The 72,089-nt window shown below is 32.1% G+C and overlaps 2 protein-coding genes across 3 annotated transcripts; one reads left to right on the plus strand and one right to left on the minus strand.

The window, feature by feature from the left end:
* The first annotated feature begins 18,642 nt into the window (after positions 1-18,642).
* Positions 18,643-21,434, plus strand: LOC114418730 (GATA transcription factor 2-like). Of its 2 annotated transcripts, XM_028384213.1 has the most exons (3): positions 18,643-18,907; positions 19,694-20,246; positions 21,089-21,434. In XM_028384213.1, the coding sequence occupies exons 1-2, from the start codon at positions 18,737-18,739 to the stop codon at positions 20,234-20,236; spliced, it is 714 nt and encodes a 237-aa protein (XP_028240014.1). In that variant the 5' UTR covers positions 18,643-18,736; the 3' UTR covers positions 20,237-20,246; positions 21,089-21,434. The 2 variants fall into 2 exon arrangements, with proteins under 2 accessions (XP_028240014.1, XP_028240013.1); XM_028384212.1 differs by lacking the exon at positions 21,089-21,434 and having other exon boundaries at positions 19,694-20,459.
* Positions 21,435-29,271: 7,837 nt separating this feature from the next.
* Positions 29,272-32,010, minus strand: LOC114418731 (pentatricopeptide repeat-containing protein At2g17670-like). Its single transcript, XM_028384214.1, has 2 exons — positions 30,519-32,010; positions 29,272-29,827 (listed from the first exon to the last, which is right to left on the minus strand). The coding sequence occupies exon 1, from the start codon at positions 31,890-31,892 to the stop codon at positions 30,522-30,524; it is 1,371 nt and encodes a 456-aa protein (XP_028240015.1). The 5' UTR covers positions 31,893-32,010; the 3' UTR covers positions 29,272-29,827; positions 30,519-30,521.
* Between the last annotated feature and the right edge of the window lie 40,079 nt (positions 32,011-72,089).

The following is a 72,089-nucleotide window of genomic DNA, read 5'->3' on the forward strand; positions in this document are numbered from 1 at the left end:
GTATGACTTTCAAATGATTTATGAATTGACAAAATTCAATTACCATTATTTTAAATATTTCACAATGTAACAAATTGGCAGATATTTTGATTAAACATAGTCTTGAACACTTGTGGACAAGATGAATTATCGTGTTGCCTAAGAAAGTAGTTTTGATAAAGGTAAAATGAAAAAGATAATATAAGAATAAAATTAACATAGAATGTATGATAAAAAAACAATATGTCAAGACATAACTAACCAAATTTTCGATGTGTAGTTGTACTTATTTTTTCAAATTGGATGGCTATGATAGGAAGAAATATAATGACATAAAAGTTGAGTAGTAGTATAAACAAAGATCTTTAAAGTTAATGCATAATTGATCCTTAACAACTTTATTTTAACAATTAGTACCTTGAGCTGATGCATTATCATAAGGTGAAGGATTTCCCATATTGTGATCCTCATCATGTACACATGTTGAATTTGTTAAGTAGTTGATAAGAAATCAAGTCTTGATATAGACATTGTTAGATTAAAGTCTAGATTGCAACTGTTGTTGAGATGTATTTCATTTTGAAAATTTATTATTCACCTCCTCAATAAATTTTCACTGTGAAAATCTATATAACTTATGTTTCTTTGCCTTTGTAAAACAATTTGGTCAGAACTTAGGTTGTGTATTAATAACCATTCTCGATAGAGTATTTGCTCGACTTTGTTGGTTCATAATGTTGGAGGTAACATCATAAAATGGTCAAAATTTTCTTGATCTTTGTGTAGGACAATTTTTAGTCTAAACTGAACTATTCGATGAATTTACATTCTTTTCCTACAACACATTCTTTCTTTTGAGACGTGGTAGAGCAGCAATTGCCCTTGCTAAATTTCGTTCATTTGTCATACTTGTATTTCAAACCTGAAAATAAAAAACTTGACAATGATTAATGAAATTGCAATTAATTTTAGGAATAAAAAAATGTTTCTGGTTTTTTCTCTCCAATAGTTGTGTTGAAGATACTAGAGAATTTTAAATGCACATATAACACATTAAGATCCATTGAAACTTTAGAAAATTGAATGCAATTGTAATGTAGAGGTTAAGGGTATTAGAATAGTAATTATAGTGTCTTTTATCTTATCCTTGCTTCTGACTTATAATTCAAATTTCAGGTGCTTAGTGGGAATTGTCAAGGCCTATTATTGGAGAAAGAAGTTAAGAGAACTCAAATGAGTATAATTCTATTTCTTGAAAGAAATATAATAATTCCAAAATGTATAACGAATTTACCCTATCAATAAGGAATTTAAATAACCTTATTTCAACTCTATAAGTTAAAAATGTATTTATGGGTAGGATGGACCAAAAGCATCAATCCATTTTATGAAGTAAGTTGAATTTAAATTTCCTTGATTCAACTAAGTAAGCTTAATAAGTGATTCATTGGTAGGAGAGACCAAACGCAACAATCCATTTTATCAAGTATGTTGTATTTAAATTACCTTGATTCAACTCACATAAAGTTCAAAATGTGAATCATGGGTAGGAGGGATAAAAAACAACAATCCGATTTCACATTTTTAATGGCTAGAAAAACACCTTGTAATGTTTGTCACTCATTAATAGTATACAACAAAAATCATAATGTAAGTTGTAACAACAAGTTAATTCATGGGTAGGAGGACCGAAAACAACATTTCATTTTACCAATAGCAACAATTCATTTTATCAAGCAAGTTGATTCATGGGTAGGAGGGGCCAAATGTAGGATTGAAAGTGTAGGGAAGTGCTTCCCAAATTCAATTTAAGGAAGGAATGTAAACAATTATCCTATACAACAACAAGTCTCAATTGATGAGTAGTTTGTCCTTCTCATGTTTTTCCTATTGCACAAGATAATCGATTACATCCAATTAGCCTTTGACGTTATACAATTGCATGGGTAGGAGGGGCCTATCCCTTGAACATGTTTCTTTTTTTTTTAATTTAGTACTAACAATACAAAATATTAAATTGATTGGTTGTTACATAAAAATTGTTCAAAATTTAATTATGTTGACTTAATAATAATATATTGATAAATTATAAAAAATCTATAAATTTATTTAAAGTTTTACATATAAAAAATTTCATGTCTATTATTTCCACATCATTTTAAATGATGCTTGTAGTGATTAGCCTTTTATATTTATTATGATCTTAAGACAAATATTAACAAATGTTTATATTTATTTATATTATAGAGAAGAAATTGACCTTCAGTTAGGTCAAAACATTATGACTCTAATTTAGACAAATTTCAACGAACTATTTCATTGATAATTTGAGATAATTTTTCTACTCAAGAGATTGTAATATAGAACTTTATACACATGTCATAATTAATCTAATTTAGGAAGATTACAAACATCCCTTTTTTTGGACTCATTCACATATATATTATACAATGTGGCAAAAAAGTTAAAATATGTAGCCAGAATATGAATATTCAATCTAATCAAATACGAATCACATTATTTTAAAGTCAGACACAAACACATGGTATCCTAAATACTTGTTTGGAAGTTGCAAAACATAGCTACATATATCTAGAAAAATTACACCATTACACCACAAAATATCCAACCTCATTACTCTAGAAAAACTACACCATTACAAATTCAATTTATTTAATTCTTGATGGATTTTGTCATCTTTGTGGATGACAATTGTGCAGATGTAGTCTCCAATGAAAGTCGATCATCATTCCTAATATGACAAGACAATTTCTTTGGTGGAGTGACACAAACTAGCTGATTTGGATCATGATCGGCTGTTACAAATAGAAATTCCTCTAAAGACAAAAAGACCTATATGAATATTTGAGAAGCATTGTTAATATGAAAAAAAAGCCTATGTATTGAATCTTACAGTGACATATTGAATATCTTCACTTATATCATGCATTGACTTACCAGTTTCAGTTGTGTGCTGGTAAAACAAACATGTTAGGATATAAAGTAAAAAGTAATGTAACATTGCATGGTTTTTAGTATTATACCTTTTTCAGTCAAAGTTGATCTCTTATGTGCTTAATCATTTGTGCATCAAAAGATACCTTCATTATGGATGCACTTCTGTAAATGGGTAGGACCTTGATCTCAAAAGCAAAGGTCTAACCTAGGATTTTATTTAGGTCCTATGGATATTGTTTTGAATCATCTTTACCAACCTAAATAAAAAAATATGGCAAAAGCACCACTTTAGGCTCATTTTCCAAACTATTTACAAAAAAAGGGTTATTTTCAAACTATTTACCAAGGGCGTCTATTTTTATTTGCATTGTGTCAAAGACAGGGACACAATTCAACGGGGAGCAGACTTGTGACATTAAGCTGTTGTGCCAACAGCTAGGCGCAATAGGTTGCTACAGCTGCAGTGGCGCAACCACTTTTGAACAGGCTCTGTCAACGTATGTAGTGTTGACTACTCTTGGCAGCGTGTGACCAGCTGAAAAGGTATTGTGTCATGTTAGTTGGAGCAACCCTTTGCTCAAATTCCTTAAGTACAACGTATTGTGCCATTACTACCGGCGCAATACATGCCTATATAAACCATCGTTCCCCTTCCATCTAGACACACTTTCTGGTACATTGTTTCCGCATCTCTCCAAATTTATTTTTCTCTATACATGCCTATAATTTATTTTTATTAATTTATATTTATTAATTTGTATTATATTTTGATGTTATTATTGTTAATGAAAATTGTTGATGATATTATTGATTTATTTTGTAGGTTTTATTATAAAAATGAGTTCTTCGATTATTGTTCTGGTTTATTTGAATGGAAGAATATTTCAAAGTGATGATGACATCAGATTTGAAGGCCTTAAAAAGGCTATTCAAATTAAACATGGTGTAACTTTTGATGGGTTAAAAAAAGAATTCGTGATAAGGTAAAATTAGATAAAAATGAAAGTATATCTACTATGACTTGCCGATTTTTAGTTGCAGGTAAATATATTGCATTGCAAATTTGTGATGATGAAGATGTTGAAACAATGATTGAAAGTTTTCAACAACAACAAGAAATGAGTGTCATTGAATTGTGCATTGAAGTAGATATTGTCGGTGCTTCTGAGTTGAATGTGACAAATTCACTATTATCATGTGGGAATAATATAGCTGGCAATGAATCAAAAGTTCAAAGATTTGCAACAAATTTAGATGAAGATTCTGACAATGATGATTATATGATATCTAATTCATATGTTGAGGACTTGTTAGATGAGGAGGAAGATATCGATGATATATCTGACACAGATGAAGAAGGTATATTTAATTAAATAATATTGTAATCTTATAATATGTTTTCGTAAATAGTATACAGAAGTGGCTCGTATTGGTATATAGTTTTAAACCAGTAATGGACATTAAATAGCACTAAAAGAGGCTTTTTTTCATAAATACTTTTGAGAAAAAAAAAGCATATATTAAGATTTATTTGCAGGTGGAATTGAGACTGCATTTTGAGAATCTGCTTCTAATTATAGTAACATTAATTGGAGTCATCTTGATGAAGAAGACATTTGTGGTTTCGATATGGGATCAACCTTCAATATTGGCCAAAAATTATTTGTTGGCATGGAGTTTGAAAGCAAAAGTGCAGTAAAAAATGCACTGCAACAGTATGTTATGAAGGTGAACCAAACTTTTAAAGTTGTTGAATCAAAATCACAAAAATATGTTGTTTGCTGCATAAATTGAAATGATGACATCCCATGTCTTTTTTATATGAGGGCAATTGTATCTAAAAAAACTGATACATGGAAAGTTACGCAATGAGGGGGGACCACACATGTGTTTGAATATAAGTATAACACAAGACCATGACAAACTTGATTCTGATTTGATTGCTACATGTGTAGTAGGTATGATTTTAACTATTTTAATTATTCATGTTTGTTTATAATTGATTTGGTTTATGTTGATAATTAATTTTTGTTATAATTATTTTCATAGGGATGATTAAAGAAGATCTGTCACTGAAAATTTCTTTGATTCAAGAAAGGATCAGTGGTATGTTTAACTATAAAATTTCATACAGAAGGGCATAGAAGGCTAAACAAAAGGCCATTATGATTGAATATGGTGATTGGGATGAATCTTATGGCCAACTTTCATCATGGTTGAAGCACATGCAAAATCATTGTCCAAGATTGTCCAGGATTTTATATGAGGGCAATTGTATCTAAAAAAACTGATACATGGAAAGTTACGCAATGAGGGGGGACCACACATGTGTTTGAATATAAGTATAACACAAGACCATGACAAACTTGATTCTGATTTGATTGCTACATGTGTAGTAGGTATGATTTTAACTATTTTAATTATTCATGTTTGTTTATAATTGATTTGGTTTATGTTGATAATTAATTTTTGTTATAATTATTTTCATAGGGATGATTAAAGAAGATCTGTCACTGAAAATTTCTTTGATTCAAGAAAGGATCAGTGGTATGTTTAACTATAAAATTTCATACAGAAGGGCATAGAAGGCTAAACAAAAGGCCATTATGATTGAATATGGTGATTGGGATGAATCTTATGGCCAACTTTCATCATGGTTGAAGCACATGCAAAATCATTGTCCAGGATTGTATTATCAAATATGTGACGATGATTTTGTAGTTGGCAATATGGTGAGTCGTGAATACCGTCAGTTCCATAGAGTATTTTGGACTTGCGGTCAATGTAAAGAGACTTTCAAGTATTACAAGCCAATCATACAAGTTGACGGTACATTCTTGTGTGCAAAATATCATGGGACATTGTTAATGGCAACAACACAAGATGGAAATAGCCATGTTCTTTCGCTCGCATTTGCTGTGGTTGAGGGAGAAACATTAATAGCATGGTCATGATTTTTGGCACACTTGCGTGAACATGTCACAGATAAAGATGGTATATGTCTCATTTCTGATCGTCATGCAAGTATAGAGTCATTCGTTGCTAATGAAGCACTTGGGTGGCAACCTCTCTATGCTTATCATGTTTACTGTGTGTGACATATCGCAAGCAATTTCAACTAGAAGTTCAAGAATGAGAAACAAAAACAAATGTTGAAAAAATTAGGTAAGATTTGACTTATAATATATCTTATTTTTTATGATAATTTTACTGAAATTGGTAATTGGTAATGAGTAGGATACACTCCTTGCAAGCATATATTCAATAGGAATTTTGATAAATTTTGTGATTTGAGTCCTGCCATAAAAACATGGATCGACAAGATTTCAAAAGAAAAATGGACCATGGCATATGACAGAGGAGGGCGTAGGTACGGTCATATGATAACTAATCTATCTGAATATGTAAATAAAGTTTCAGAGGTTGTCGCAACATACCAATAACGGCCCTTGTGAAGTCAACATATAGTAGATGTCGACAATATTTTGTAGACCACAATTGTAAAGCTCAAAGAGAATTACAAAGCGGTCAAATTTATTGCTCGAAAGTTATGAAAGAGATTCAAAAAAATCAAGAAAAGGCTTGTTCTCACATTGTCTGCATTTATGATATTCAGAGAACAATGTTTGAAGTTGAGGAGGCTTACGATCCTATGTCTCAATGAGGTGGACAAAAGTGGTCAGTTAACTTAAACGACCATTACTGTCAATGCGGTCAATTTAGTACTTACTTAATTATCTCACCTCTTTTCATGGTGTCTAATTTAAAACGACAGTGTTCCACACTATCACTGGCCATATAAGGATTTCTCTTTTGTAACCATATGTATAAAAATTATGCAACAATAAATAATAATGTGTTGCATACAATAATAATTAAAATTATAAATGAAGACCATAATTTAAAAATTGTGTACCTATAGCCAAGTGGATTGTTTTGTTGTTGTGGAGGCACAATCGATGGGACTAATTTAGGGCATCATTCTCATGCCCACAATTGAATTAAGAGAACATAACCGCTAATAGATTGCATATTATAATCTGTTGCGTTACACATCTCTCTGTGTAAATAACTCAATGCAGCAGTTCCCTACACATAAGTGTTGCACTCTTTAAAAGCTACCAGAAATTGCAAATATCTCATGGGGACTCTTTTACTACTTTTATCCACCAACAAGACACCTCTAATAAATCTCAAAATCCAAGCACGTGCAAACATTTTGAGGTGCTCTTCGTCGTCCACATAGTCCTGGATATTTGCAAACTTTGAAGCCAACCAGCTTAATTTCAATGTGTTTTCGTCAGCCAATGCATTAGCATTTGGCCTGACTCCAAGGTATTGTTCACACATATCAATCCCATCAATATTTGTGCTGCCAATTAAAGGATTGTCATCCATAGGAAGACCTAGCAACACAGACACATCTTATAGTGTGATGGTGGCCTCCCCACACGTCAAATGAAATGTGTGTGTCTCTGGCCTCCACCTTTCAACAAAGACATTTACAATTCCTCCATTGATTTTGATTCTATACAATTTTATTGTTGTGTATAATCCAGACTGCTGTAACAGAGGAATAATTTCTGCCGGTGGTTGTTCTATACCTTGATAAGTTGGAATCACTCGCCTCATTCTTAATTTTTTTATCTACATCCTTGTTCCAATTATGTTGGGACACATGTTGCTTTTGCATCCACAACACATCATTTTCACGTGGTCCACATACCACATCAAAATTGGATGAGGAGGATGATGAACTTGTCATATCAAATACACTGCATATTACAAACATAATTAAATTTATTTAAAACCTTATTAATAACAACAAATATCACAAACAATTTAAAAATTCCATTTACAATCTCACATATAATAATTAAGTTACATGACAACTTAAAAAAATCACAATATCATATATTACAAAAAATTGTAAAAAGTTAATATTCCAAATAAATTTCTAAACCACAATCATAATTATTTTAAAACATGTAAGTGTCATTTAATGTCATTAAATATGCTCATTAAATATTTTAAATATAAACACAATATCACATATTTTAAAACATGTAAGTGCCATTAGCAATAATAAAGAATATGAAATAAAAATATTATGAGAGAGAGAACAAACTACAAGAGAGAGAGAGCAAGTTGGGATGGAAGGGAGCAACAAAATACTTACGGGGAAGAAAGAAGCTGCTGGAAGAGGGGGGTGTTTGCTGCAAGTGAGGGAACATGTATTTTCAATTTATAAGCGAAGAAGAAGGGGTGTTTGGCGCAACATCCTCACATGTGTACTTGCGCCACTGTGTCCTGTGCAGCACTGGCACCTTGCACCATGTGCCTACCTGTGCCTATGCTGACCAAAAGTGGTTGTGCCACTGTAGCTGTTGCAACCCATTACGCATAGCTGTTGGCACAACAGCTCAATGCCACATGTTAGCTCCTCGTTGAATTGTGCTCCTGTCTTTGTCGCAATGCAAATAAAAATAGACCCCCTCGATAAATAGTTTAAAAACAACCTCCTTTTGGTAAATAGTTTGGAAAATGAGCCTAAAGTGGTGCTTTTGCCAAAAAAATATAGAGTCACAATTATAAGTCAACAATAATACAAAAGAATACTAAAATTATGAATTATTACAAAAAGTAAATTTTTCCCTACATACTTGAATCATTAAATTTCTAAGATCAACAACTGATTGGTCGATGATTTTAGCACAATTATGAACCCAAAATGTGAAATTTTCACTTGTTTACCATGGTACACCTCAATGTCAAACGGATACCTAGTAAACAAAATTCATGAATAAGTAATTAAAAATAAAAGCATTACGAGTAAATAGTCAGAGTATAATACTATAACAAATTTGGATTATAAGTTTAGAAAGAAGAAAATAATACTATAATAATCTTAAAATAAGGTTCTCATTATATGTCCCACATATATAGGTGAATGCTACAATCACATCAATTTTTTGTTGCATTGTTGCAACCCTGATATTACCACCCTTCATTTCTCACATTGAACTTTGCAATAGTCCAAATAGTCACAAAAATTTTCTCCTACTCCAAATATTTAAGACAAATATTGATAAAGAATTGTAACAAAATTTAAATTTCAGAAAGAACAATATATCAGTTTAATTAAGAGATACCTCTCTAATCCCATTACCTGAGAAATACTATTGACATGGGTCTTATACATAAACATGTTTGGTTCAGTAAACTAGGAACTTTTAAAGAATTGAGTTAGTCCAAGCTTTGATTTGTTTCATTTGAACCACCCCTACAATGGAAGAATTAAAAAATATAAATAATACATTGAACTTAGCATTATTAAAATTATGTAATTGAATACAACAAAACTTTACTCTTTGAACTTCTTTTTGAAGTCTTATATCTCTAGTAGAGATCTTCATTGATTAGCAACTTGGAACCATGCTAGGAGTTTGATACCAATACGACCACATTACTATCACAAAACACGAATGTGACTTAATGACAGTACATAAGTGGGATACAAAAAACATAGTACTTCTTAACCTATAGTATCCTTAATTCTTGTTTGTGTCAACATAATTATTGTCAAGTTAGAATTTAGTTTCTCGTTACAATAATTAAGGAATTTCATCGTTTGGTTATCACAAAGAGTACAACTAAACACCTCACCACTACATTGTCATTACAGTAAGAGCAATCAAAAGAGCAATAACATGGTAAATCATTTTTTCAAGATGCATGATTTATGAAATATAATATACATACACCAAATGTTTAGTGTTAAACATAATTGATCAATAAGATACATCAAAAGAACAATATGACAACAAATTATGATTTCCTTTTACATTTAGGATATGTACATACCTCAAATCTTTCATGTTAAACATAACTTTCTTTGTAGATAGTTTGGATGTAAAAAGGTCTACGACACTAATAACATCTATTCAAAGTTCTATATTTTGTCAATTGATGAATAATTACACATCACACAAGCAAAATAATTACACATCAATCAAGTAACATTTTTGTTAAACTAAACCACAATACAACCAACAATGAAATTGAGAGCATGATCTCCCTCTCAATCCCAAACCAATGTGCTTTTGCTTTTTGTAACATCCCATTTTTCATAAATAAATTAAAAAAATATATATTTAAAAATAAATGTAGTTTTAGAGAAATGTTGAGATTTTTTTATAATTAAATAAATAAGCCGAAATAATTTTATTGATTAAAATAATGGTTTGAAGAAAAAAAAAAGATATTTTATTTATTCATTTGATAGGAAATAAAATAGAGATCTTTTTTTATAAAATAATTAAAATAAAGAAAATATAGTAAATAATAGGTTGAGAGTACTTAACTATAAATAGAGAAATGTTAAGTCAGTTTTTAGACTCACGATGGTCTTTGCACTTTATCTTCCTTCTCCTCCTCCCAAAATCCTTTCTTTTTGTCGTATACACTCAAACCTGTCTCAGTAAAATGACGATCTCAAACTTGTTAACCGTTAGATCGTCGTGAAATTTGAGCACCAGGTTCAAAACTCATTTCCGAACATTCTCACCATCAGAGGTGATAGAAGTTCCCTTCGCATCGTAATCTTCTCCTTTCCCGAGAGACCCAAAACCTGTCCTAGTAAAACTACGATCTCAAACATATTACATGTTGGATCGCTGTGAAATTTGGATACCAGGTTCGCAATTCATTTCCGCATATCTTCACCATTGGTATTTGCAAAATGATGTCTAACTCAATTTACAATACCACCTTATCCCTTTGGAATAAGTTAGGAAACCTCAATGACATGTGATTCATAGAGAAAGACACTATAGAGATAAGGCTAAACCAAGACATTAAAATGTATACTTTCAAAGATTTAAGTGATATCACTGTGTTAAAAATATCGAATGACAAATATTAGTGTTAAGAGAAATATTATTTTGTTAGGAATTAGCTTTATAAATATAGCAGTTAGGTATTGTCATCACATCTTTTATTCAATCAAATCAAAATGATCTTCTATGGCACCCTTCTCCTCTACTTTGAACTCTATGATGTATGGCCATAATATATGTTGGTGTTACTTGCATTTCTCCACAAACCAATTCATCTGAGAATTTTGATACACTGGTCATATATATGTGAAGAGACTACATAATGTTTAACCATAGCCTCAACCTCATAGTTATGCAAAGTTTCTTTAAGCTTTTTATTTTTTTATTATCAGCAAATGTTAATTTGTTAGTTTTGTTATAAATGTCAATTTGCTCTTTACCATAAGTCAAGTTTTCTAAGTTCAGTGGCATCCTGCTTACCCCAACAGTCATATATACATTCAATGTGAATCATAGAAAGTAATTAATTATGTTTTCTAATCACATACAGACGTATTGAAAATAGAATGAGACAAAATTATGTCTAAACAAGTATATGAAATATGAAACTGCTTGAGAACGAATATATTGATGCCCTTTATTTATCTGTATCATTAGAACTTTAAGCAAATACTCAACAATAGGATAGATACCAAGCTCGGAGATCTATTAAATATCATCAAAATCAAAATATTTAGATGATGATAACAAAAAAGGTAATTGCATCAACTATTTAAATAATAAAACAAAATCAAACCTGTCGTGACAACACTGTTGTGGCATCCAAGTGAGCAAAAGTGATAGCAGGAGCAGGATCTGTCAAGTCATCAGCAGGCACATAGATAGCTTGGACATAGGTAATTGAACCCTTCTTAGTTGTTGTAATACGCTCTTGAAGAGCTCCAAGATCAGTAGACAAGGTTGGTTGGTAACCAACAGCAGATGGGATACGACCAAGCAAAGCAGACACATCTGAGTTAGCCTACACAATACATCACAATATAAACTGAACAGTAATAAAACAAACAACATCCCTAAGACAAAAAGTCATCTTAGACAAGTTTGCCAAAGGACACTTACTTGGGTAAAACGGAAAATGTTGTCTATGAAAAGAAGCACATCTTGCCCTTTAGCATCACGGAAGTGTTTAGCCATAGTAAGCCCAGTAAGACCAACACGGGCACGAGCACCAGGGGGCTCATTCATTTGACGATACACAAAAGCACACTTGTTTTCAGTCTAATACCATGAAACAACCATTTTAGACAAAATTAATAAAATACCCAAATGAAAGTATTATGAAGAATACTAAAAATGCCATGAAATGCATTCAATGCATCTGCTTATCATCAAGCTTAATGACACCAATCTCAATCATTTCTCTGTACAAGTCATTACCTTCTCGGGTTCGTTCTCCAACACCAGCAAACACAGAGAAACCACCTCTATACAAGTCATTACCCTCTCGCATACATCTCTGTACTATATAAACCCAAAACAACAACATCACATCAATTTTTTTCAAAATAAAAAAAATGATCAATCTTTACAAACACTTCCTTAATTACAAAAGTAGGTGATTTTTTTCCCGATCCAAAACATAAACCTACAACTTTAAATCTCATTGCTCCGAAAAATCAGATATCCAAAACCAAAAAAGTCAATAAATCTCAGAAACCCCAACTCGGATACCAAAATCAAATCAAATCCAAACACAGTAGCAAAGCAAAATTCACCAAATGAAAGGTTGAGCTAATAATAAATAACAAGTTATTAGGTATTTACGATAATAAGGGAGCCAGTGTTGAGAACGTGCCAGCCTCTAACAACACCTTCTGAGGCATCCATAACAATGGTTCGGACAACGCCTTCACCCAAATGTTGTGCCACCTCCAACACAAGCCTCGACGAGTGATCCAAAACCTCCAGCGCGGTCATGATCAGAGGCAAACCCTCATCGAATCTGACATCGACGACGACACCAATGACCTAGTAGACCTGCCCTATCGCGCCCTTCCCAGTGAATTCATTGGTCCGAACCGGGCGAAGCGGTGAAAGGTGTGACCATGGAAGTTGCGGCCACCAGTGAACCGGAAATATCGTTAACCATTATGAACCATCCTTTGTGCTCCTTCCCCGGCCTCTCGCGCTCACTCTCGAATGAACTCAACCAGCTTCTACAACCTCCTGGTTTTGATTGTAACGATCTGAACGAATACGTTTGAGAGCGTGAGAGTGAGAGGGTCAGCTGAGAAAGTTCGAGAGATGTCGAGGTTGAGTGGAGGCCAACAGGGAGGAAGGTTCAAGAACTAGGGTTCTATGCGAAAATGAGAAGGTGGGAGGACGCTCCTGCGTGTTTTGCTTTTTTTTTTTTTTTGAATTACAACGGTTTTTATTAAAACCCGTCGTAAATTTAATTACATATAACATTCTAAGGCAGTTTTCAATTACCGTCTTAGAATGTGTGTCGTAAAATGCTCTGATCCTTACAATAATTATAAAAATGCTACCGTACCACTTTTTAAGCCGGTTCCTATACAACCGTCGTAGATTGCGCGTCGTAAAATGAATGTTTTGTGGTAGTGAGAGCACAACTAGGAAACATACATTTTTACCGGGGCCAACATCTTTTGGTTCACTTACTTTACGGGGTCATTAATGTCAATTACTACTAGAATGTGTAAAAACTAGTTCGGTAAAAAAACCAAATCGAATTGGTTTCAAATTGTTTTAATTGGTTCGATTTTATATCCAAATAGTCAAACTGATTTAGAATCAAACTGGTTTAAAAAGACTGATTCTGAACTGAACTAGTTTTTAACCAATTTTTAACTAATTATAATATCCAAACCAGTTTTGAATTGATTTTTGAACTAGTTTTTAAACTATTTTTTTAAAATACTTAAATAAAAATCAATTCAATTCACCGAACTGGTTTTATAGCTGGATTGATTTTATAAAATAGTACATTCAATTTTTTTAACTAGTTCGGAAAAAAACCAATTCGGTTTAAGTTCAGTTACAATTCGATTCAATCCGAATAAGTTTTTTTGAACACCCCTAATTATGATATTCTATTTAATTTAAAATTTCATTTTAAAATAACTCATCACCAATTGAACCATTTACTTGATGGTTTATCCTAAAATTTGCTTGAACATGAATGGGCCGTATTTTGGGAAAAATTATCAAAATTACATAAATAAGGGTATATTCAGTAAACAAGGGAAATGAATTTAGCATTTGTTTGTCCTATAGTTCAATTATGTCTCAAATAAAAAGATATCTATAACAAAAAGTCGACATTAGCTATAATAATTGAGTTTCAAATTGGTAATTATTAGTAAAAATATTAACATCAATTGTGTCTTAGTTGTCATTAATTAATGCAGTAAAACAGCAATTTAATTAACAACCTTCAATTCATAGAATAAATAAATCATGGAAAGATCTCCACTAAGTTAAAAGAATTTGATTCTATGTATTCAATTTTTTTTATTAAAGATTGTGCAAATATCATGTTGATTTAAGAATCTATCTTGGCCTTGTTTAGAAGAGCTTTTTTTTTAAGGATAGTCTAGAAGAACTTATAAACATTTTGTTTGTTTGGACTTATGTTATGTTTCAAGAATTTATGAGAGTATTTGAGAGAACTTATATGATATCTTACTATTAGTCCATAAAATATTTTAAATTTATTTTTATAAGATAATCATGATAACTCATAGGAATAGTTTTATTTTTGTTTACACTAATGATATCTTTCAACCAGTAGTAAAAAAATAATACTTTTTCGAGCCATAGAGATTAGAAAGGTCGATTTTATCTCTTCTAATAATTGTTTTTTCATTCTCATGACTAGAAATTGAACCCTACTATTTATCAATTTTTATATGATAGTTTATGTCAAGCGCATGAAAAAAATCCATCTTTGAATTCTGTCAAGACCAAACATATAGAGGATGCATATTTTTTTATTTTTGCTTCTCCCTATTTTTCATTACCATTCTCATGACATCAATTATTATACCTTTAACTTCACCTCAATTCACTTTAAAATGGATAGATGTTTACAACTTTCCTGCTGTTAAACTTTATGTTTTAATTTACATCAATAATGAGTTAATGATTATTAGTAAAGATAAAATTCATACGGCCTCTTTACGAATGTGGTGTAATTTTTCAAGAAATTACCGAAATGTGTAGTTTTTGAATTAATTACGACAATGGATAAGTCGTCGTTGCCAAGGCGATTTCACTTTCATAGAAATCTTGCTTGCAAATACGTGTTCCATTTTTCTTTTTCTTTTTTTATGAACTCCTAAAGAAATCTTGCACGTGAACACGATTTCAGTTTTTAATTTTTTTTTACGTAAATAAAGTGAAATCGTGCTTGGACGGACAATTTCAAGGTAATTTTATAATATTAAATAAAATTCATCTTTGCCGTGACAATTTTGGCTCTTTTTATTTTTGTTAATTTAAAATGGGTTTTATTTTTGTATAAAGTTACAAATGATTAGTTATTAATTTATAAAAATATAAGAAAAAAGTATGTTAATAATAAAGGCATAAGTTAGCAAAATTTTATACAGCTTACACTAACTAATTAAGCATGGAAATGAAAAGAAGATAAAATATCACGAGATATTTTATATATTTCATGGCCGAAATGGATGATTATTAAGATAATATCTTTCATTTTGATACCTTAAATATTTTTCTTAGACTTATTTAAAATTGATTCATCCATTTCATTATATATATGACTAATATTTGATCTTACTGATTATTATCGTCGAATTTTAGTTTATTCATTTTAAGTGTTTTTTAACTATTTAAATTTATTATTATAATTATAATTTAAATTAATTTTATTTTATTTTATTTTAGTTTTTATTTAAATACCCTAATTTTATGCAAAATTAAAAAAAACATTTTAAATTAATGAAATTTTTTAAAAAATGAATAGCTAAAATTGTCCCTCCAAAGATGAGTTTAGTTTAATATTATAAAATTTCAATGAAATCGTCAATCCAAGCATGATTTCAATTAATTTAGTAAAAAAAATTGAAATCATATTCATGTGCACAATTTCTTCATAGTTCATTAAAAAGGACAAAAAAGCAAAATCATGTTTGCAAGCACGATTTCTATGCAAGTGAAATCGTCCTTCGTAATGACAACTTACCAATTCTCCCAATTAATTAAAAAATTCAGTAATACTTTTTTTTATAAAATTCACACCAGAATACTAAAAATGCCAAATTCATACATTAATAATATTTTAAAAAATTAATTAACTTACCTATTTTATTGCTATATATAATTTTCTTATAAGGATTTTATATTAGGGATCAGATAGAATAATATAATATATAATTATGAAATATTTAGGATATTTTTATTGCAAGTTTTTTATATGAGTTATTTTAATAATCCTTTTGTGGTCCCGTAATATTTTTTTAGTCCCTATAGTATTATGTCACTTCTAAGAAATTCATATACAATTTTACTCTAATGCTAAAAAAATGCAAGAAACTTAAAAAAATTCACACATTTATAATTTTTTATTATAAATTAATTATTATTCAAATAAAATAATTTTTTTTCAGTTTTCGAAAAACAAAAACTTCACCCACCATTTGTTTTTTAGAACCTTCCTTCTCCTTCCCCAACATTTCAATTTCATTTTTTCTTTGAAAAAAAAAAACACCACCCACCATCATTTTGCAATATCCACACCTTTCATTCCTTCTTCTTCCCTTTTCCTTTTCTCCCTCCTCCTCCTTCTTCTTCCTTCTTCGTTTTGCAACCACCCTCCGAGCCATCAGTTTTGCTACTCCCTAACGCAGTCATCACTGCCCCTTAGCCATCGATGTCGCTTCCTCGCACAATCGCGTTTGTCCCTCAAGCCACCAGTGTCGCTCCCTTGTAACCACGACAACCCCACTCCCTAGCACAATCGTTGTCACCCTCTCGAGCCACCATCCTCGCTTGCTTGCACAACCATAGCCGCTCTCTCATGCAACCATCGTTGGTGATGATGGAGGCAATTTTGGTGGGACTGAAGAACAACGAGCAATGCTTGAAGTTGGTTAGAACAACGTCGTTGGAGTTCGTGAGCTATTCGTACTCCGTTCATTATCATTGTTCGTACTCTTTAATTTGGTTTGTATTTTATTCTGAGTTGAGATTGCATTAGGTGATTTGATTTGTTTGAAAAAAAATGTATTTTTTTTGTGAAATTTCATCTCTTTGTTTGCTTCATCTGTTTAATCTGGTTTGATAGAATTGTTCATCTTCTTTGTTTGCTTCATCTCTGCAAATTTATCCTTAATTCAGTTAATGGTTGGAGAGTACGAATTTTATGAAAATAATAATTTTTTTATTGGTAAGAAACGATTCCTTACATAAGAAAAGCATCGTCCACTAGCTAAAGAAATCTATATTGCCACGTCAATTTGCTCCAACGCTGAAGAACTCACAAAAAATCATTTCTTAGGCTAAGAAACCCACAAAACACCTCTGGTTGAAAGATGCTCTTACAACCTTTATTAACAAATTATTAACCTATGTGCTATTTGATTCGATTTTCTCAAATAAAATTTTAAATTTGAGATTTGTAAATGAAAAAATATAATTAAATTTTTTTTATTAAAAAAGTTAATTATTGAGATTTTCTAATAAAAATTAATCATAGAAAATACCAATGATATGATAAAAGATACTTACCATCTTTATTTATTATTTTAGAGGACCTAAATTTTACGGTTTCATCGTATGTTTTGGCAAATGCAATAGTTGATTATTGCACTAGGAACACAAACATGGAAAACACAAGGTCGAATCAACTAATCAATCAAAAAATAAAAAAAAATGAAACCATCAATCAAATTCAATCAAGCACCGTACCTAAGAAAAGGACAATGTACCACGTTGAGAGTACCCTTGCAACAAAAAAAAAATGTTGTAATAAACTAATAATCGATAGAAAAACCAAAGAAAAAGTATGGTTATTGACCCATGAGTTGTGGTTTCCACACGTGCCTTGTGGGGATAATCAATGATTCGTGAATTGTGAAACTAACCGTCTTTTGTCCTTTTGCTATATGTGTTTTGTTGTTTTCACATTCAAAGAGGCGAGTGAGTGAGAGCCAGTTGGAAGCAGTTGTCTGTCTTTGAACAGTGAACACGTGACCGTGTTTAATCTTTAATATTTTTATTTTATTAATGTGTTAATATTAAATGAATAGAATGATTATTTTGAATTTTTTAAAAAAGATATAAAATTAAAATAATTTTTTTAAATAAAACTTAAAAGAAATAAAATAAAAGATTAAATAAGTTATTTGATATGATAAGTAATATCTTTGGAGAGAGTGTCCAGGAGCTCTCGTAATAAAAAAAAGCTTATTATGTATATTTTGTGGATGGTTGAGGTGTGATTTGGTTTCTTTGTTATTTTTTTTTTCAAATTATTTCTGTATTGTTTATTCAAAATGAAGTTGCATAATAATTATATTAATATTTAATAATAAATGCATTAAATGAAAATCAAGAAAATGATATTATTTTGAAGAGACAATATAAGAATAACTTAAGAAGAAATTAAAAAAAAAAAACCAGATCCGACTGAGGTGGTAAGAAATTGCCGACATGCATTAGAGTTGCTTACCATGAATTCCAACTTGCATGTTAGTTTTTTCAATTAAGTAGACTTTTCATTCATGAGAGTGCGTGTGAGTTACACTGTTGAGTTAGTGTGAGTGATGAGTGCATGCTCCTCGCACGTGCCTCTGCCCCCTCTCCATCAATATATCAAACCAACCAACCCTCTTATCTCTCTCTATCCCAACCCCCAAACAAACACAACTCTCTCTATCAACAAAACCAACCAACACAAGAAAGAAAGAAAAACAATGGACTTGTACGGTTCCTTTTCCACCCCTTCAGATTGCTTACATATTGATGATTTTCTAGATTTCTCCAACATCACCACCGACACCCACCACCACCTTCCTCCTCCGCAAAACTCTCCATTAATCTCCCACGACGACGCCAATCTCTTCTTCAATTTCCCTTCCGTTCCGGTAACCCTAATACTACCACTACTCATTCTTTCATTACATCTATTTAAATTAAAATGCTATTATTATGTGCTAGTTTTTACCTTCATATATATAGTCCAATCAATACTTATATAGATGTTGTGATAATTTTATAATAGTTATTGGTAAAAATAACACTTGAAAATGTTTTTTTACTAATCCATAGTTTATCTAACAAAGTTTTTACATTTTATTTTAATTTCACTTTTATTTTTTATATGTTTTTTTACGTTATCAATTAATAAAAAATGATTATTAATATAACTATCCATACAAAAATTCAATAGTCTTATAATAAATAGGTAAAAGGGAGATTATGGAGTGGGAAAATCAATTGACCTGTGGTTGTTTTATTTCTATGAATATCGACTGTTTCTTAATAAAATTAGTAAAAGGGCGAAATTTTTTGGAAAAAAAAAAGTTATGCAACGTCATTATAAAATTTAATTGAAAATTATTATCTTAAAAATTAATAAATTCATTATTGTAATTAGTACAATATTATCATTTACTTTTTGTTGGAGTATTATTTATTTGCTCATTTATTTTTTTTTCTCACCTATGGTTTGATAGTGAGGAAAAAAAAAGAAGAAAAAAATTAAAATTTATATTGAAAGAAAAATATTTTTTTTTAATTTTTATCTTTTAAAGTCAATTTTTCTTCTATTTTTTTTATTTTTATCTTTTCAATTTTTTTTTCTCTCTCTACTTTCATTTCCTTGCAAACAGATTTTTAATTTCGCTGTCTATGTGTGTTCCATTCCATAGACCGACGAAGCGGCGGAGCTGGAGTGGCTCTCCCAGTTCGTGGACGACGACGCGACGTCGTTTCACAGCTTCCCAGCAACCGCATCGATTGGATCCCACTCGACGTCGTTTCTCTCCAACAATAACAACAGAAACGATAATAACGAATATCCCAAATCTTCATTATCTTCAAACATTCCATGTTCTTCAGCGGTGGCGGGAAAATCGAGAGCGAGGAGGGAAGGGTCGGTTACCGGCGACGGCGGCGTGCGGCGGTGCAGCCACTGTGCCTCGGAGAAGACGCCGCAGTGGCGCGCGGGACCGCTGGGACCGAAGACGCTGTGCAACGCGTGCGGGGTTCGGTTCAAGTCGGGTCGGCTCGTACCCGAATACCGACCCGCGGCGAGCCCCACGTTCGTGCTGACTCAGCATTCGAACTCGCACCGCAAGGTCATGGAGCTCCGTCGCCAGAAGGAGCTGCTCCGCCACCAACAACAACAACAATTACAACAAGAGCAATGCCACCGTCACACTCACAACCACCACGATTTCAAAGTTTGCTGACGTGTCCTTTGTCGGTGCTTCCTTCTTTTATAATTAATGATGACTAATGTCTTCAGAATATTATCAGTAAATAAAAAAATGATTTTTTTTTCCATTTTTACTAGTTTCATAAGGAGAAATGCTGGTAATCTACATCACAATGTTTTTGCCTTAAAAAAGAAATATCACGAAGTTTTGTAAATCTAATTTGTTATTTAATGAATTTTACTCGTAATTTTTTAAATTTTGTTACTGGTCAATGCCAAATTCTAGATACTAAGTCTATACCAAAATTTGACACTACTTAGTTTATTGTTGTATTTTTTTCTTGTTTAATGTGGATGAGTCTATGTTTAGGGAGATGTCATTAATGTAGGGATCCATGTAATGAGTTAATTTACAAATTAGAAGTTGATTAACTCATTGGGGACTATTTGACATATTTAGCAGTTAATTGTCGTATTAGGGATTAATTAACATTTTTTTTATTATGAACTTACAAAGATTGTGTATGATAATTGTCAATTTGGGTTAAGTATTTGACCTAAAATTTTAGAGTATGTTATTTCTTGTAATTATTTTAGAGATTAATATTTTATTGATATAAAATATTTATTAATTTTAATTTTATTGATAATTAATTTTTATTAAAAAATTTAATGGACCATGATAGAATTTTTTTTAAAATTCTATTTACAAAATTTGAATACGAAATTTTACCTAAGAAATTGAGTTTAGTGTGCTCTCCTTTTAATGTATTCATTGTTAGGTTTATGAAAATAAATTTGATAACATTATTTTTTCACTGCCTTAGTTTTACTTTACTGTATAAAACTACATAACTGTTATATTACTATCACTATTGCGGTGCAGGTATCCATCCATCCATTATTATCTAATGAATTGCTCAATAAATGAGTGCCATAAACGGTGAAGCAGAGATAGCGCTATTTGTTTCTTGGCTGTTTATTTATGCTCTCTCTCTGATCTCAAATTGAGTGAAGGGTTGATTTTTTTTTTTTTTTCTTTTTTATGTCGAGGAGAAGAGAAGTGACCTTCGTGGGGAAAGGGAAAAAAATTGTCTTTACTGTTACGGTTTTAAAGCTTCAACTGTCATTTGCTGCATTTTCACTAGGAGTGATTGCAGGAGATACGTTTGAATTTGAATTAATTTAAATTAATTTGAATAAATTATTTTTATATTTGAGTTAAAATCAAATTGTACGGATTAAAATTATTTATGTATGAGTTAAATTATAGATTTAGATTTTTATATCTGTTGACTCGTTGATTCAACTCCTGAACCCGTAATTAAAATATAAATGATTATATATGATTATATATATATATATATATATATATATATATATATATATATTAAAACTAAAAAAATAATTTGACTTGATGAAAAAAATTTGTTTTAATGACATGTATGGTGTTGATAAGAGCATCAACATGATAAAAACTTTGAAAGACCTCATCCACAAATTGATTCAACAATATGTACTACAACATTTCTTTTCTCATCCTAGTAGCAATTCTAGTATGTTAGCTTCAAACATGGTCTCACAATGTGATGATGACAAATGTGATAAGGATAATGATCGGGATGATGAATTTAGAATGAAAATAAAGAAAAAAATAAGGTGAGGTAAAAAAAATTAGTTAAATAGGTATTTGGAGGATGATCTTAAAGATGATCACCTGAATTTGACATCTTGAATTGATGGAAATTAAAAATATTCAAATATTATGTTATTTTCTCTATGATTAGAGATATATTGGTCGTTCTTGCTCAGTCTACATTTGATATAGGGGTAAAATTCTAGATTAATTTCATAGTTTCTCTCTTGTTAAAACTCTCATTTGTGTCCAAAATTGACTTAGATATGCTAAACAAAATGTGAGTGACTTGCCCATTGAAATAAATGAAGCAAAAAATATTGAATAAGCTATGTAATTTCTTATTTCATTTTTTATATTTGTATAAAATATCAACTAATTTTTGTGCTAATAGATTTGTGTTTAAATTTTTAGAGTTGTTTGGTTTTGGAAAGATATTACTTTTTAGATATATTGTTATTTGTTTCATTTTTTTCATATTTAGTTTTTCTGTCATGTTTATAATATTAATGAATCATATTTTATTCATTTATTTCAGTAGATCTGTTTTCAACAAACTGGTGGTAGCATATCTGATTGGAACAAAACTTATTCCAATAAATTAATTTATAGGAAATAGTTCTAACTCAGACTATTATAATAAATCTCATTGAAAAATATTTTATTTTAATTTGTATTAGTCTATTTTAGAATATCATGTTGATAATATTAAATGAATCAATTTTACTACTTTAAAAAAATTGATTATATTATGTTAATTGTATTTGATATTTGAATAAATTATGATATAAAATAATAGTTCTAAGAAAAAAAATCAAATTTAAATAGGTAATTCATTGGCTCGAATCGACTCAAACCATTTATAAATATGTTGTGTTTGGTTGAGTTTAAAAAAATTATAAAAATCGAACCAAACTAAACCTATTAAATTTAATTGAATTTAATCTTAAATTTAATTAAATACACATCCTATTTTCACTTCTTCACCAACCAAACTCACGTAAGGGCGGGCGAGTGATGGAGAGTATGGGACTTGCACGTGACATAGCGCAAAAGGAGGTTAGTTTTGGATACCATAATAATATCAGTTGCTCAGATCCTAATATGCTGCATAATGCATACACACTTACCCAGGATATGGGTATCATTTAAATATTAAGGCTAAATATCTATTTTATCTGAGATTGTAAGGCAGTAAAAAATTTATCCTTCATTAAAAATTTAAATTAAATTTTTAAATATATAAAAAATATGATAAATTGATTTCTTGATAGATTTATGAGATCATTTTATTATTAAGTTATAATTTTCATTAACTAATATGATAATAAATTATATTTTTAAGGAATAATTTGACATTAAATTTAAAATTTATCAGTCACTTTGTTATTAATTATTAAGTTATATACAAAATTAATCTATTGTACTTTTTATATTAAATTTAAATTTTTTATTTTTAACATTAATTTGTTATTATCTTACACTTTTAGGACTAAAATGAATATTTAATTTGTTAAAAATCTGATTGTATAACTGAATATTAGGAATTACATTAATGATTTCTTTCCTTAATTTTATCATTATTCTTGAATATAAATATGTATGATCTCAATACACACAATTACACAAATATTAATAATTATTGTAGTTTCAATTGCTAAAAATAATAATTAAGGACAAATATATGCAAGATATTCTTCAGTTATCATCAGCAATTTAATGAGGGACATACAGATGACCTGCCATGGATTGCATTATGGGATGTAGGGCCGTGCAAAAGCTTTGACGAGTCCACAAGTTGATGTTTCCAGAACATAAAGCTGCTCTTATTGTTTGGGTAGCAGAGTAATGAAATAGTATCTTGCAGTTCAAATTAGAATTGAGGAAAAAAAAACTCAATGAATAAAGAAAAAATTATAGACAACAATAGAAATTTATTTCACATAATGGAATAAAATGCCACGCTTTTCTCTAAATATAAAGGGATAATAATAATAATAATAATAATAATAATAATAATAATAATAATAATAATAATTTTTAGATAAAAAATACACATCAACACGATAAGAAATGGTTGATGGATAACATTATCTCTTTTATATATGATTTAAATTTGATCTTAGATTCGTGTGTATGAAAGAAAAACATACATTAAATTAATGATTTCTTAAATGATTATGTACTTAAATAAATTAATTCTTGACTCTGGATTGAAAAACATCAAATAAACACAAAAAAATCTACTAATGAAATTATATTTTTTTAAGCGAAAACTATTTTTAAGGTTTATAAACAAACATTTCTTATGCTTTTCTCTTTGAATTTGATTTTCACTTGATCAAATATTTTTAAGATGTAGAAGTTGATGGATGTTGTTGCTTCTTCATAGGAGAAAAAAAATCTACATACTATTTGGGTCTCACCACCAAAATATAGGTGAAAAAAGAATTACTTAAGCATAAATGCATAAAAAATATCCGACATTTTACACTACAAAAGTGGCTTTGTGGCCTTGTGGGTTTTATGAATTCATAATCTTTCACTCAAACCTACTTTTGTGAGCTTTCAAAATTCCTCTATCTTGCTAATTTCTTGTGTTTTATGTTTCTGATAGGCCACAAAATGATCAATACCATATAAACTTATCAAGATTGATGGACTTTTTTCTTTACATTTGTTAGGTTATCTTTGACGTGAATCTTTTGCATATCCATACTTCCTTCCTTCACCACTTCTCTAACAAACACCTAAGCATTTTTCTCGAAATGAAAGGTTGGATCCCTTGTAATGTTCGAGGTATATTGAGTATCACAATACACAAAAATCTTTTTATGTTTGTGGCCAAGTTCTTCCATTGTCCTTCAATCCAAATAATTTCTTTACATGCTTGGGTATTACCATGTATTTAGCTTCAGCAGTAAAGCTTTAACAAACATTGATGTTTTTCCTCTCACTGTTTTTCACTTTCACACCTCTTACTTTCATACGAACCAAACAAAGCATTGCATCTAACTTAAATTCATCAAGAGTGTATAGATTTCTGTAGACTTCATTTGACCTAAAATAACATTGAGGGACAAATCTGAGTTAAGTTTGCTTTTTCTTTTTTTCCCCTCAAAATTTAGAATCGAGCTATTCTTAGGATAATAGAACTGTGTGCAAAAGAGTTGACTCAATAGCTTACTGGAGACATATAGATATAGATTAGTTGCTCATCACCCTTATTTGAAGTCTAAATGGCCTTGATTTTACAACCTAAAGGGCTAAATAAAGCCATTGGTAAAAGGTTGTCACTGGTGACAAAACCATTGGCCGTTGTTGTTGGTATTATCGACAACTGAACAACCATGCCACTGATAAATGAAACAACTTTGTCATTCGTATCAATAAAAAAATTAAAATAAAATAAAAACTGAAAAGGTCACCACTCACCAACATCTCTTCCATCTCTACAAATGTGAGCTCTCTTCAGAATTCCATCAGACATAGCACCTTCTTTATTTAGTTCCTCTGTTCTATGTTCTTATCAAAGTTTCTTCTTTTTATCTTTAAGTATTTTAGTGAAATACAAAGCTTGGAATTCATAATTGTGATGGATATATAAACTCTATTCTTCCTCATTAAAGTTTTTACTCCTTGCAAGTCTCTGTTAAAACAGAGAACGTCCAGCTTCGTAATATTACTATTAACTACTATAAAATCTAAATCAGTGAGGTAAGAATCCTTAGAACTTGGTTTTCCCAATACAGGTTCCATTTTCCACCATGTTCAACTATATACCTCATAAATCATAAAACGCTAATGTGTGTTTAGATTCTCATTCACACAGCTCACGCATAATAAAGAAGCAACTATTATTAGCTTTTGCTGTGCTTTGCGTAAAATTAAAATGAGACATGAATCATTTATGTTATTCCAAACATGTTTGAATAATTGTTCCAAACGTACCTTTGAAAATGATGCAACAGTTATCCAAACATGCACTAAGTTCACTTTGAATCTCGGAATTATTTTTGGTACAGGATGAGGATGAGGGGTCAATTTGACCTTCATTTGGTGGTAGCAAATCAAATGAAATGACATTGTGAAGTTCCATTTCATTCTAACTTGGACTAAAATCTTCATTCATTTCTTTTTCTTCTTATGTCCTTTGGTTTACTCACATTCCAAACACTAAAATTCTTCCCATTCGGTGTCGAATCTCAGATAACGGAGTGATATTTCTTTTGATTTTTGGTAGAAAATTTAGAGAATACATAAAATTACTGCTCAAAAATTCAAACTTGTTAAATATTACTATTGTAACTTTCTTACTTCAGATGTATGCTGCGGATTTCTGTACCTGCAATGATGTTTCTGCTGAAACTCAATTGGTGACATTCTCTGCTATGAGTATAGGAGATTAAATCCTGTCTGATGGACCAGGAGTGCATTCCAAACTTAGATGGACCATATCACTATCACATTCCCTTAATTTGGATGGTCTCAGAAAATAGTCACATGACATATCACTTACTTTTGACATGGATGAACACATGATTATCGCATACATTTCAATGGGGACAGTGCCAAAGATGTCTTTTCATTTTGAGGCCTCATGCATTCTCTCATTAGGTATTTATTTAGTAGGACTGTTTGTGGCAAGGTAGCAAGCCAACAGTTACTCTATCAAACAATGTATTTGCTAGTCCAAAAACATCAACATAAGAAAATTTTGGATTGCATTTTTTTTAGCTGCATACATACTATGCCAATTTTTTTTATGTTTAAACGATGGAACTATATTTACTATAGTTTTGGTTATGTATGATAGCTTAGTCATTAACTAACTTCTGTATAATTTAATCTCCTAATTAGTGTCTGTGCACTCAAGGAATACTTGTCCTATATATTAGTTAAGGACTGGCCAATTTTCTGACATTGAAACCTCCCCATAAGTTCACTATTTCAGAAAATTCCATTATCATATTCAATTGCTAGGCTGCATCCACCTAGATGCTCTCCTATGTACAATTAACATTATGAGAAGTTCCATTAAATAACCAAATACGCACACACATACACAAATAACCATTCCAAACAGTCTTTAGTATTCTCAATTCGAGCCTCAGGCCTACTATTTGGGGCTGGAGGGGTCTTGAAAGGATTAGAGTACTGCTTTGGAAAGTTGTTGTCAATGGCCTCCTAACTAATGAATCCATATTTTTAAGACACTTGACAGTAGATAAATCTTGCAAAATTTATGGTTGAGACTGAAAATGTGGACCATATCCTTTGGTCACGTGTAGTGGCCAGAGTTGTGTGGTACATTCTTCTTCCGGCCTATATTTGCATCAGAATTTTTTCGTCCAGAATACATATGATAGGCTCATGACAAACCTCAACAATATTTGGTTTTGTCAACAGTTCAACAGGGGCGTGTATTTTTGTTGTTGTGGATAAGATTTAGTATGCTAGAAATAAATTCATTTTTTCCAAGGACATGTCAGTCAACCGATGGAAATTGTCAATCAAATTTGTCACCAAGTGGTGGCAGTGGATTTGAGCATTAAAAGTAACCAAGCTATTACTACCCAGGAAGAAAGTCGAGGTTCTAACTCTATTATCATATAGATTCATGTGCAAGCTGGTCAGTTCAAGCTTAATTGTGATGGATCGGTTCAGCTAGGAACTAAGAAGGTTGCAGCGGGAGGTGTGCTTCATGGTCAATGTGGATTTGTTCTCTTCTGCTATGCTCATAATGTTGGATTCTGTTCGGTTATCCATGCGGAACTTTGGTCTATCTTGATTGGAGTTTGGATAGCTTGGAGCCGGGGCTACAAAACTTTCTTTATGGGGTCATATTCCCAAGTAGCCATTCATCTCCTTCAGAATAGATGTTCTACCCATCACACCAGCTCTAGTATTGTGCAAAACATTAAAGAAGTCATCCAAAATGGAGGAAACATTAACTGGTCTCACATTTTGCGAGAAGCAAATCAAGTAACAAATAGGTTGGCTAATTTTGGTCTATCTTAAAGATGATCAGGTTCATCTGTTTGAATCTATTCCTACTTTCATTTTGAATGCCATTATGGCCAGTGTAAACTCTATCGTGTTCCGTGGGGGGTTCTAGTTTTTGTTGGGTGTTTTGCCCGGTTATTCACCAAAAAAAATAAAAATTCTAGGCATAAAGACTAAAAGATTGTACAGGCAATATATAATAAAATCTTAAGCCAACAAATAAAAATAATTGTTTAAATTATTGTTAAATTAAGAACTCAGCTGAACTGAAACCAGCTACCTGTTTTGTTTATCAGTCTTCAACCGAAAGATACCAAAGACATCAGTTTGATGGAACAAGTTCACATCCCCATTCCTCTTTCCTAACAAGAGTTTATTTCCCCTTCCATTTGATTTTTGTTTTGTTTTTATCCTTTTTTTTTTGGGAGGGGGTGGGGGGTGTTTTTTTCTTGATTTTACAAGAATGCTAACGACATTCTCTTTGCCATTCTTCTTTTAACACTTCTATGATTAGTTAAATTTTTTTGATAAATCACCACTCTCATTCCACTTGGTTTTTCAACAAATGGAATCAATGAATCTTACAATGCATGACTACTACACGCCTACACTTGAAAGTCACCCTCGTATGATTACATGTAGCAATACACATTTCTCACCAAGTCATAGAAAAAAAAGGCAAATTACAAAATGCGGGAAAATGAGATAAATTAAACGCAAAAATATGAGAAAACTTCCTAATTTACCACTTGAAAAAAAATTTGAAGAGCTTGTTTCATGGCTTTAAGAAACAAAACTCTATTCTTTAATTGTCCAGCTACAAATTCTGCAATAATATTACAGTTTTTATAAGCACTTTTACTTTTACAATAACAACATTCGTTTTCGATTCACAATTCAGTTTTTTTGTCATATTTGTCTGTGATTCTTCAATTTTTTTAAGGCTTTTCCTCTATTAATAACTTTGGAAATCCCATATATATTATGACTTAAATAAGATCATTTTTTTCTTTATGTCCAATTCTCTCAAAACCAGAGGAAACTCTTATATTTTTTTTATACAATCTTGTATTTTTTTTTATCTTCTTGTATATTCTTGGGATAATTTGTTGGTTGTGCAAACCAAATAGGATCATGGCTGAGTTACACCAAGTTTGAAATCAAATAGATTTATTTTTTGTCCCATAATTCCCCACTACTATACATAAAATGATACATCTTATTTGTGCCGTCCCTCGTCAGTGCTTATGGTGTCATTATCACCTTTAATTCTACATCGCCACTCTAGCTACCCCATTGTTACCGATAAGCCATTACTCACATCACTATAATCTATAGCACTGAACTACTTGTTTCACATTCATTATTGCTTTTACCGAATCCAATTCTTATCCAAGCACTTCCATTCTCTTAAATGTAGAGGTAAATTTCTATGAAACATGGACATTCCACAAAACCTTGTCGAATGATATGGTACCTAATGCAACCAGCAACTATCTTGATACAAATTCAAATGAATGTCGCATCTCCAAGCTCTTTTATCAGTGAAAACAATCAAATGTGCCTTTCTGCTTTATTCCAAATTAGTCACCTGGAATTCTGGATCTATTACAGAATCATAAGATTCAAAATATATGAACAATATTTTCTTTAAACTTTACACGTTTTTCCTCATCAAGGGCACTCTGGAATCAAGCATGCCAGGACATCCAGAAAGGAGCTTCAAATAATCATTATTGAATGCTACTGTCAGCAAGACTGACCAAGCAGCTGCAGAGGAAGCTGTTGCATGACGACCATTGAATATATAATTTTGTTTTGTTGGCTGATTCCAGTGCGAAGTTGTGTCCAACTGTTAGCAAAGATATACTAGCAACCAAATACCGATAGAAATTGTATTAGCAGCTTTGGTATGCACTTATGGAGTTAGGCCAAACCTTTGCAACCAACTCTTACATCCTTGGTAGCAGTGACAGAAAGCACCTGCAACATATATATATATATATATATCAAATTTACTTTAATGATAGATAAATGTAAGTCAAAAAACCCCTTGAGTGAAAAGGCAAGCTATGAAGCAAGGGTTTTTTGTGCTAGTGCCAAAAGTAAGCAAAACTTAATACTGCAAATTTCACTTAGAATAGAACTTTATTCCATACAAACTTCTTAAGGAAAAAAAAAACTAAAAATTAAAACTGCAATTTGGTCAACTAAGTTCCAATACCATGTCATGGCCATTTCATCTAAAAGCTTAAGCAACTAAGAAATACCTAAACAATGGGTTTGATCTTCTTAGCTTCTACCAGACCTTTGGAATGATTAACATTAGCTAAGGCAAACTCTGCTGCAGCCAACTAATCCAGCAATAGTAAGGTATTCCAAATGAATTGATAACGAAACTTCAACAACATTTCCAGCAGCCCACAAGCATCCATTTATTCAGAAGAAGAAAATATATCAAAGGAAAAAAAAAAGGTAAAAAAGGAAAATACACATAGAGCAAAGGCATAATATCCTCCATCCTATTCCTACAAAAGAAACTAAAAGGTATCCAACAAGCAAAGGAAAACAAGGTAAGTCACCAATTCGAGTTGAACACTATATACAACAAACCTCACCTCAGCACACAATAAATTTTGACAAAATCCTTAAGCAAAATAGCAACAATGCATACCAATCAAATGGCGAGCCCTTGTTCTTTCGCCTTCCTGAGCCATTTAAGCGTGCTCTCCAATGTCGAGTAAGCAGCAACATCCGTCAAGCTCTTGCTCTCAACAGCATAATCAAAAACCTCATACGCCTCTGCAATTCTCCCGTCCCTACACAGCGCCCTGACAAACGTCCCATAAGAAGCTGTATCAAGCTTCAGACCGCTAGCCCTGATCACCTGGTAGAACTTGACAGCCTTCTCCACCAGCCTCGCCTTACACAACCCGTGCAGCAGCGTGTTATACGTGCACGCATTCGGACTACACCCCTTGGCCTCCATCTCCCCCAACAAGGCCAGGGCCCCTAGCGCGTCCCCCTTCCTACACAACCCATTCATCAGTGAAGTATAGGTCACCTCATCAGGAAAATAGCCTTTCTCCGCCATCACACGCAGCAACTTCCTCGCCTCGGTCACCCTCCCGGACTTCGACAGCCCGAAGATCAAAGTGTTGTAAGTAACAAGATCAGGCTCCACCCCTTCCTCCTTCATCTTGTTATAAACCTCAATCGCCTCACTCCCTCTACTCAACACACAATACCCTTTCATAATGGTGTTGTAAACAAAGCAATCAAGCTTAAACCCTTCCTCGTGAAGCACACTCACCAGCCTCATCGCCTCCCTCAGGTTCAGGTTCTTCCCATTGCATACATTGTCAATGAGGATCGTGTAGGTGACCAGATCAGGCTTGACGTCGAATTTTTCGCGCATTTCGTCGATGAAGGCATAGACGGTGGTTATGGTGCTGGACTTGCAGAGGTGCTTGACGAGGAAGTTGAAGGTGTAGGTGTCCGGGGGGCAGTGTTTGGAGGCGAATTCTTTGATCAATTCGACGGCGTGGTCGAGGCGACCGGCCGAGCAGAGGGACCGGACGGCGACGTCGGCGGTGGCAGTGTCGGGGGTGATCCCGGCGGCCAGCATTAAATTTAGGGTTTGGTGGATTGGGGAGAGTAAATTGGAATTGTTGGAGGCGTGGGACAGGAGGATGTGGAAGGTGGAGCGGTCGGGGGAGAAGGAAGGTAGGGTTTTGGTGATATGGTTGAAGAATTTGATGGAATCGGAAGGGGTGGTGGCGAGTTTGGCGTAGGAGTGGAGGAGGGAGTTGGGGAAGCGGGGGTCGGAGGAAGAGTTGGCGATGGAGTTGAAGAGTTTTTTGGCGTCTTCGAGGTTTGGGGATTTGAAGAGAGGAAGAGAAGAAGGTTTTTGTTGTTGCTTAGAGGGTTTTCGAGGTTGTTGGTGTTTGTTTGGGAAGTGATGGGGTTGGGGACGGAAGAGTGAAGAGGGGTTACGGAGGTTAGGGTTTGCGATTGCGGAGCGGAACGAAGGAGGGATTTTGCCCATGGTGAAGGACCTATTCCAAGTTCTGCTTATGCTGCTACCTCCTCCAGCTGGGGTTTAGGGTTTTTCAACATTTTCTTCTTCTTCTCATTTTCTGCTTCTAAAGGAGAATTGAATTGACTTCCTTTGGGATTTAGGTTAGGTTATTACATTGCAAACTTGAATGATTAAGTTTTTTTAGGGTAAATTTAGTCACCGTAAGACAATCACAAGTTGATTTTTGAAAAATTATTTAAATTTAATTTTTGAATGTGTAAAAATTATAATGATTTATTAAATTTACGAGATCATCTTATAATTTAGTTGTAATGTTTAAAGATCAATTTGATAATATTAATAAGTTGTATTTTTTGAAAACCAACTTAATATTAAGTTATAATATTTAATAATCAATTTTTCATTAAATTAACGACTATATTAATTTCACGTATTTTTTTACATATTTAATGAATAAATTTGAATTTTTCATATTTTAAACATTGAATTGTCTCACACTTTTAGAAACCCAAATGCTATTTATCCTTTTTTATGTAAATTATATTTAAAACTTATCAAGAATACTATTTTAAATAATAACATAAAGTTATAATTAATTATTTATAATTTTTTTAAAAAATTATAAATAATTTAGTTTAATGATAGAGATAAAAAATACAATACTACGAGATGATTACTACTTATTTCACATAATGTCCAAGAGGAGTAAAAATATTGAAACAAGAAAAGATTAGAAGTGCTCAATTAACAATTAACTCTGAAGACAAAAAGAAGTAAAGGAAAAGGAATAAGAAAACTACAAGTAGGGTGCCTTCTAGCATGGGAAAGGGGCATAGGTCCTGCACCGTGGGAAACTTTTCTGAGCCTTTGGATTTATCTGCTACTCAATGGATCACCTTTTTATCCTGGTCTCAACAGTAGGAAAACACTTTTTACAAAATTTTAGTTGTATTCTATCAACACAGACATCGAAAAGAAGACGAGAAATGTGGCCTAAAAATAGACTTTCTCTCTCTCTCTCTCTCTTAACAATAACTTTCTTCTTCTTCCACTTGTTGTCGTGCATGCTTGAAGCTAACAAGGTGTTGCTCTTCTTTTTTAAGTTAAACTCAAACAAAACTTTTTAACATTTTGCGTCCCCATAATACCTGTCGCACTCCCTTTTAGTTTCATATTCAACAAAAGCATAACCGTGAGGAGAATCACCAAATGAGTCATATGCAAAATCTAGTTTTTAGCATTAAATGGAACAAATTTGATTTTTATTTATTTTTTTAAAAAAAGAAGAAAAATAGTTTTCATGGGGAGAAACACCAGTATCTTAGATGCTACCAACTTCAATGGAATGGTAGAAATCTACATAGAATGTAAGGTTCAATTTTTTTTATCTCACACTCAATGCTCTTAGTCTTCGCTATCACTACTACAAGGGTTACAGGTTATAATATTTTTTGAAATTGGAAAATGATAATTGATCGATCCTCTGAAGTGGCCGGCGATGGTGACAGTCTTAAAACGGTGGCAGAGATCATGACCGCAGATGAGATTTATGAAATGTAATTGACTTTGCTCACAAAACGACAATGGGAAAATGCATATAGACCTTATTGCCCAACACTAATCTTAGTCTCGCTAGTCACCACATGGGTCCTCTGTTTGTAAAAAGCAATCCCCTACAGTTGAGACTAAGGAAAAAGGTGATACATTGAGTAATAAATGTATCCAAAGGTTGAAAAAAGTTTCCCGTGGTGCAGGACCTACGATACTTTCTCATGCTAGAAGGCGCCCTACAAGTAGTCCATCACAAAAGAAACATTGTGATTGTTTCTTTTGCAAAGGAAAAAGACCACATGAAGTACATAGACTTCCTCTTGTGTTTTTTTTTTTTGGTAGAGTTGTCAATTAGGTTTAATCTAATCCATACCATGATAATTTTTGAGTTGAGCTTATCCAATTTAATGACAACAAGAAATTTTGCTAGCCAAGGCTAAGGCATTTATTTAACTACTTCATGCACTTCCCATTTTCATTGTATTGACTAGATTATCCTTAATGAGTTTCAACATTTTGTATCTCTAAATATCTTAACCCTATCTTCTCTTTTCTACCTCAGACGCTCCCTATCTTCTCTGCATCATCCCCTCTGTATCTTCTCTGCACGTTTGAAGGTGGAAATAGAAGTCACATCCATAAACGAAGACGCTGAAGGTGTTTTATTCATTTGCGCGTAAGACCTATGAAGGGTGGGTCGACGAATACGCCGAGGTTTGAATAAAAAAGGGTAAAAAATTAAAATGTTGTTTTGAAATGGATATTCCGTAATACATGTGCAATCTGAGAATGTATTCTGGAAAACCTATTTCGGAAGACAAAATCCAATACACTGTTCCGAAAATGGGTATTCTGGAACATATTTCAGGATTTAAAAGTGTTTTATGGAATTCTCATTCCATACTATAATTGTAAATCTGGTGTTATTGAATACCTATTCTAGAAGTCAAAAAAACAAAAAAGTTTTTGTATTATAGAATTCATATTCCAAAACACGTTTTGGAATTTACAAGTCTATTATTGAATACTCATTCCATAATACAATTGTAAATTTGGAATGTGTTACAAAATACCTATCCTAGAAGCAAAAAAATCAAAAGTTCTGAATCGAATTACATAAAGGGTATTTTGTAACACATTTTTGGATTTACAAGTGTATTATGGAATGAGTATTCCATAATACACTTGAAAATCCTAAAATTTGTTTTGGAATACCCAAAACCCAAAATCTGACACCCACAACAAAACCAAACACCCATACCACAATAAACTAGAACCATGTTACCTTTGTTGGAGATTGAGGGAACCAACGACATCACGTGGGAGAAGGAAGCAATGATGTCGTGTGGGAGAAGAAAGTAGCGACGAACAGTGGGAGAGGGAAGTAGCACCATCAAGTGGGAGAAGGAAGCAATGACATGTGAGTCGCTGAAAGGGGGTCTCATGGAGTTGTAGGGGCTTTTGAAGGTCAAGGGAGGTGTTTTAAGGTGGAGACATTGGGGGGGGGGGGGGGGGAGGAAGTGTTGAAACTCATTAAGAATAATTTATTCCACATAAGTAAAAATGGGAGGCACAAAAAGTAAGTGATGAAGTGTAGAAAGTAAATACCCAAGGCTAGTTCTTGATAAGTTGTCGGACAAACAGATCACCCTGTGAGTTACTTATTTTTTAAATATAAAAATAAAAATTTATCAAAATAAATTCACTTTTATGTAATAAAGTTAATGAATTTTTTTAATCACTATTAATAAAAACAACACAATATAGGTTGTCATTTGTACTATAAAAGAGCTAAATTTAATACATAATAATAAAAATGAAATTATCTAAAAAAACATAATAATAAACAAATACTACAGATTAAAAACGAAATCAATGCGCATAAAATAACATTATTAACATGTAATATTAAATTTATTATTATGATTTTTTCAATTTTAAGAAAATAAATAAATAAATAAAAATCAGGTCAATGAGTGGCGTAACCCAACATGGGCCAAACTCTTCGGGTCAATGAAAATTCAGTATGGGTTGGGCGGGCCTAACCAAAACAAGGGCAGTAAATCTTTTATGACACCTCCTATTTACACTTCAATTTGTTTAAGTACACCCCTATCTCCCTTTTTATATTTTTTTCTACCAAATTTACTCTTTTAAACCCTTATTTTACATCCCATGTTTGTTAGTCTTTAAAATTCTATTGTCTAAAGTTTACGTTTTATAAGGAAAGGGAAGGAAGAATGACATTTTTTATTTTTAATAAATATTTTGTTAATTTTTAAAAAATAAATTAGCATAAATTCCAGGCATGTTTAAAAGTGCTTGTTTATATTATATTTAGATTTGACTTTGTCTAAATAACCCCAACCAAAAATAGGATTAAATAACCTAATCCTTGACCCGATAAAATTGTATTAAAAGTTAAACCCACTCGTTTAAATACTTTGTATACACAAAATTATGAGTAATTATATATTCTTCCTATTATTTTTCACTAATTTTAATTTGTCCACTTTTTATATTGAGTTTTTTTTTCTGCAATTGTATTCATTAAACAAAACACACTGTTTTCCTTAACTCACTAAACCCTAAATTTTAATTTTGTTTCCTTTTCCCTGATGCTAAAATGGGAGTTGCTAGTACAGGCCTATATCAGATAAAATTAAAAAACCAAAAAAGGTACAAAAACATAGGAATTCCGTTCGCTCTCCTCAACACTTTAACCCCTTGAAACAAAACTCAACTGCGGCAACCACTCCCATTGTATTAAAAATTGTAATTGATTTGTCCCTTGCAGTTCGTTCCGACTCAAAATTTACCTTCATTTGACTGATTAATTTTTTCAAGATTCATTGATGGAGCAATGGGGTTATAATAATTAAGAAGTTTGCTAACAACATCCCTCTGTGACGGCAGTATTGGTGGAGTCGCTGTTTTGTTTTACTGGTGGCAACAGAGCCTTTTGTTTTATTGGGGAAATACGTAATTAGTACAATTAATATGAAAATATATAATTAGTCAAAGATTTGTATATAAAAAAAATTAGTAAGTGATTTCAACTTATAATATAACCTTTCTAATTCTATAGAGTCACTTAATGGTATTATTTAACTCCATTTTTAAATTGGAGTCCCTTAGACCACCCCTTTAGATTTTTTTTGACTGCATTATATTTAGATTTATCTTATGACATAAAAATTTGTTTAAGTATTTGGAAGAATTTATGAAAAATAACATATGATATATGCTTAAAAAATTATTTAAGTAGGCTACAAGTAGCTTAAAGAAATTATAACTTATATGGAAACAATTAGACCTTTATTTTTTCTTTGATTATAAAAATAAATATAACATGAGAGTTTTAGATAGAAGAATCAAAATTAGGTTTTTTAATTGAAAATTTGCTAAGCTTTAAAACCAGAGGAATTTAATCGACTAAAAAAAAAAAATCAAAATTACGCATAATCTAAAGCCGGCCTTGTGCTTTTTGAATAATGTTTGCTTTAGCCTATGTTTAGACTGTAATAACAATTTTTACGTCGTCAATGTCGTTCATCTATAATTTCTTGTTCGAATAACTTCTTTATTATGGTGCACAAGGGAAATGCAGGTGTGGATGTAGATCTAAACTATGGAAATCCATCTCTTCTACACCTTGAGTTCTTTCTAGTCCCCCTAGACTCTTAACAAATCAAAGTGGATATAACTATGTGTGTGATTTATATATACATTAAGAATATTCCATAATATCCACGTTCAAATTAATTCTTGAGGAGATTATTCAAGTGAATATAACATTTCTGTATAATTAAAGTCTCTTCATGACGTAATGCTATTATATCTTCGGTTCTTCCTTCTCCACAAATTTCTTGTTGAGCATTCATGATATTTGTGTCTTTTCGATCCTTTTAATTTTATCATTGTGATTTTTTTTTTCTGAAGTGGTTTTGCATATTGGCATTGGAAGTAGTACATCTAGCTAGGTCTTTCAAAACATCATGCGGATCTTCCTTTTTCGGGTTTCTTAGTTGTTTGATTTGATTTCACTTGATGGCTAATGTTAGTTTACTTAATAAATTGGGGATGAGAATGACGTTTGAAGTCTCATTCTGTCCCCCACCCTACGGAGGAAACGATGGCTATAACCGCTACAGCCAAGAGAAGTCGTGCTGGAAATATTAGGGTTGTATCCCAATATTGAGGCGTTGATTTATTGTGTTGTCATTTCGCACTATGGCTGTGTTTTGGTCGAGGGGAGGAAGAGAGAAATACAAAATTAAAAGCTTGTGTAAGGCTCCCCATTCATTCATGTATATTTTATACCTTTTATATTTTATTTTAATTTAATTTTTTTATTTGATTCTTTTTGTTAATTTATATCCTCTAAATCAAAACATGCAATAGTAAAGAAATTTAACTCAATTAATTAAACAAGTACAAAAATTATTATAATCTTTTGATATTATTTTCGATTTTAATGAATTGAATATATTAATTTATAGTTATATTTTTTTATTTCCTTCATTAGTTATTATATGAGATATTCATAATAATTTTAACTTTTTTTATACAATCTATATATATATATATATATATATATATATATATATATATATATATGAAATTTTATAATTTCTAATATGAGTGTTAATCGTGAAAATTGTCCTTATTCTTTGAAAGGAATATATATTTTTTATAATAAATCAAATAATTTTCACTAAAATGATTATATTAACAAATAAATATTTAAAGATGAGACACAAAATTCATTCTTGATTGTAAGTTCTTTTTATTCAAACAAACAAGTTCATAATTTTTAACTTATAAGAGAATTATTTAATATTTAATGCATATAATGATAGTAATTTCGATAAAGATATTCATTTCTAATTATAATAATATCATATAATGCTCTATAAGATGATTTGTAAGTAACTTCTATTAGAATCCATTAATTGTAGGGATTAGATATGATTTGAATTTAAATTGTAATTGATCCAAACCCTTATATATTTTCTCCTTTTTTATTCTGTTTTGATATTTTGTCCTCAATAATCATGGAAAGATGGTAGACAGGATCATGTATTTATTTACTATTTCATATCAATGAAAATTACCAGATTCCATTTTCTTAACATGGTATCAGAGTCAACTCCAATTACCTCTCTTCTTTAGGAATTGGAGATTAGCTTCTGAGTACGAAAATGGAGAATAGGTCAAATGAATCAGATTTTGCTCCACATATGTAGGACCTGTCTTCAATCTTTACACTCGAGCGTCTTGATGGTACAAGTTATCCTGAATGGCACCAAAAAGGAAAAAAGGTGGAGTCTCCCAAGGAAAACTCCACCGCTGCTACTGAAATTGTTGCTAAGTCAGGAACATTTCAACCAATTTGTGGTTTTTCTGTTACTACTAAGGGTAGTGATTGAATAATTGATACAGGTGCAACAAACCATATGACTTGTGATATAAATATGTTTACGCAGTTTTCCTCTAATAGTTTTGTTTCAGTCATTATAAATGCTAATGGTGTTTCTTCCCCAGTTATGGGTAGTGGTACAGTATCCATTTCTCCCTTGTTATCCATTTCAAATGTACTTTTTGTTCCTTCTCTCAATTGCAATCTTCTCTCTGTTAGTCAATTAACTCAGTCTCATAACTGTGTTTTCTTATTCTTTCCCACATATTGTACTCTACATAATATACATACGAAGGAGAAGATTAGTAGTGGTAAAAGAAGTGAAGGATTATACTATCTTGAAGGTAATTCTCAATATACCAAAGGAAAAGCATTGACTCACTCTATAAGTGATGAAACACAAGCTAAGAATAAAAGAGATATTTGACAATGGCTTAAGCAATTAGGACATCCATCTTTTAGCTATCTTAAGAGATTATTTCCTTCATTGTTTAACCATTGTCATATCTCTGATTTTAAATGTGAAACTTGTGTAATGACAAAAAGTCATTGCGTTACTTTTCCAATAAACAACAATAGAGCTAATGCTCCTTTCTCTACTATTCATTCTGATGTTTGGGGACCTGCCCCTCTTCCCACACACAATGGAATGCGATGGTTTGTGACATTTGTGGATGACTTTACAAGAATGACTTGGTTATACCTTCTTAAACGCAAAAGTGATGTGTGTAAGGTTTTTCAAGTTTTTCACAAAATGGTATGCACACAATTTAATACTCCAATAAAGATAGTTAGGTTTGATAATGAAGGGGAATACTACAAAAATGAGTTGACAAATTTTATGAATTCTATTAGTATTCTTCATCAAACATCATGTCCTAATTCCCCTCAACAAAATGGAGTAGCTGAGAGAAAAAATAAACATCTTTTGGAGGTTATTAGATCATTATTGATTGGCGGTAATATTCCTTCTTACTTATGGGGTGAAGCTTTAAGCTCTGTAGTTTATCTTATTAACAGAGTTCCTTCAAGTGTGTTAAACTTTAAGAGACCTCTTGATGACCTTTCTCATCATTTCACCCTTAATTTTGTCAATCATTTACCACCCCATATTTTTGGTTGTGCCATATATGTGCATTTGCATCCTCACCAACGAACAAAATTAGAATCTAGAGCAATGAAATGTGTTTTTGTAGGATACAACACCACTCAAAAGGGATATAAAGCCTATCATCCATCTACAATAATATTTTTTGTATTAATGGATGTTACATTTCATGAGCATGAATTGTTTTTTTCCCTTGGAAACACTTCATTCTTCACCTCAAGGGGGGGGGGGGGGATGATTTGGAGGAGCAGAATCATGATAGACTTGACCAAGATATCAGGTTATTTGATGTTATGCCATCAACAACAGATGATGGAATTCAAGATAATGGAGATGAGAACATGGAGGATCAAATTCAGAATAATGTAAATGAGAATATGGTCGAAGATGATAGTATAATCTCTCATTCAACCTCAAATCCACTGTTGATCCAATCCGAAAATAATTTTGTAGAGGTATCACCTAAAATTCCTACTCCTTTTCATTCTATTGCTGATACCCAAAACTATGTTTCCAATGATATACAATGCAATGCCTCTTCTACCCCAAATTCTGACCCTATAGTGAGCCCTTACACTCTTCCACCTTGTACTAATAGATGACAACCCCTAATTAAGTATGAACCCATTCTTAATTGTAAAGTCAAATACCCCATAAACAACTATGTGTCATTTGAAGGACTGTCCAAGTTATATGTTAATTTTGTATCTCAATTATCTACTGTCTTTACTCCTAGTAGTTTGCAGGAAGCTCTAGCAGATTCTAGGTGGATCCAGGCAATGAAAAAAAAAGGAAGCATTGGAGAAAAATGCTACTTGGGAACTTGTAACCTTACCGGATGGAAAGAGTATAGTTGGTTGTAGATGGGTGTTTACTGTCAAACATAAAGCTTATGGAAGTGTGGAGAGATATAAAGCAAGGCTAGTTGCAAAGGGTTACACTCAATCCTTTGGGGTTGATTACCAAGAAACCTTTGCACCCATTGCAAAACTCAATACAGTGAGGGTGTTATTATTAGTAGCAGCAAATCAAGATTGGCCACTTCTTCAATTCGATGTAAAAAATGCTTTTTTACATTTAGATTTAATGGAAGAAGTTTATATGGATCCTCCTCCCGGTATACCAAAGTACTCAAATATTCCTTTGGCGTGTAAGCTTAAAAAGGCCCTATACGGAGTGAAACAATCACTAAGAGCTTGGTTTGGAAGATTTACAAAGTCTGAAGTTTTTCGGTTACACACAAAGCAATTTTGATCACACCTTGTTTCTCAAGCATAATCAAGGTAAAGTCACTACATTGATAATATATGTTGATGATATGATTGTGGCTGGAAATGATCCTAATGAAATTTTAAGCTTACAGAGACATTTGTTGGATAAGTGGCCTCAGAAATATTAAGAAGGGGGGGTTGAATTAAGATTTCGTTGACTATTCCTAATTGAATTTTTCCCTTTCTTAATTATTCCCTAGATTCAATTATTTCTTTGTTAACAAGTTACTGAAATAATAAATGAAGGAAAATAACTTGCGGAAATGTAAAGACAACAGAAAGTAAAAGAGATAAGGGAAGAGAGAATGTAAAACTAGATTTATCCTGGTTCGGCCACAACCCGTGCCTACATCCAGTTCCCAAGCAACCCGCTTGAGATTTCCACTATCCTTGTAAAATCTTTTACAAGCTATGAACCACAAAGGAATCCCCTCCTTTCTGTTCAGTGATTACAACCAAGAAGTTATGCCCACTTCTTGCAATGAACCCAAAAGCGGTTAGTCTTTTGAGTCCAATGATAACAACCAAGAAATTGTACCCACTTCTTGCAATGAACCCAAAAGTGGTTAGTCTTTTGGATCCAGTGATCAACCAAGAAGCAAATCTGCTTCTTGCAATGAACCCAAAAGTGGTTAGTCTTTTGAGTCCAGTGTTTAACCAAGAAGACCTTCTCTTGAAAAACAGTCACCAAGAGTAGGTCTCTTGAAAAACTTTTTGTAAGAATGGAAGAGGAGAGGAAAATAGAATAACACAAGTTTTTGTCCAATGAACTTTTCTTGACAAAGCAAGTATTAAACAAAAACTTTTAGAAAGATGTTGAGAATGATTCAGTAATCAGTTTCTTATGAAATTCGTGCCATGGTCACATATTTATAGCCATTTGATGGCTCTTGAAGAAACCATGTTAAAAGTTGTGACTTTTGGCAATTTCTTCAAAACTAGTCACTTTTAAAAGTTGTGACTCTCTTAAAAACTAGTCACTTAAAAGTTGTGACTTTCTTTGAAAACTAGTCACTTAAAAGTTGTGACTTTCTTGAAAACTAGTGACTTTAAAAATTGTGACTCTTGGCAATTTATTTTTTAAAACCAGTCACTGGTAATCGATTACCATTATAGTGTAATCGATTACACATCAACAGATGTGACTCTTCATGTTTAGATTTGAAAACCAATGTTTAGAAACATTTATAATCGATTACAAATGTTGTGTAATCGATTACACAAGTTTGAAAATGTTTTATTACAAGTTGTGATTCTTGAAATTTGAAATCCAACGTTCAAAAACATTGGTAATCGATTACATGCCCATGGTAATCGATTACTACTTTGTAAAACAATTATAAAACTGTTTGGGCTTCTGGTAATCGATTACGGCCTTATGGTAATCGATTACCAGAGAGTAAAAACTCTGGTAAAAGATTTTTCTTTGAAAAATTCTTTTGGACAAATTGTGCTATTCAATCTTTTCTTTGAAAAAATCTTTTTATACCTATCTTGATGCTTTTCTTGAAGTTCTTGCATATCTTGAGTCTTCTCTTGAATCTTGATTCTTGATTGAATGACTCTTTGATTCTTGAAACTTGCTTGAATCTTGATTCTTGACTTGAGTCTTTAGCATCATCAAAATAAGCTTAGAAGCTTTGCTTCCACAATATTTAGCTTCTGAATTTGACATGAAACAACTTGGAGATCTCAAATATTTTTTAGGGATCGAAGTTGCAAGGTCTAAGCATGGTATCTTTCTTTCTCAACGAAAGTATGTTTTAGACTTGTTAGCTGAAACATGAATGCTTGGGTGTAAACCAATTGATACTCTGATAGAACATAACCACAAGAATTTTCATTGTTCTTATGCAACCAGTGTAGATAGAGGAAGATATCAAAGACTAGTGGGAAAACTAATTTACTTGTCTCATACTAGACCAAACATAGCATATGCAGTCAATGTTGTGAGCCAATTTATGCATGACCCAAAAAACCCCCATATGGATGCTGTTGAACAGATATTAAGGTACTTACAATCTACACCAGGAAAAGGTTTGTTATTCTCAAATCATGGTCACCTCAAAGTTGAGGGTTATACGGATGTGATTGGGCTGGATTAGCAAATGACAGAAGGTCTACCGCTGTCTGCTTCACTTTTGTGGGAGGAAATCTAGTAACTTGGAGAAGTAAAAAGCAACAAGTAGTTGCTAGATCAAGTGCTGAAACATAGTTTAGAGGGATTGCAGTTGGAATATATGAACTGTTATGGATTAAAAGTCTCTTGAAGGATATTGGATATGAACAAAAGGATGCAATGAATCTTTACTATGATAATAAATCAGCCACAGAGATTGCTAACAACCCCGTCCAACATGATCGTACAAAACATGTGGAAATTGACAGACATTTCATCAAAGAGTGTGAATGTATGAATACATGATTTTGATGATGCCAAAGAAGAGTCAAACAAGGTTGTTTCAAAGGATAAGCATTTCTTCAAGATTAATACAAGGTTGCTTCAACAAACAAAGCCTTGCTTCAAGATTAACTCAAGATCAAGCCTTGCGTCAAAACAAAGTGTTTCCAAGACATCCAAGGCTCTAGTAATCAATTACCAGACAATGTAATCGATTACCAGAAGACAAGTTTGAAAAATAGCTGTTAAAAAGGGTTTTGAATTTGAATTTTGAACCTGTAATCGATTACTAGATGTTTGTAATTGATTACTAGCAGCGAAACTGTTGAAATTCAAATTCAAAAGTCATGACCCTTCAAAATATAACTATGTAATCGATTACCAGAAACCTGTAATCGATTACCAGTGAAAAAATTCAAAAAAAGTTTTTTGAAAAGACACATCTTTTCAAACCATTTTGAAAAGGCACAAAGGGCTTATATATATGAGTGTCTGACTTCAAAAAGTAAGAGAGAGATATTTCAAGAGAACTTCATTGTCAAATGATCTTTCAACAACTCTTGAGCAAACACTTGCAAATCTATTGAGAGTTCATCCAGGAACCTCAAATTGTATTATCCATTCTAAAGGAGAGAAATCTTTCTATTCTTCTCAGAAAGTCAATTGTAATCAAGAGACTGGTTGTCTTTTGAATTATGAGTTTCCTGAACACAAGGGAAAGAGATTCCTTGGGTGTTCAGAAGTTGTAAAAAGGATTTTTACAAAGATAGTGGAAAATTTCAAGTAGGTTGCTTGAGGTTTGGGCGTAGGCACGGGAAGTGGCCGAACCAGTATAAATTTAGTTTGCATTTCTCTCTTCCCTTATCTCATTTATTTTATTGCAATCAATTTTGTCTTGCATGTTTAAAGAACATTTTTAAATTGATTGCTGCTTCTTCTTTTGCATTCTGAGCCTATCATTTAGAAAGAGGTTAAAAGTTTGTTAGTGGGAATTGTAAGACTTAATTCACCCCCATGTTTTAAGTTATTGAGGCCACTTGTCCAACAAAGAAAAGATTGAAGATGGTATTATTGCCTTTCCTTTTGTAAAATCAGAACAACAACTTGCTGATATGCTGACCAAGGCAGTAGCATCCAAGGCCCTTAGTAATTCTCTTGACAAGTTGGAAATGTGTGACATCCATGCACCAACTTAAGAGGGGATGTTAGAATCCATTAATTGTAGGGATTAGATATGATTTGAATTTAAATTATAATTGATCCAAATCCCTATATATTTTCTCCTTTTTATTTGTGATTCTGTTTTGATATTTTGTCCTCAATAATCATGGAAAGATGATAGAGAGGATCATGTATTTATTCACTGTTTCATATCATTGAAAATTACCAGATTCCATTTTCTTACAACTTCCATAATAGTGTTTTTTCGATTAAAAATTTAATTTTCATAATTGTTATACTTCTTTGTAATTTCAATAGTAACCAGAAATATAGATTAGAAAAGTAAAGATTTCGAGAAGAAATGAAGATTAAAAAAAGTAAAGGGTTTAGAAAGATGCAGTAAAGTAAAGAAACATAAATTCATAAAAGGTGGGAATGAATACAAACACGATGACCTTCTAAACTAGTAGCCAATTATGCAATGTTGTCAGTGTTTGAGGGGTTTTGTGATACTAATTCAATCAACCAAAAATTGGTAGTTTGAGGTCTTATTTATAAATTTCAATAATAACTGTCGAATTCTATGATTTCGACACGTGTACATCAATATTTCTAAACACATAGATCTAATTCTATTTGACGTCTTTGTATAACTTTTTTGTAACCACGTCAACTTATATTTTGAATATCGAAATGGGTCCGGCTTCTAAGCGCTTTCCAATTCCACGTGCCTTAATGAAGTCATCGAAACAATCAATTTTGATTGAAATAACTTCCTCTGATGACGCATTCAACTTCTTGAATTTTACTTCATATTTTGATCACTTTTGAATTCACTCTTGTGTTTCTTTTGAGACAAGTCTTTCAAAAATATACATAAGTTTTGTAACTTAGACAAATTTTACATAATCGAGGTAATAATGGATTACATATTATATTATCATTTATATTAGTTATTTACATTTAGATGAATTCAATATAAGTGATCTAATTTACCAAACTCATTAGACTGCCAATAAAAAAACTAATATGAGCTTAATAAGCAAAAATCGATTTGGCCCATTAGGGGATAATGAGAACTCTAATTGAGACACAATTATGGTTCCCAACACACTAAATCAAAAAATAGTTTCTCTTCTCTCCATCTGAAAAGAAAACGACGGTTCCATAAGGAGTAAGGTGATTTGATTGAGGAAGGTCATTAAATCAATTTTTCATGATCAATGTCAAAATTCCAGAGTTTATTTTATGGATTTTTTTGTGTGTTTTCAATACATAAAGCATCTATGTTCGAAAAGTTTTATATTTATGGCTAATTGTATTTTTTTTCTTTATTCTCGAGAATAGTTTTATCTAAAGCTGTGGAGTACTGTTTTACGTTGGATTTGATCCTTGTATACAAAGCTAGGGGCTTATAGCTTTACATAAAGTTATCATGTGCCATTTGTGAATTCTTTGGATGCCATTATCATGTTATGTACGTGACATTATTTTCTTTTGATATAGATTGTTTATATTGATCGAGAATGCCTTTAGCTATCCGTAAAGCTTTTATTCATGAATTCATAAATGATTTACAAATTGGCTTATTGATATACATGAATTGGTGATTGCCTTTCATGATTGTTGGTGCTAGAATAAATTTGTGATAGCATTATCTATGGAAGTAATATTTACTTATGGTGATTAATGCTTCATACTTATTGTTGTTATAATTGGGTGCAAATTTAACAGTTACGGACTGTTAATCATGAAAATTGTATTTATTTCTCGAAAGCAAAATATTTTCAAGATAGTAAAGAAATTTTCATTGAATGATTCTATCAACAAATAAATGTTTAAAAGTGAGACATAAAATACATTTTCGATTATGATTTCTTTTTGGTTAAACAAGCAAGTTCATAGTGTTCAAGTTAATAGAAAATTGTTTAATATTTAATGCAAATTACGATGATAATTTCAATAAACATACCCATTTTAATTATAATAAGGTTGTAATTCATAAGATAATAGAATAACTTTTGATAAAAGTGTTTTCGATTTAGTAATTAGTTTGTAAGTAATTTCAATAATAATAAGAAATAGGGATTGGAAAAGTAAAGTTTTGAGAAAAAAATGAAGATTGGAAAAAGTCAAGGGTTTAGAAATCTGCAGTAAAATAAACAAACATAAATTCATAAAAGATGAGAATCGAATATATACGCGATGACCTACTAAACCTTTGCAAATTTCAATGGTAGGCATGTTAGTGTTTTAATGACTTAAGTAATTGTCTATCAACCCCCCAAAATTGGTAGTCAACAGTTTTATTTATAGATTTATAATATTAATGGTCAAATTACATGATTTCGACACGTGTATAATAATATTCCTAAATATATTGATCTAATATTAGTAACTGTCTTCGTAAAACTTCTCTGCAATCGTATGAACTGATACTTCAATTTGTTAAAAATACTTTGCTTTCCAACGCCTTTCAATCCCACGTGTGAATGAAGTTATCAAAATCAACATTCTTAATCAAAATAAGTTCTTTTGATTGTATAATCAAGTTTCTCGATTTTTTGTCATATTTTGCTTGTTTTTTTGAAGGGCTTCTTCTATTCGTCTTCAGACCATTACATCAAAATTTGATTTTCATAACTTAATCAAATTTTACACAACAGAGGTAACAGATGCCCCCCCCCCCCCCCAAAAATAATGTATTTGCGTAATGCTTCTTCAAGAATGCAATAATTTTGTAACAACTATTCACATATTACTTAAATATCTCATCTAATCAATTAACATTAAAATGTATGAGAAACACCATCTAATCATGGTTGTGATTTTCACGCTAACCGATAGGAAATGATTACCTATTTTACAACTATAACTGATTACCCTATTAATGTGTCATAAGATCATATCATCAATTTAAAAGATAATGAACTCCAACATCACGGGCATTCCCATTACCTCATTGCTACCCTAACTTGCACACTTGTGCTCTGTTCTTCTTGTGACTACTCATTTCTTCATCCTCTTCCATCTCTTCAACAATGGCTGCCTCTTCTCAATGCACCAACCCCTCGAAGCAAGATGCTTCTTCTAACACTGGAAGGAGCACACCACTGCCAACACCAATTATGTCTTCAGCGAGGACAAATCAACACCTTGAACTATTATCCATTCCTAGGCATAAAGAGGAATGCAAGAAAGTATGAAAGACCTAGGTACCACGTCCAGCTTTTCTAAACTCTAAAGAAATTTGCTTTGCTGGCCCATATCGCCCTGAGTTGGATTACAAAGCCATTGAGTCTTGGTTCCTCACTTATAAAGAAGAGAACTCTATAGTTCACAAAGAGGCCATTATGAGCGATTTTTTGAAAGAAAAGAGTGGGAATTTTAGGGCCTCACCTCCAAAGGATAAAAAGACTTTATTCAATTGGCTTTCTAGGGTATAGGCCAAAAAATCCTAGCACTGGAAGAACATAAGCATCTATGACTTAATCCAATTAAGAAAATATGACATTATAAGTCTAGATATGCCTATGTTGATGGTCTCATTCCTTTTCTGGATAGTATTTTACATGCACTGAAATCCCTTTTGGTCCAGTTAGCTTAACTCTATTAGACATAGCCTTAAACACTTAAGCAAAACTTATGCTTTAGGTTTATTCGAGGACCAGATCGAAAGAGCTAAAATCAACATAGTCTTTAATGCTAAGACTTATGGGGCTTTCATCGAAAAGAATGTGAGGGATACTGAAGAGATTTCTTATGCGGAGCATATAGCTTTTTTGATGTATTGGGTATCTTCACACCTCATTTACACTCGTTCTCTCCAAATTCACATGTATAGTTATAATTTAGCCCAAGCTCTTCATTTCAAAGAAGATATTTTTGTCTTGGGAAGTTTTTGCTTGCTTCAATTTACAAAGTCATGGAAGAAGCTGTCGAAATTATGGACACCCCAGGCAAAATGAAGCCAATAGCTGGACCTCTATGGATTGTGCAATTGTGGCTTAATGCAATATTAGTCAATCATATTACTTCTGAAAGAGATATACCCACTCATTTTAAACTGAAGATCGAAGGAGCTTGATTGACTTATTTAAGTCCAAGCAGAGAGTTCTGCACCTATAAGTGTTATGATAAGTACGTCAAGGCTTTCCTGAATTTCGATCAGTTTAAGAAGACTTTAGCCCCATTTTTTTACTGCAAATATGGTAGGGCCCAAGGGGTTAAAGTTAAGATTCCCTTGTGATACCCTTGGTCAGCAAGCCGAATTAGTCGAATTTTGGTGTAATTTTCTCACTTGGGACATCATTTTTATTGGAACCACATCAAAAGACCTTAGATTTTACCCTTACCAACCACTACTTTTTGAAAGACAATTTGGTCTGTGCCAACTTCCTCCAGTGCCACTATACAAAAAAAGGATTAGGCCCAATCATATTTCGAGAGAAGAATAATTAATCCCAAAAGTCATTCAAAATGGGATCCCAAAAGTGAAGTTGTACTTTTAATTATCATCATTCGAAAATTGTTATTTAAGCACGCTAGATTTCCACTCATGGTGGACAACTTATTATTCTAAAAGATCAATTTCGATTGCGATTTTCTTAAATAAACTAATTAAATCTCATGGTTCTATCATGACACTAGCAAGTGGAGTAAAGGTAAACACTAATTATCTATCGAAATTACTTGCTTTAAATTTTTTTATCGTATTTATTATCATCCAAACCGTCCTATACAAACTTATTGAGAAGTTTTATTTGCCCTTAGGGAAAAAATAAAGAAAAACAGAGCCACTATAGAATTATTAACAAGAAAGTAAACACCAAATTTTCTCGATATTGCCCAAAACACTATCCTCTCTTTCCAAAAGCCTGTTTTGGTCTAAGTAAGAGTCTTCGAAATCCTCCTTAGGTTCAAGAACTATTGCCTTTCTCAGCCATGTATAAACTCAAAAATAATCCCTCTTCTCAAAAAGTAACCTTTGGTAAAAAATTTCCTTGGAGATTATCCTCACTACCCAAAAAGGCATTTTACCATTACGATGTGTAGAAATTGAAACTAAACAATTAAATGGTAAATTTTGTATACTATCATATTAAGATACTTGGATCAATCTTTACTAAATATTTTAATGTTTCGATTTCATTTTTTATTTGTTCCCATCAAGGGGAACATGAAATTGGGATGATGATGATCAAAGGTTGTCTAAGAAATCTTCTCGAAAGAGAAAGACTCTCTCTTCGAGCAGCACAAGACAACAAGTTTTCAAATTCTTTAACACTCTTGGCTTTATTTTTTGACTTTTCCTAAATATGATTAACTCTCGTGTAGGGATCGAAAAAGACCAATAAAGCCAAGACTGATGATCGAGTTAGGCTTCTACCAAAACCACTCAAATTTCAACTAGCATCCAAGGTTCGAAAATTTTTGTTTAACTTAAATTATTTCTATAATCTTCATAGTTTAACCAATTTTCCTTGTCTTGTTAGTCTACCACCTCCAAACCATTGAAGACCAAAGTCTCAAAGGGATTGAATGATTTTGATGAGGACGTGCTCATTAGTTCCTCTTTCAAAGCTACTTCTGTTGCTACAACAAAGCAAAAGGTGTTCCAAGAAACCTTGAAGAAAATTTATTTCACAAGATCTTGATCTAGAGAGTTTCTTGAGACATATCTTTCGAATGGAATACTGATGGAAAAATCCTTGCTTTCTACCTTGCAGGCTGACAAAATAGTGGATCTTTCATCATCTCAGGATCCATCTCAAAGCGGTGATAACAGGGTAAATTTCTAAGTGTTCATAATTTCTTTCTAGTGGTAAGTTCTTTAAAGAGTTATAGGATTGAACTTATAAGACTAAAATCTTTATCTTTCGATAAGAAAAAGAAAATCAAGATACCTCTACTGTTAGTTCAAGTGCCAAGAGTGTAAATAAAGAAATAATTGGTATGAATTTCGAACTTGAATTATTTTCACTCTTTCATCTTAAATTTCAAATAATTAGAACTAGTACATCTATTTTTATCCTAATAGATTCATATACATCAGTTTCGACAACTGTTGCTCATAATGCTAGAGAAGCTAAAAATCTAAAAGATCAAAATGTTCAAAGCCATAATGTTTTTTCTCCTTCAAAGGCAACATTGTATTCGGAGCCCATAATCGAAAAGAATGCCTTCAAGGTGGATTCTAAACTTGATGATCTTATGAACATTGAAGTTGAATAGAACCTTCCAGCTGGGGAGAAGCAAGTTGGGGTCGAAGTTGCTACTGATACTTTTGCTCGTATGCCAATTGTCGAAACAAGTGAGCCTATATTTGAATAAAGAATGTAATAACAAAGATCCTTTATTTTCTTTGACTTGTTTTGACAATAATGTTTTAATTATTTTTTTAATTGCAGATATTGTCGAAGAATCACCCATGGAAGTTAGAGAGGATCTTGAAAGGGAAACATATCCATTGGATGCTGACCTTTTCTCTTTTATTGACATCTGGTCTTCTGATTCAATGCCATCGAAAGCCTCTGAATCCAGCCACAATAGGAATTTCACTCATTTCGATGCGGCTGTGGCTAAGTTTCGAAGACTAGCGTTTGATTAACCTCACGAAGATTCTCTCTCCAATCTAGACTACAAATCTCAACTTCATCAATCTATAAATGAGGCTTTAAATTCAATGACTTAGTGGTTGATGAAATTCGTAAGGAAATCGAATCTTTCCTTAATCTTTTCAATAATGCCTTTGAAGCTCATCAACTACATAGTTAGCACACTGCTGATATTGCTGAGATAAAATCTTGAACAAAGAAGGATTGAAACAAACTAATGCAAGCCTAAGAAGGCTTCCAAAAAGACAATGAAAATATTATGTTAATTCAAGGGCCAATCAAAAAATTGAAAAAAGTTGAGACATAGTTGATGAAGAAGGAAAAAGAGCTTATGGTGCTACTCATGTCAATCTAGGAAGAACTTCATTCAACTTGTCTCAAGCTTCAAGAGCTTCGTTCCAACAACAAGATTAATGAGCAGAACAATGATTCTTATATTTGACGGCTAAAGAGATAGTGCAAGAGTTGAAAGGCCTTCTCAAGAAGCATAGGCAACTCGAGCATGCTCAAAAGGAGTCCATGAATGCATTATCTGCATGGATCGAAGCATTCAATGAACTGAAACAAAGCCATTTCCTTCGATCCTTCAAGCCTTCTTCTACTGTAGATTCTTGAATTGTAATTTGTTGATATTTTTGGCATTCATGTAATCTTCCTTTTGAACAATTTGCACTTTAATTATCTTATGGGAATATTTATTTTAGTTATCATTGGTCTATATATTTTTAAGTATTTTCCATTTATCGAATCAATATAACTGTTTGTATTTACTTCTCGAATTGCATAAGCATTACCAGATAAAACCTTTTCGATAACATAGGGTCCATCCCAATTTGGGGACCATTTACCAAGAACTTTAAATTTCTTTTCCATGGGTAATATAACTTTCCAAATTAAATCTCCAATTCGAAAAGATTTTTCTTACTTTTTTTGTTATAATGCTTCGCAACCTTTTCTTTTTCACGAATAATATTTTCAAAGGCAATTAAACATTCTTCATCTTAAAAATTTAACTCGTCATACATCTTATCCCAATAGTCTTGAATTGGGATCTCATTTTGTCTTTGAATTCGAATCAAATTTAAATTTATTTCGATAGGCAAAATTGCCTGATGTCCATAAACCAACTTAAACGGGGTAACTCTAGTAGCCCCTTTTGGTGAATCTCGATAAGCCCAAAGAACTTGGTCTAAACTTTCATGCCAACTTCTAGGTTTTTTGGCCAACATGTTTTTTAATCAAGCTTATAAAAAAAATTTATGGCTTCGACTTGGCCATTGGCTTGCGCATAATAAGGAGTAGAGGTTACTAACTTAATATTTCTAGAACTAACATATTGGACCACTTTTCGACTAGTAAAAACAATACCTTGATCTGTTGTAAGTGTTTCTGGTATACCAAATCGAAAATATTATTTTGCTTTATGAAATTAATTATATCCCCTGGATCAACATTTTTTAAGGGAATTGTCTCTACCCACTTGGTAAAACAATCAACAACAACTAAAATATATTTGTGTCTTTCCAAAGAAGGTGGATGGATTTGACCTATCAAATCTAATGTCCATCCTCGAAATGGCCAAGGTTTTGTTATCAAATGTAACTCACTTGCTGGAACATGTTGTATAGGACCATGCTTTTGGCACCCTTCACATGATTTTGCATAATTAATGCAATCTTTCAAAATAGTTGACCAATAATAACCTTATCGAAATAACATCCATTTCATCTTTTCACCAACTTGGTGAGAACCACAAATCCCTTCATGGGTTTCAGGCAAAGCTATATAAGCTTCTAATTCTCCTAAACATTTTAGTAAGACTCCATCCATACTCTTTTTATACAACTTGTCTCCAAGTATGACGTAATTGACATCCTTATATTTTGTTTTTTTAATCAACATATAGATTGGGATTTTGAAGATATTCCAACAAAGGTTTTATCCAATCATGAGTTGCTTCTACATCAATATTTAAAATTTCTACTTCTTCTTGTAAGATCTCTTTGATAGTTATCATTGCTTCAAAATTTTGTTTACTCAACTTATAGCCAGATGAAATTTGAGCTAAATCATTATCTTCCTGGTTTTGTTCTTGAAACACATGTTCAAATTCAAACTCTTCAAATCAAGCCAATAACTTTGATGAATATGAAAAATACTTCAGTAAATTACTTTTGATGCATTTTAATTTATGAGTTATTGATTGATGACTAACTTAGAATCTCCTCTAATCAAAACATGTTTTGCATCTAAGTTTAGTAATGTTTCGAAACCAACTATTAAAACCTCATATTCTGCTTCGTTGTTGCAGCACACAAGTTGGATTTCGAAAAGAATCTTCAAAGGTTTATTACTTGGAGAAATTAAAACAACATCAATTCCTATCCTCATTTATATGATTTGATCCATCCAAATATAATATCCAAGGTTTAATCCCTGAATAGCATTCCAATATTTCAATGTTTGAATGATCAACCAAGAAATTTGCTAGAACTTGATCTTTAATAGCTTTTAATGGCACAAAAGTAAGGGAACACTCCGTTAATGCAAGGGTCAATTTCCATATTCTATTGTGTAGAATAGATTTAGGTAAAATAAATTTAATGATATTATTATGAGAAAGTACTTGAGCATTGAAAGGTTTTATATAATACTTGATTTTGGTACAAGAATAATACAAACACAAGCACAATTTTTCTATTGCATTGTATCTAATTTCAACATCATTAAGAATTCAACTTAGATAATAAACAACATGCTGTATGCCATTATCATCTTCTTGCACCAACATTCTTGCAATAGTCGAATATGATGTTGTAATGTACAATCTAAAGTGATGTGAACCTTACGGGGCGGATCGCTTGATACAGGCTACGAAGGTTTGGATGACGCCACTTCCCGTGAAGGAAGATAAGTCAGGGTAGACGCCACTTCCGGTGAAGGAAGATAAGTCTGGGTAGACGCCACTTCCAGTGAAGGAAGATAAGTCTGGGTAGACGCCACTTCCAGTGAAGGAAGATAAGTCTGGGTAGACGCCACTTCCGGTTAAGGAAGATAAGTCTGGGTAGACGCCACAAGGATTACCTTGATAAGTCTGATAATTGGTTCAACAAGGAACCCAGAGAGAAACTCTCACCAAATTTTATGAAAATGCCAAAAGTTTTTTTTTATTCAAAACAAAAACCAATACTTATAGTGTATCTGAACTAAAAGATAAAAATAGACATGGGCCTTCTAAATAGTTTGGGCCAAAATTACAATAAATAAAAATTATAACTAAAAAACATATTTAACTTGGGCCTTCAGCAACAATTAATAGTCTTGATAGTGTCTCTGCCTCTGGGCCTTCATCCTTCTCCACTTGGGCCTTCATCCTTCTCCACTCGGGGGCTTTGTCCTTCTCCACTTGGGCCTTCGTCCTTCTCCACTTCGGCCTTTAGCCTGTATTAGGCCAGTTTCATGATTCTCATCATTCCCTCCTTCTTGGAAAACATTTGTCCTCAAATGTTCAGGGTCATCACCGTGTTCAAGTACCACTTCCTTCCTTTTCTTGTGGGCTTGCTTGACATAGCTTTCATTCTTCTTTGCAATTTGCACCTTCACTTGGTCATACAATCTTTTCACATACTCAACTTTGGCATGTGCATCCTTACGTTGAGTCTCTTGGGGATTGCTTTTGTAAGTTGGCCTGTTAGGCAATGAAGCTCCGGGGAGGAGATCAACTTGATGTTCTATGCCTCTTGAAGGTGGCAGTCCATGAGGAATCTCCTTAGGAAAGACATTTTTAAATTCCTGCAATAAGGGTTGAACACTAGGAGAAATAGAAATAGTAAACTCATTAGAATTATCAGTAGAAATTTTACTGTCTTTGCAATACTGTAGATTGAGTGGTTCATGAGCAGGTAACACTTTCCTCACTTCACTCATCTCTGCAAAATAATTAAATTTTCTCTCATGTGTATCACTCTCTCTCTTATGTGTATCACTCTTTTCCTCGGGTGTATCACTCTTCTTTTTCATATTCCTTTGTGGTGCCTCACTATTTTCTTTCTCTTGTTCTCTCTTTTCTCTCATTCTGATTTGGTCATCACACACTTTTCTAGGGGATAGAGGTTTAAGAGTAAACGGGGAAGATTTGGCTATTCGTCTGTAGGGCTTTTCTTTGTTACGGTTCAACAAACGTTGCATTTGTGTAGTCCACGCGTCCAGAAATAAGCGTTGAGATTCGTCCAGTTGATGATATACACCACCATTGTCACCAGCTCTTGCCATGATTAAGGAACAAAGAATTTTGCAGTAAATTAAAAAAAATTCAGGACCTCACCACACTCTTCTCACGTGTTTCTCTCTTTAATGGTAGTTCACTCGTGTTTGATGCTCTCAATATAGGCTTTTGTGTGATGTTTTCACTCTTGCCTTTTACCACTCACTCCCTCTTAAGTTCCTGGATAGACCGAATTAGACACACAAGGTAATATAAAATAAAAGGAAAGACAATAGAATTATCAGAGTAACAGATTTGATTTGGGATAACAACTTGGACTTGATTTGGATAGCAGATTGGATTTGATTTGGATAACAGATTAGATTTGGATAACAAATCTGATTTGGATAAATTTTTTTGATTTGATTTGATTTGATTTGGATAATAGATCAGATTTGGGATAACAAATTAGATTTAATTTGGATAACAGATATGATAACAAATAAGATAACAGATATGATAACAGATAAGATAACAGATATGACAACTAAACTTCAAATGCTCATAACTTTTGCTACGGTTGTCTGTTTGAGGCCCACTATATATCAAAACGCTCAGAATTCAGAGGAGAATCTAGATAAGGGGATTTGTTCCACGATTTTCTTTCAAAAAAAACACCTCTAAATGCCTCAATTTCGTGTTCAAAGATCAAACACCCACTTTTTTTTTCAAATTTTTTTTGCAATTTTTTTTTGACACAGTGTGAAAGACACAAGAAACAAGAACAAGGACGTGACAAGAACAAGAACGCAAATAACAGAACACAAGACGCAAACAAAAACGAAACAAGATGTAAACAAGAACGCAAATAACAGAACAAGGACAAAAACACAAACCTAGACAAATTACAAAGAAAAAAAAATAGGATAGGATAGGATAGAACCTGTATCAAGAGCCGAAGCTCTGATACCAGATGATGTGAATCTTACGGGGCGCGGATCGCTTGATACAGGCTGTAGAGCTTTTGGATGACGCCACTTCCGGTGAAGGAAGATAAGTCTGGGTAGACGCCACTTCCGGTGAAGGAAGATAAGTCTGGGTAGACGCCACTTCCAGTGAAGGAAGATAAGTCTGGGTAGACGCCACTTCCGGTTAAGGAAGATAATGCAAGGGTCAATTTCCATATTCTATTGTGTAGAATAGATTTAGGTAAAATAAATTTAATGATATTATTATGAGAAAGTACTTGAGCATTGAAAGGTTTTATATAATACTTGATTTTGGTACAAGAATAATACAAACACAAGCACAATTTTTCTATTGCATTGTATCTAATTTCAACATCATTAAGAATTCAACTTAGATAATAAACAACATGCTGTATGCCATTATCATCTTCTTGCACCAACATTCTTGCAATAGTCGAATATGATGTTGTAATGTACAATCTAAAGTCTATTCCTTTCACAGGAGGCACTAGAACTGGTAGGTTTGCAAGATATCTCTTAATGTCATCAAAAGCTTCTTGGTGTTCCTTTTCCCATCGAAATTCAACCTTATTCTTTAATCTAAGTAAAGGTGAAAACATTTAAGTTTCTCTTGATAGATTAGAAATGAATCTTCTCAGAAAATTCACCTTACCCAATAATGATTGAAGTTTTTTTTGTTCTTTGGAGGGGAAGTCTCTGAAATGGCTTTCACCTTATTTTTATCTACTTCAATTCCCTTTTGATGGATAATGAAACCCAAGAATTCACCTGTAGATACACCAAAAGCACATTTTAGTGGATTCATTTTCAATCCATGTTGCCTCATTCTTTCGAATGATAATCTCAAATGGTCAAGATGATTATCTTTCAATTCTGATTTTACAACAACATCATCTATATAGACTTGCATGAATTCCAATCACGTCATGAAAAATGAGATTAATTTCTTTTTGATATGTTGCACCAGAATTTTTCAAACCAAATGGCCATATGTTCCTAATGCCCCCGGGCATCAAAAAGTAGTTTTAGATATATCATTCTCAACAATGTATATTTGATTATATCCTGAATAACCATATAATAAACATAAATTTCATTTTCTGTTGTTGAATCAATCAACAACTAGTAATTGGCATGGGATATTCATTTTTAGGGGTTGTTGCATTTAAATCTCGAAAATCTATACATACCCGCATTTTTCCATTCTTTTTAATCACAGGAACAATATTCGAGATCTAATCAACATACCTTGTAGTTTGAATAAACTTGGCCTCCAGTAGCCTTTCGATCTCTGCTTTGATAGCCTCTAAGAAATAGGAGAAAATTTTCTTGGTGCTTGCTTCACTGGTTTCTTGCCTTCACAGATTGACAATCTATGTTACACCAATTCTCTATTAAGTCCAACCTTATCTTCATATTCATATGCAAAACAATCATTGAATTCATGTAATAGAGAAATTATTTTCTATCGAAGCCCAACATCTAATAGCTTACTTATATAAGTGGGCTTTCGATTTTTTTCAGTCCCCAAATTAATCTATTCCAAAGGATCCCGAGATTCCATCCTTTTTGATTCTGAGGACATTGGCTTCTCGAAACCTAATGATGAATTATCATAAATACAATCTAAGTTCAGATCCTTACCTTTTTGCTGAGAAACATCTTTCGATTTCTCTTTTACTCTAATGGTGTTAGTATTCATGATTCTCATTTCCTTTTTGATGGCATCAGTGTCAATCATTCCCTTTCCTTTTTTGATGGCATCAACATCCATCATGTTTTCTTCTATGGCCGCAATAGTCATTGTTTCAATTTTGATGGTCGCAGTAGCTGCTTTCCCCATTTCCTTCCCAATAACATATTGAAATTAGCTTGTGAAAAATTACCAAAAACACTGTAGGCCTTCACCTCCTGCCCACTTCAACATCCAAACAAATGACTCCCACAAAACTTGAAGGTTTTCCATAGAAGTATGACACCACTATGTTATGAGAATTCAAATAGTCAACAGTCCTTCTAAGTCTACACAACATACATCTTGGCAGGATATTAAACAAGATCTTATTAATAATTTGTTCTTTGACCATAGTCATCAAATGAAGTGGTTTCATGTGCAATCTCATATCCTTAGTAAGTGGATAAAAACTAGAACATTTCGATGTGGTGTGAAACAAGAAACTTGTTTAAGCCAAACAACCTAGGGGCTTAAAGAAAGATCATCGAAATAATCCTCTCTAGCATAATCAACCAAGATATTCCTGGTTTGATAATATCCTGTGTACTCTGCAGGTGTGATTGAAATGACTCCACATATTGCTTCCAAAGAGTCCTCAAAACTAGACTCAAAAGAGTTTGTTATCATTTCTTTCTCTTCCTGATCCTTGATCGAAATTTTGTTTTCGAATCCAGGAGGTGGACCTACAATGATTCTATCAAATACTAACGATTTTGCAACATTTTTATGTTACATTGCTAGTATTTCATCTCTCCTCATCCTCCGATGCCATCTCCATTGGGTTTTTGACATATTTCGATTCACCCAAGGAGGATTTCGATAACCATAATATCCCTTCCTCAAAATTTCAGTGGTTTCTCCCTTTCAAAGCGCCAAACTACTCACTTTGAATTCCTTAAAACATGAACTAGATCCTTCGTTCCCTGGTTGAAACCACTTTTTTATTGGAACAGTAGCTTGTAAGGTGTAGGACTTCCTCTAAGACACATTGTAGGGCTTCTGAACTTGGCTCGTATTCGTGCTTATACTCTACTCCTTTCCCTTAACCTCTAATTCCTGAACTTTTTTGAAACTCTTTCAAATTTTTTATGCTTCAAAAGCTTTGGTTGTCGATCTATCAAACACGGCCCTACAATGAGGACATAACATAATCTCTTTTTTTGCTTTCTTTTTCTTCGATAGAAAATCCACCAATGATTCACTTGCTTGTGGAAAAACTGGCTCTTCTTCTTTCTCGAATTCTTCTAAGGCTTGGTTGATCTCCTTTTCAGACAAAGGGGTGTTCACTTTCGATGTCCCAATTGAAGCCCTAATCATCATGATTTTCATGGGTTTCACATAGTTAGCTTAAATGTGAAATGGGCCAGTGTCCACCTTCATTAGTTTTTCCTGAAACTTCAGTCTTCCTTCATCAATAGCCTTTTGGACCATGCGTCTGAAATGTAAACAACTCTTAGTCCAATGTCCAAAAATATTATGAAATTTGCAATATCTTTTTCCTATTCTTTGCTCAAGTGTAGGTACTTTATGATCATCACTAAGGGCAGTTTCTTTGTCTTTCAACAATACATCAAATATTTTATTTGTCTTAGTAATATCAAAACTATATTTCGAGTTAAGCAATTTCTATTTTTTTATCTATCTTTAACATTTGACAAGTATAGGGAGGTCCATGTTGTAATTCAACCACGTATATTTCATCCTCCTCTTGATTAATATCTAAATCTTGATAATTTATAGAATTATCACCACCTTTATGTGGTTCCAAATATGCAATTTTCTCCCTTCTACTTTTGTTAAATCTTTTATGCCTTCCTTTACATATTTTATTTGCTTAATTCTTCTTGCTCTTTCTGCTAATTGTACCATATCTCTAACCTCTAGATTTCCCAATTTCTTTCTGATTGAAAAATCTAACCCTACTGCTGCCTTTCTTACTAGTTCATATTCAAGAATTTGAGTGTAGCATCAAGATTTCATTTGTCGAAATCTATTTTAAGTAGTCTTAAATTGTTTCACTATTGAAGTGTTTAATGGTTGCCAAATTTATGAGACTGACCTTAGTCTCTCCTCTAAAGAAGTGTTTATGAAACACTCCTTTGAGAGTTGCGCAAGTGTATATCGAATTTGGTGGTAATGTGGTGAACCAAGTAAAAGCATCAATGGCCAAATCACAACATTCTGTTTGAAAATGAGTTACATGTTCCACAATAGACTCTTCTAACTCTCCAGCAAATTTCGAAAACTTAGGCACCTTATAACCCCTTGGCAACTCAGATTGTAAAATATAATCAGGGGAAACAGAAACAAAGTAAGGTGGCTATTCATTTCCTAATTTGAAACCATGCATATTCAAAGCCTGTTCGGTCATTTGGTTGATATGAGGATTTCTAATTGCTTCGAGGCCTAAACCTGTATTTGGAGCATTTAGTCCTTGAAACATTTGATTTCATTGCATATTGGCTAAGACCTCATCTGCATTATGATTTCTATCCACTAAAATAGGATTTGGTTGTTATCTATCATTCACAGTCAGAATTGGGATATTAACATCATTTTCAGGATTATTATTATTGATAAGTCTTTGTTATATTGGTATTTCCTGAATTACATGTCTATTCCCAGGTTGATTTCTAGGAATGGCCAAAGCATCTCCTATTCAAGTTAAGATACCATTCATTTGATGATAACTTTCGTTGGTAGTTCTCAACATAGGGTTTAAAATCGAAGCCATATGATTTGTTAGAGTGTTAATAATTTCATGATTACTATGGTCTATTTGTTGTCTAAGCACTGCTAATGTTTCATTAGAGACACCTGTTGAGACCATGTTGCTTTCTCTTGTTATCCTATCCTCATGAATTCTTACATTTCTTAAGTGATCAACATCATGCGAATGATTATTTCCCTCAAGTTCTAAATTCTTGTTAGTTCATCTAACAATAGGTGGAATAAAATTTTGACTTTGAGGCATAGGCCGACTTAATTATGGTAGGTTCATTTCATTAGACACTAGTGGCATACCCTATGGTCTTGTGGTTGAAAATGGTGGGGTGTTTGTAGTTGAGATTATATTATTTTGTGGTAACTAAGTTTCAACCACACTTGTTTGAACTTGTGAGTGCATTGTATCTTCACCACTTACATTTGTAGGGTCATTGTTTGTATGACTAGTAGCCATAACCATTTAACATTCACCTCAAATGGTAAATTGGTTTGATTTTCATCATTACTACCACTATAGTTGGTGGAAATGTTTGTAGTATTATTGTTACCATTGTTGTTATTACTACGGTTTCTTTGACTATTTTTTGTCATTCATCCATTTCTTAAGAACAACAATTCTCATTAAGACTAATTCTTGAGATCAGTTTTTTTTAGCAAACTAGTCCCATTGGGCATGCCAATTTGTTAATTGTGAAAATTGTATTTATTCTTCGAAAGAAAAATATTTTTAAGATAGTAAAGGAATTTTCACTGAATGATTCTATTAACAAATAAATTTTTAAAAGTGAGACATAAAATCCGTTTTCGATTATTAGTTCTTTTTAGGTAAACAAGCAAGTTCATTGTTTTCAACATAATAGAGAATTGTTTAATATTTATGCAAATTACGATAATAATTTCGATAAAGATATCCATTTTAGTTAAAATAAGGTTGTAATTCATAAGATAATAGAATAACTTTTGATAAAAGTGTTTTTGATTTAGTAATTAGTTTATAAGTAATTTTGATAATAATAAGAAATAAGGATTGAAAAAGTAAAGTTTTGAGAAGAAATGAAGACTGAAAAAAGTCAAGGGTTTAGAAATGTGCAGTAAAATAAACACATATGAATTCATAAAGGGTGAGAATTGAATACATACACGATGAGCTACTGAACCTTTGCCAATTTCAATGGTAGGTGTGTTGGTGTTTTGAGAAATTAAGTGATTGTGTATTAACCCCCCGAAATTGGTAGCCAGTAGTTTTGTTTATAGATTTACAATACTAACGATCGAATTACATGATTTCAACACATATACAACAATATTCCTAAATACATTGATCTAATATTAGTAATTGTCTTCGTGTAACTTCTCTGCAATCGTATCAATTGGTACTTTGATTTGTCAAAAATACTTTGCTTTTCAATGCTTTCCAATCCCACGTGTGAATGAAATTATCGAAATCAACATTCTTAATCAAAATAAGTTCTTTTTATGGCATAATCAAGTTTCTCAAATTTTTGCCATATTATGCTTTTTTTAAGGGCTTCCTCTATTCGTCTTCAAACCATTACATTGAAATTTGATTTCAATAACTTTATCTAATTTTACACAACAAAGGTAACACGGACCCTCTATTTATTTGCATGTCTAATAATTTTTTAATTAAATTGATTGAGACAATATATTACCAAAGTAGTTCCTATTGTGAAAATTGATATGATTAAAATTACATAAATGTTACTATGAGATTATTTATGCAAATTGTGTTCGGCCCAAAAGAAGACACAATTTGGCCAAATAATAACATACCTGTGATGATAAATATGTGAGAATTATAAATTATTTTTCATGTGAATAATAGTCAATCCAAAGTAAAGATATTTTGATAGAACTAATTATCAATATTTGATCATTGCGTTGAGAATACCAATGACAAATTAATTTCTCTATCTAAAGACTATGAATTAATGTTGTGTTGGGTATCTTGCGATGGATTTGTTATGTGAAATATTTGCACGTCTTGTTATATATACTTATATGACATGCTTATTATTTGTGAACATGTTATTAATTTTTATTTTCTATTTAGTTAATATTTCTAGTGTTGCAAATGTTACTTCTCAAGTGAATTTTATCCCAATGTTGAATGTCACTAACTTTAAGGTCCAGAAGGAAGCCATAGAAATTGTTCTTAACTGTATAGATTTGAACTTGAAACTAAGAGTGAAATGACCCATTTCCACTATGAAAACCTCTAATGAAGAAAAATTTGAGAAGTGAAATTGGTCCAATTGAATGTGTCTTATGATCATGAATCGCTCTATTCCAAAAGTGTTTCGGGGCTCTATTTTCTTAGGGTCAAAGTGCAATGGAATTTCTTAAGGCAATTGAGTTGTACTTCCAAAATTGAAAAGGTGGAGTGAGTAACCTTTTCACCAAACTCATCTCTATGAAGTATAAGGGCAAAGGAAACATCAGGAAGTACATTATGGAAATGTCCAATCTTGCATCAAAACTCAAGTCACTCAAGTTAGAACTTGGTGAAGACATGCTCATGCACTTGGTTTTAATCTCACTTCCTACACACTTTGGGCAATTCAATGAAAGTGTTCACTTGACTTCAACCTCTTAGAATAAGAATAGAAAGAAGACTAAGGATGTTGTGGAAGGGCCTTCTCAACAAAAGAAACATAAGAAAGTTGAGGAATTTACCTACTACTTCTACAAGAAGTCGGGACACATGAAAAAAGAGTGTCCCAAGTATGCCACTTGGCATGTAAAAGAAAGGTAAATTTATTACTTTAGTTTGTTTTGAAATTAAATAAGCTTTTGTACCTAAGGATACTTGTTGGGTGGATTTTGGTGCTATTACTCACATAAGCATGTCTTTGCAGGTTACCTGTGGAGCCAGCCGCCAAGTAATGATGAAAGACTCATCTTTGTGGGTGATGGCAAAAAGGTTGCAGTAGAGACTATTGGAAATTTCAAATTGCAGTTGAAGAATGAATTTTATTTGAATTTATTTGAGACTTTTGTTGTATCGTCTTTTAGATGGAACTTGATTTTTATTTCTAGTTTAGACAAATTTGGATTTTCTTGTTCATTTGGAAATAATAAAGTTAATCTCTACCAAAATTCAAATTTTTTTGGTTCTGGTTCTTTAATTGATAATCTTTACATGCTTGATGTTAGTTCCTATAATGAAATACGTAAACAAGTTCACGTGGTACAAAATGCAAATTGAATGAGAATTTAGCCACCTTAAGACATAAGTGTTTAGGCCATATCTCTAAACAGAAAATTTAGAGACTTGTGTCGGATGAGATTCTATCCCTTAGATTTATCAAACTTTGAAGTCTATGTTGAATGCATAAAGGAAAAACGAACAAACATAAGGAAAGTAGGCACCAAAAGAGCTAATGACGTCTTAAAACTAATACATATGGATATTTGTGGTCCTTTACCTATAGTTTCTTGGAATAGACAATAATATTTCATTATATTCATAGATGAGTATTCTAGATACAGTTACCTATATTTAATATATGAGAAGTATTTTCAAGGATGAAGTTGAAATTTAACTTGGAAAGAAAATTATAACTATCAAATATGATTGTGGTGGTGAGTACTATGGCAGATATGACGGATTAGGAGAATAATGTCCAAGGCCTTTTGCATTTTTCCTCATAGAGTGTGGAGTTGTTCTGCAATACCCTATATCAGGAAAACCTAGCATGAATGGTGTAGTAGAGCAAAGAAACTGAACTCTTAAGGATATAGTGAGGAATATGACTAGTCATTCTTCTTTGCCAAAGTCACTTTGGGGAGAATCCTTAAAAACATCAATTTACATCCTTAATAGGGTGACAAGTAAAATAGTTAACAAAACCCCTTATGAAATTTGGACTAGCAAAAAAACAAGCGTTAAACACTTGCACATTTGGGGTTGTCCAATTGAGGCATGACCTTATGTGCCACATGAAAGAAAGCTAGACTTAAGAACAATTAACTGCTCTTTTGTTGGATATGTTGAACGCTTTTGGGGCTATAAGTTTTACAATTCCACTTCAAGATCTTTTATTTGAGATGGGGAATGCGAGATTTCTTGAGGAAGTTAAGTTTGGAAAGGAGGGAAACATAAGGAATGTTGTCTTTGAGGAAGAACCTATCATTGATAGTGATTCAATCCTCATACCTATTATTGTTCAAGGCACAACTCCAGTAATAGAAAATAATGTTCAAATAATTTTTAATGACATTATTCTAGAACAAGACAACAATAGGGTTCTCCCTCAAAAACCTATAGAGAAACCTCAACAACCTTAAGAAGTGTCATTAAGGATATCCATTAGAGAGAGGAGAAGTTCAACCCCAAATGATTATATTATCTTTCTCCAAGAACATAAGGATGGTGTTGGTCTAACAAATGAAGATCCAATCAACTTCTGTCAAGCTATGCACGATTCTAACTTTAAAAAATGGATTGATGCCATGTCGAATTGCTTGAAGGTGTGAAACCTATTGGTTGTAAATGAATATTTAAAACCAAGAAGGATTCAAAGGATAATATCGAGAGATGTGAGACTTGCCTAGTCACTAAAGGCTTTACTCAGAAATAAGACATTGACTATTAAGAAACCTTTTCTCTAGTGTCTTCAAAGAATTCTTTTGGAACTATTATGGTATTGGTAGTTCATTTTGACCTAGAGCTACATTAGATGGATGTCAAGATTGTGTTTCTAAATGATGACATTGAAAAATAATTTATATGGAACAACCAGAAAACTTTGTTTCAGGTGACTCAAAGTCTATGGCATTCAAACTAAAGAAATTCATCTATGGTCTCAAATAGGCTTCCCGTCAATGGTATTAGAAGTTCCATCAAGTCATTACCTCATATGGTTTTGAGGCAAATGCAGTTAATGATCAATGTGTATATCATAAGTTCAGTAAGAGTAAATACATATTCTTGGCATTATATGTCCATGATATACTGCTTGCTAGCAGCAATATAGGCTTCTTGCATGAGACTAAGAGATTTCTAACAAAATTTTTTGAAATGAAAGATCTTGGGGAAGCCTCTTTTGTGTTAGGTATCAAGATACTAAGAGATCGCTCTCAAGGTATCCTAAGGTTGTCACAAGAAGGCTATATCAATAAAGTCCTAGATAGATTTGACATAAAAGATAGTAAACTAGGAGATACCCAATAGCTAAAGGACACAAATTCAGTCTCAAACAATTCCTAAATAATGACTTGAAAGAATTGAGATGTAAAAGATTCCATATTCGTCAACAATGGGAAGTTTGATGTACGCTTAAGTTTGCACTTGTCCTTACATAGCATTTGTCTTAGGAGTTCTAGGTAGATACTTGAGTGATTTTGGAATGCAACATTGGAAGGAGGCAAAATGCATGATGCGTTACTTGAAGAGAACAAAATGGTACATGTTCACTTATAAAAGGTTTGATAATTTAGAGATCATTGAGTGCTTAAACTCTGATTTTGCTAGATTCTAAGACAACAAATGCTCCACATCTGGATACATATATATGTTGGCTAGAGGAGTTATCTCTTATAAACAGACTCTTATAACTTCTTCAACCATGTTCTAGAGTTTGCTGATTGTTTTGAGGCATCCAATCATGGGATATGGTTGCGAAACTTTGTCACTAGTTTGCATGTGACCGATGACATTGAAAGACCATTGAGGATTTATTGTGATAATAACTTGGTAGTTCAATTCTCTAACAATAATAGGAGTATAACCAAGTCAAAATTCATTGACATCAAATTTTTGGTTAAGGAAAGGGTTCATAATAGGAAAATTTTCATAGACCATATAGGAATTGATTCCATGTTAGCTGACCCACTTACTAAAGGTTTGATACCTAAAGTTTTTTATGAGCATACTGCTCATATGGGTGTAGTTTCTAATAGTACCTTAGTTTAGTGGGAGTCTCGTTTATGTTTTATATCATATATTTTGTAGATATTTGTGTTGTTTGGATTTTTTGTAGAAATAAAATTGATGTTTATCATTGTATTATGAGCTTGTTTTGTGTGCAATATTTATGTTGCATTAGGATTGATTGCTATAAAGAATAAAGTTTGGACTAGTTGGAAATAAACATGATTAAGATCACATTGCATATAATTTTCATGTCGCTTATCTATATTTGTTCTATATCTCCAAGTATGAGTGATAATGGAGATCATTGTAGCTTAGTCATGTTAGGTTTTGATGAAAACCGCCTTGATTTCTTGTTGATATATGAGATGGACCAGATTGTTTAAAGAGAAGTCTAAAAGTAAATAACATATGGTTATGCGCCTAAAAAATTTGTGATATAAATGTTTAAGGTTAATATGAAACCTAAGTGGAAGATCGTTAGGAATTTTATAATTCCTAATTAATTAATATGAGTTACATATTATATTATCATTTATATTAGTTATTTATATTTAGATGAGTTCAATATAAGTAATCAAATTTAGTGAGTACATCAGACTACTAATAGAAAACTGATATGAGCTTAATAAGCGAAAATTGATTCAATTTTTCCCATTAGGAAATAATAAAAATCTTAATAAGTTAGAACCTTGGACACAATTATGGTCTCAACACATCAAATTAACAAACAATTTTTCCTCTTTTCATATGAAGAAAAAACGTCAATCTCATAAGAATTAAAATGATTTGGTTGAAAAAGATCATTAAACCATTTATTCTTGACCATTGTCAAGATTTTGTTGTATTTGTTTGATCAAATTCTATGCATTTAAGTATTTCTTAAATCCTTTTTTCGATAGTCTCACCTAATATATTTGGTGCTCATTTGATATTTTATATGATTTGTTAAAATGTCATATATATATATATATATATATATATATATATATATATATATATATATATATATATATATCATTGATATTAAAGTTATTTTTATCTTAGGATGAACCGATGAAGTTGTACATCCAATCTCGCCAACTTTATGCCTAAATGCATGTCCTTGCGACGCTCGGATGGGACCCATGACGTATGGCGGGCTTTGTTATTTTCTTTGATCATTTGCATTCTTTTCTGCATTATTTATAAGAAAATGATGATAATTCTAACTTATGTGCATCAATCCCTTTCCAATTTCTTTTGTCATCTATAATTTTCTTTTGGGATCTTTAGTATTGCTCTAGTCACGTGTTTTCTCCTAATAATTTCTACTTTTATTATTGATAATGCACTCAATATCGAATATTAACGATAATTCAAAGTGTGTAAAAAAACAATAATTTAAAGTGATAAATAAAAAAAATTGTATGATTAAAAGTATCATTTACAATCAACTATGATGCTTTATTAAACTTTTAAAATTATTTATGTTTTATTATCAAAGTTAATTTTTAAATTGATCAGTTGCTACCACTAGGTTGAATATCTCCAAAATCTTAGTGATGTTCACCTGCCACTACTCGGTTGAATATAACTTGTATAGGCCTAACCCTGACGGTCAAATTAATTGCAATACTAATAATGGTTACATGCCAAATCTAATGATCACTTCTATAAGATAAATTGCGAGCATCTATGCCCTACCACCCATCCTCCCTCCATATACTTGTACGGTATGAAATGTCCTTTTTATGGTGTAGGCTAGAGTGAAAGTGGTGGCACGTTGTGGACAGAGTATATGGATGAGACTAGGGCTGGTGCATTGGGATTTACATGAACCACTAAAAGTAGAATATTTGGTTCACGTTAATTTAAAGCAAACTATTCTTTTATAATAGATTTGTTATCCATTTAGTTACTAATGTAGTTAAAAAAAATTCTTTTTTTAGAGGATTTTTTCTTTTTAATTCCTATAATTTTTTTTCTCTTTGAAGAAGAAAAACATACATTAATTAATTAATTGGATAGAAGGTAATTAAGTAAAAAGAGATGATCGATTCCAATAATTTGAAGGGTGATTTTAGAAAAATATACAAATTATTAATAAATTTAATGTTATTAATTAAACTAATTAATTTTCTTAAATTTTTTATCTGTAAGAATTGAAAACTGTCAAGAATTTATAATAACTAAAAGTCTTATATTTAGGGAAAAAAAGTATAATAATATAAAAATGACGACAACAAAAGAAAGATGGAATGAAACAATAATTGGAGGATTAAAATTTTCAATAAAAAAGAATTAGCATGTATCAAGATTACAAAGGATTTGATCTTTCCAAAAACAGTATTTTCTAATCGAAAATAATAGTTCCAATTCAATCTACTTCGACCACGACAAAACATTTTAAAATTAAGGGGTTAGTAGGGTGTCTTATTGTGTGTGATTAACGTTAAATTTTAGTTAGCCGCAAAACTCTCTGATTGAGTGAACGGCAACTAGTGTTAATTAACATTAATAAAGCTTTGATCATGCTTTCCTCATTGTTTGATAGCGAAATTAATAAATGACAACAAAATGGAGAAAAGGAGAGATTCGAATCAGAGTTGATGTGGTTTTTGACAAAGATTGAAGCATTTGTTTTTGATGACTAAAGAGGGTGGGTGAGAGGGATGTGGTCTTGACAAGGATATGGTGATGGGGCCTTGAAAGCTCGCAATATTTGAAATAGAAAATAATTACTCTCAGAAGTGTACTTTGAAGATTTCGATTGGATGGATTTAGTGGGAGGTAACTCATCCTTTTCTGAATTTAGATTAGTTTGGACATACAAGGGATCGGTTTCCTTGATGTCAATAATGTGATGGTGTAAATAAAAGCATTAATTTCTCCACTGGTGGGGCATTTAGGAGAGAAGAACAAACAATTAATGATCGTTAAGATGGACTTCATGCCATGCCACTTATATCAGCACAAGATATTCTCTCTATCAAACATGTTTTTTTATTAAGAATAAAAAATATTGTTAGAGGTTTATAATAACTTACATCTCAATCAACTGGGTTAGACTCTTTGGACTCTCTATCAACCATATACATATGTATGTTAAGGTTAGAATGCTTATAATTAATTAGATAAACTACTGTTTATATATCTGTTGAAAAAAGTGTTTACATAATAGTGTTTTAAATAAAATGATTATCTGAAAAAAGTAAGAAAAAAAATGATAGTCTAACTGCAACTCTTTTTTTTTTATACTCGCTAACAAGAGTGTGGTTCAATTTAACTTTATCCAAGCTTGTTCAATACAAAATTAAAATACTATTCTGCAACTAAAAATGTGTATATTTACTTTAACTTGTTTTAAAAAATAATTATTTATTGTTTAGTCAGAGAATATACTTACAAAAGAGTTCTAATTTCTAAAGCATATTAAGAATTCAAGAATCCTCAACAAACTTTATGTAACGTGATTTGAACGAATAATGTATTTCACGAGTTTGTCCTCAAATGATTCTCGTGTTTTTCAGGGAGTGGCGTGCATGATGCCCCTCTCAATGTATAGAGAGGTGGTACTAATGAATAATGATACCTTAGTCATGTGTGAGAAGGATCCAAAATCTCACTATAACCTTAGTCACGCATGATGTTCCTCTCACTGTAGAGAGGGCTGATACCAATGATGCCTTAGTCACATGGGAGAAAGATCCAAAATCTTACTATACTAGACACAAGACCTTTAGGTTTTTCAAGCCCTAAGATTGCGATGTTATAAAGTAAGTCGGTTACACTAGTTAGTCTATGGATATTAACTGATCTATAAGTGTGGGTCAACCTTCATTAGGTGTTAGTCTTGTGAAAGGCTCTTTTACTTGATTAGCTATACATGGTTTGAATTTCAATCGAACAAATCTACAACTCCTCTGACATCAAACTTAGAAGGTGTAGGTTGTTGTCCGTCACATGGTTCACTTATTTTTCTGAAAGTATTTTTTTTTTAAAAAAATCATGTGACTATATCTTTAAAAAAATCCCTGTTATACATGCACTGTATATATTTATTGATATACAATACCCACAAAGAATATATCCAAAATAATACGCATCAAAGATAAAATAAATAAATCTCAACAAATATAACAATAAATATGTATTTTCATTGTCATGTGATGATGACGTGCTCATGCTAATTATGATGATTATTATAATAATTATGATGATTATTATAATAGTGATAATAATGATTATGTGATGATGATGAGAATTATAATAATAATGACGATGATTAATGGTAATGAGTTAATAAATAACAATAAGATTGATATATTTTTTAAGATGTAATATTTAAAATATTTTAAAAATTTATTTTTTTAGGATAATCTTTCAGTGATTTAATGGTTAATGAGATTTTAATTTAAATTCTTACATATTTTAAATTTAAGTCTTTTATTTTAATTTAATAGTTGAAATTAATAATTTATATTCTCTCGCATAAGATAATCATTATCTATTTATAATTTTTTTCCTTACTGAGGGAATGGTCGGTACTCATCTTTACTCCTTTTGGATTCTTCCATGAGATTATAACTCTAGGATGAATCATGTTAAATTGTGTACCTAAAATGGTGGCCGGCAAACTTTTCTTTTTTCCTGTCTATTTTAGAGCTAGCTTTCATTGTATAATTCATGATTCAAATCCGCGGTCCATAAAATTATTTTATTTTTATTTCAGGATAAATTTTTATTTTTAAGAGACGATAAAATTTTAATACTTTCAAATTTAGTTTCAGTTATTAAAAATTATTAAAAAAAACTCAAATATATCATTGAAGCATTGAATCCATCCACATAAAACTATTCTAGTTTAAATAATGATATCGAGTATGCAAATACATACATTTAATACTCGTAGAGAAAAAAAAAGTCTAAAAAAGTTGTAATAAAAAAAATTGTCTAAAAAAATCATAATTGTTTTGGAGATTAAATCAACGAGTCAATACGTAACAAATGTGGTAGCTTGCTTTTTAGGAGATTTTTTAAAAACTAAGCTTCTAATTTTAATTTAAAACATAATTGTTTATAAACTTTTATCAAGGGAAATAATTTAAAACCAAGTGATTGGTTACAGCCACTTAATAT

Source organism: Glycine soja, chromosome 7 (genome assembly GCF_004193775.1).
Source record: "Glycine soja cultivar W05 chromosome 7, ASM419377v2, whole genome shotgun sequence".
Classification (NCBI taxonomy): Eukaryota; Viridiplantae; Streptophyta; class Magnoliopsida; order Fabales; family Fabaceae; genus Glycine; species Glycine soja.

Bases quoted from the DNA above. Each gene is read 5' to 3' on its own strand.
- LOC114418730 (XM_028384213.1), top strand. From the start codon at position 18,737: ATGGACTTGTACGGTTCCTTTTCCACCCCTTCAGATTGCTTACATATT. The intron at 18,908-19,693 runs GTAACCCTAATA...TCCATTCCATAG, and splicing joins TCAATTTCCCTTCCGTTCCG to ACCGACGAAGCGGCGGAGCT.
- LOC114418731 (XM_028384214.1), bottom strand. From the start codon at position 31,892: ATGGGCAAAATCCCTCCTTCGTTCCGCTCCGCAATCGCAAACCCTAAC.